The sequence below is a fragment of the Malus domestica genome, chromosome 09, assembly GCF_042453785.1.
Source record: "Malus domestica chromosome 09, GDT2T_hap1".
Classification (NCBI taxonomy): domain Eukaryota; kingdom Viridiplantae; phylum Streptophyta; class Magnoliopsida; order Rosales; family Rosaceae; genus Malus; species Malus domestica.
Window position 1 is genome coordinate 15,754,896 of NC_091669.1, and position 60,948 is coordinate 15,815,843.

Here is a 60,948-nt window from a genome sequence, read left to right on the forward strand (position 1 = left end):
TATTAGCTTTAAGTGGCGGATGATAGTGGCGGTTTTAGAAAAATCTTGTCGGATAAACTGTATCCGACACATCATTTAATTAGTGGCGGATATTAGAACAATCATGTTGGTTATATCCGACAGAAATTCATGTCGGATATTTACTGGTGGATATGAAAAACATACTGTCGGATATAACCGACAATATTTTTTTAATCTTTTTTTATAAATATTTTTTTATATATCCTGGTGGTTTTTTAGTTAATTGTGACGGTTATAACCGAGAGAAATTGACTATTTTATTATTTTACTTTCTGGCGGTTATTATTTTAGTATTCGGGCGGTTATAACCGACAGAAATGAAAATTTTATTATTTTAAAATGTTATATTCATTAAAAATAAATAAATAAACACATATTTTAAATACTTTTTTTTTTCACTCATGACCCTAAAGTCTAATGAACCCAATTCCCACGAGCCATAAATTTTCTGAGAGAATAATAACAACAGACTACAATCTAAAGCTCTATCATTTTTATAATAAGAATTATGCTCCCTCATAGGCAAGCAACAAGATACAAAGAAATTCAAACAATTTTTTTCAATGCGTCACAAAGCACATTGTCTGGCACATAAACACACATGAACATCTGATGTATCTTATCATGTCTGATTTTATTAGTTTAAAATGTTATATTGGTTAAAAATAACTAAATAAACACATGTTTTAATTTTTTAATTTTTTGCGATTTTTTACACATGCTATCTCAGAGTATATACAAACATATTTGACGGTTTGATCGTTGAAACTAGTTTTGTAGAATGCATATCCTATCAAATTGATAGATTTAACAAACACTTAGAGCTAATGTTATACTTCCATTAAGTATAAAATAAGATTTTGTGGTCTCCACTAGTCTAAATATTTTAAATTGAAGATCAAATTTATTCATTACATTCTTATATGGTCGAGGAGTGTAGCTGAAAAAAAATCATTTAAATCAGAGCTAAAATAACAGTTAAATTGTGATTTTTCGTTTATAACCGTCGAAAACTTTTGTTCCTTTACGTAATCTCTTAATGTTTGTTTTATGTGATTTTTTACATATGTGATCTCGGAATGTCTAAAAAAAGTTTGACGGTTTGATCGTTGAAAAACACTTTGTAGAATGCGTATCACATCAAAATAGTAGATTTAATAAACACTTAGAATTGATGTTATACTTCCATTAAGTATAAAATAAGATTTTGTGGTATCCACTTGTGTAAATATTTTAAATTGAAGATCAAATTTATTCATTACATTCTTATATGGTCGAGGAGTGTAGCTGTAAAAAATCATTAAAATCAGAGCTAAAATAACCGTTAAATTGTGATTTTTCGTTTATAACCGTCGAAAACTTTTGTTCCGTTATATAATATTTGAATGTTTGTTTTTTCTGATTTTTTTACGTATGTGATTTTGAAGTGTGTACAAACAATTTTGACGGTTGGATCGTTGAAAAACGCTTCGTAGAATGCGTATCGCATCAAAATAGTATATTTAATAAACACTTAGAATTAATGTTATACTTCCATTAAGTATAAAATAAGATTTTGTGGTATCCACTGTTGTAAATATTTTAAATTGAAGATCAAATTTATTCATTGCATTCTTATAGGGTCAACGAGTGTAGCTGTGAAATATCATTAAAATCGGAGCTAAAATAACCGTTAAATTGTGATTTTTCGTTTATAACCGTCGAAAACTTTTGTTCGGTTATATAGTCTCTGAATGTTTTTTTTTACGATTTTTTACGTATGCAATCTCGGAGTGTGTAAAAATAAGTTTGACGGTTGGATCGTTGAAAAAAATTTCGTAGAATGCATATCGTGTCAAAACGGTAGATTAAACAAACACTTAGAGTTAATATTATACTTCCATTAAGTATAAAATAAGATTTTGTGGTATCCACTAGTGTAAATATTTTAGATTGAAGATCGAATTCGTTCATTGCATTCTTATATGGTCGAGGAGTGTAGCTGTAAAAAAATTATCAAAACCGGAGCTAAAATAACCGTTAAATTGTGATTTTTTGTTTATAACCGACTAAAACTTTTGTTCCGTTACCTAATATCTCAGCGTTAATTCATTCATTGCATTCTTATAGTTTCGTAGAATGTATATCTCCGTTAAATTTGCCTAAATTTTGAAGTGTGAAAAGTAATTTGTGCTAATTTTTATTTATGTTTTTCAAGTATTGATTAAACAATATTTAGTTTGTGTGATGACATTTTCATTGTACAATTATCTTTTTGTTTCTTTATTGCATATTTTACATGGGTTATTATCTATTAAACGAAACAATTATTTATTTTCGACAAAAAAAAAAACAATTATTTATTTAATTTTTAAAAACTTATTCTGCTTAAATACATTTTATTTATTTATTTATTAAGCCAAACAATTATTATTTTATTTTTTTAAATAGTAACAAAATTTGGGGGGGGGGGAATTGAAAAGTTTGGGAGGGAATTTTTCCGCCATTTTATTTTTGTCGGTTATAACCGACAGTAATGAAAATTTTCTATCGGTTTATATTTAAAAAAAAATTTATGTCGGTTTTAAACGACACTAATGAAAATTTTCTTATACCCACATCCGGCCTCCACTCTTCTCCTTATTTTTTCTGAAACCTAACTCTCGACACTCTCCCTCTCTCTAAGCTCCGAGAAGGAACCCCCGCCATTCCTCTCAATTCTGGCCAAATCAACCCTAAAAATTTTGAACTTCGAACCCTTGGGACATGGGGAATCAACCTGCAGCGTTGCATGTATCATCAATGCATAACCGTCAAGCTCACCGTCCAGAATAGGCAGGCTAAGGTCTCGGTGGTGCCGTCGTCGGCCGCACTGGTCATCAAGGCCTTGAAAGAGCCCGAGCGCGATCGCAAGAAAACCAAGAACATCAAGCACAACGGCAACATCTCCATTGATGACGTCATCGAGATTGCCAAGGTTATGAGGAACAGATCCATGGCCATGGAGCTGGCCGGCACGGTGAAGGAGATTCTCGGAACCTGCGTCTCGGTGGGCTGCACGGTCGACGGAAGGAACCCTAAGGACATCGCCGACGGTGACGTCGAGATCCCTCTCGACTGAGCTGCTGCTTCAGTGAGGCTCTCACTTTTCCTTTAGCTGAATTAAAATTTTGTTTTGAAGTGTATACCATTTCGGATAATTTGGGATTAATTTAGATGAGTTGCAGGATTTCGAGTCCTATTTTCGTGCCGTTGTTTGCTTCTTCACCTGTTTTTAAGCTCTACCATTAACATTGAGAGCTTCAGCTCTCTCGAACTCCATCTCAGGTATGAATTATTTTCCCCTCTTGGTTGTGTGGGTTCTTATCCATCTGTGATGAGTATTATGTTGAAAATCTCTGGGGTTTAATCTCTGTTTTGAATCTGTGCATGCATGTCATCATAGCGATGAATTCCGGCGAATGTCGTTAAGTTCGAAGTTTGTGGGTTTAATCTCTACTTCGTTTTTGCTGTTGCTTCTTCTTCTTCTTCCCATTTTTGGTTCCCCCCTTTTGCTTCATTTCTTTTGATATTTTCTCTCTCTCTCGCTCTTTTCAAAATCCCACAACAGGTTTTCGAGATCGAGCTCGGGCGAGGTTTCGCATGGTGAATGTAGGGGATATAGAAAATGTAGAAATATATATATTTTTATTATTAATATATTGTTTCTATCGATTTTAACCGACAAGAATGATTTTATTTATTTTTATAATAAATTATCTATCGGATATATCCAACAGAGTTCTTGACGATTTTAGTATTTTCTATCGGTTTTATTCGACATAAATTCTTTTATTTATTTATTATAAATATATATCCTGTCGGAAATAACCAACATGATTTCTGTCGGTTTTAGAGTATTTTCTGTCAGAAAATTTATTTCCTGATGCAGGCAATTCTGTCGTTTATGATATCCGTCACTGCATCCATTTTCTGTCGGATTTTGCTTAAAATCTGACAGTAATATACATTTTTTGTCGGTTTTTGAACCGTCAGTTATAGATAATTTTGTAGTAGTGGTCCTCCAAGTCTTTAGTCAAGAGAGTCTTTTGGCTGGAGACTTGAAATTCAGTCCATGTGTGGGCCGAAGTAACTAGATGTCGTCTTGAATTGATACTCGATATGAGGCGGTGCCCAATATGAAATGATGCTCAACCAGAAGTAGCACATGTTGCGAGGCTGCTCTGCTTGTGGCTTATGTTGCTTTGGTTGGTTCGGCTTGTGGCGTTGAAGGTGAGGGAGTCCCTTTTATAGAATAAGGGCTCGCTTCTCAATACATAAGTGATGGGCTAGAGTTGATGCTCGTGGCAAGGCGGTTGCTCAGCTGGCGGTGATGCTCTCTAATGATGGTGAAGGAGTCCCTTTTATAAAATAAGGGCTCGCTCCTCAGTACATGAATAATGTGTGCTCTCTAATGAAAGTGAGGGAATCCCTTTTATAGAATAAGGGCTCGCTCCTCAGTACATAAATAATGGGCTAAGTCCCCCAAGTATTTTTCATGAGGCCCATTTGAGGCCCAATATATGGTACATTATGTAGTTCCCCAAGTCTTCAGTCAATAGAGGCTGTTGGCTGGAGACTTCAAATTCAATCCATGTATGGGCCGAAGTGACGGTTATTCGGAGGAGGTATTTGTATACCCTGCACTGAAGCTTTGTAGGTGAAGCTTTGAAGCTGGGGCTTTTGTAAATGAAGCTTTTGAAGTTGGAGCTCTGTAAATGAAGCTTTCGAAGCTGATTGATATGAGTGATGCTCATGAATGTTTATGTTGATTGACATGAGTGATGCTCATGGATGTTGACATGAGTGATGCTCATGAATGTTGACATGAGTGATGCTCATGAATGTTGACATGAATGATGGTCATGAATATTTATATATGATTGACATGAGTGAAGCTCATGAATGTTTATGTATGATTGACATGAGTGATGCTCATGTATAATTTTGGAGTACTGAATTTTGATCACCTGGTTGGTGATAATAGCGGCAGGCTGCCAAATAATTTTGGAGTACTGGGCGTACTTTTGATCACCTAGTGGGTGATAATAACGGCAGGCTGCCGAATAATTTTGGAGTACTGGGCGTACTTTTGATCACCTGATTGGTGATAATAGCGGTAGGGTGCCGAATAAATTTGGAGTACTGGACGTACTTTTGATCACCTGGTTGGTGATAATAGTGCCAGGCTACCGAATAATTTTTTGCAGTACTGGACGTACTTTTGATCACCTGGTTGGTGATAATAGAGGGCCTGGCTCTTTTGGGCATATGGGCCTTCGCCCTCCACATAACATTCCAGCCCATTGTTTTGGGCTTGCCTTTTTTTTTATTTTTTTATTTTTTATTTTTTATTACCCTCTGATGGGGTTATACAGATATCTCCAAAAATATAAGAAAAATAAATTACATCATTCAAAAATAAATTCGACCCTCTGCTCAATGGGTCACGCCCATAATTCCCTTTTCTGCATGTCATCACCACCGCAATTATGTCTGCTTCTTTTTATCTTCTTTTGCTTTCTACTTTTGCTTTCTGTTTTTCTTTCTGCTTTTCTGCTTTCGTTTCCCACTCTTCCTCTTTTTCTTTTTTTGAAACATTCTCTCAACAACATCATGATTTTTTTCATTTTCTATTCTGTTCCTTTATCCAGCAAGCCCACTTGATAGTGGATTGCACGTTACTCTCCAGCTCTTTCCTCTTTCTTTTATTCCACTTTTGCTTTCTCAGAGCTGGTTGATGATTTTCTTGCTTTTGTGCATTGAAGGCAAAGATTAAAGGAGACAGGAACCTTGGTGGGCATATTCTTATCTTATTCATGAGTGCTTCTCGTGGGTTTATTTTTGCAGAAATCTTGTTCTGCTCTTCATCTGACCGCTTTCAAATCCGGGGCTGACGCCGGGTCCGGACCGAAACTTCTGTCCCCGCATACTGAAACTAAGCAATGTCAATCTGACCAAAAAGCTTGGGATCAGAGACCAAGTCCTTCAACTTGGCAGTCCTGGGATGATGCAGCCACATGCTGCCATTCATGAACTGTACATCGTTGGATTCGCACGCTTCCAGTATCTGATCAAGCTTACTCACATCCAGAGCCGTTGGTTTTTCCAAAAGGAAATGCTTCTTCTTTCGAGCAGCTAACACCCCTCAGTGCAGGCGAAGACTTGTGGGCAAACCCAGCTCAGGAATTGACCTAGTAAGCTGATTCACCTCCAAATGCAGACTTACCAAATTCGTCAAATTATTAAACGCCGACGAGATTTCGCCAGAGAATTTATTTTTCTCAAGGTTCAATCTCATAAGGCTTTTCAATTTGAACAAAAACTCAGGAATTGGACCGGAAAACGAGTTACCTTGCAAGTAGAGATTCTTGAGGTTGACTAGGTTGACAAGGTCGTTTGGTAGTGGACCGGAGAGCGCGTTTACGCGCAGAGAGGGTCAAAAGCTGGGTTAAGTTTCTAAGACCCAAAGGAAGCTGCCCAACTAGTGCCTAACCAGGAAGCCGCAACTCGGTGAGGTCTCTCACTCTTCTGGGCTCACTATCCCTTGCTCCTTGTAATATTCATCGACCTTTGAATTCAGAAATCACAAGACAATGAGAATTGGAGATATGGGTTCTGACCTTTGAATCTGAAACAATCATTTGGTGGTCGATTCAAGGATCTGAAAATAGAGAAGAACCAAATCTCCGAGACGTTCTTTGTTCTTCTGTTAAAATGCAGAACTCTCATAGAACCCACCTATATCAACGACCTTTATACATTTACTCAATTGATATTAAGTTTAGATAGGACAGCCAGAGAGTTAAAGAAATGAATAATCCCATGAGAATTGCTTCGATGAAGAAAATCGCTCCGGAGATGATTATGGTGTAGCGGCGGCCGACCCAGTTGGAAGTTCTTCCGGCTATGGCGAACCCAATGAGGGAGCAGATTTCAATAACACCCATCAGGATCTCGATTTGCGTGTCCGTGATCTTGAGGTCCTTTTCGATGTAGATCAAAGCTTTGATCATCACGCCAATATCATAACCCATCAGGATTGAAGTCATGGAGGCCAGAATAGCACATGCGAGCGCATACTTGTTCCTTTTGGGCTTCTTCGGTGGATCAACTTTGATCGGAGGTGCGGGGAGGGCATTATCTTCTGCCCTCCGGTCCGTGACTAGAGGATTGGCTAGCAAATGCTCTCTCTAATCTCTGGCGGATTAGGGGTAATCATAATTTCTATAGAGAGAAGGCCAGGGAAAGGAGAGGAGATAGAGGGATTTTTTTAGAAGGGGGTCGGTATCTCTTGGGTTTTGCAGATCTACGGTGGACAGTGGTGAGGTCTCATGGTAGTGAAATGGAAAAATGAAAGAGAACCGACATAGTTTTTCGTGTCGATTCCCATAGAGGACGCCAAATGTTGATGCACAAAATCGGAAGAGTCTTGGAACAATGTAAATCCGACCGTGAATCTGCAAGAAAGTAGATAACACAAGATGTATTGTGGTTCACCCCAATGTTTGGGCTACGTCCACACTGATATTGTATTTCTCTGAGAGGATTGTGAGGGAGAGAACCTCTGTATGTGAGGATGAGAGCTTGAATATGAGAGTGAGGCTTCAGGTTTGTGAGGGTGATGAGGCCCTTTTATAGAATAAGGGCTCCTCCAATTTTTACATATTTGCCCCTTCATTTATTACATAATTACATTTTGAGTCCCCCGAGTATTTATACGAAATCTAAATACGGAGACCCTAAGTATGGTATAAACAGATTAGTTTGTAACTCAATGTATAAATAGATTTCTGCATGAGCTTAAAGTTAAATAGCCTCGAAAACATGTTTTTTGAAACCTTCAGAGCTCATGCATGTGTTTTTCGGTGAGTTATTGATGTTTTGTTAATTACGTTGAAATTTTGTTGCTTTTTCTTCTATATTTATACAACTAATTTGCATTCAAATTATTAACTTCTATGTTCACCACGTTACTAATTACAGTGTTTATAGGATTTGCAAGTGCACTTGGATTTACAGAAGCATGGTTTAGGTCAACTCTGCTAGAGCTGGACCTTCTACTTCAATTGGTGGAAAGGTGATTTTTCCATCTCATGGTTCTCTTCCGATACCTTTGTTCTTTTTATGTTCGGGTTTTTGATGAATCTGGAAATTTTGAATGGGGCCTTGGGTTTTTACTTCCATGTTATTTTCATAAAGGCAATTGGATTCGTAAGGGCATTTGGATTCATGTAACGGTGAGGCATAAACAACATATTTGGAATTGCATCACTATGCTCAAAACTAGTGGTGGTTCGATATGGAATTCCAAATCGAAAATATGATCCTGAATCTCAAACCGAATATTTTTGGGACGAGAATTTGAAGACTAATTCCAAACCGAAATTACGGTTCTCAAAATGTTTTTGATATTTCGAGATGGACCGGTACTGGATTTTGGATTTTTGGATAAATTTTGAGATTTTTGAGTTGTTGGCTAAAATTCGGACTTTTGGCCTGAAATTTTGTTGCCAAATTTCTTATCAATTGAAATTTAGGCTTTTTACCTCACACCAATTTGAAATTTCATACCAAGTCCAATTGATGTTCCAAAGTTACAAACTACTTAATTTCATATTCTATATATAATATAATATACTGTCAAACTACTTAATTCAACATTCCACATGCATGCAACCAAAATAAATAAATATATTTTTTTGGTTCAGTTCGGGATTCTCAAACCATTGAATATGTAATCCTGATTCCCATACTGAAAGGTTCGGGATCGGTTCGGTAGGGATCTTGAAAATTTTGGAATTATAAGTTTGGAAATTTTACGGTATGGAATCGAGATTTTTTTTTTTGTTTGGTTGGGGATTTTCAGAAAAAATTTCCGGCCTTACTCAAAACACCATAGGTCTTTTCACAATTTTATTAAAACAATTTACGACGGCTCATGTATCTTTTTGGGCACACATGGGTTTTCACAAAAATGCCTCACAATTTTACGAAAACAATTTATGACGGCTCATACATGTGTTGTGATTGCTTCCCTTTACGCTTTTCCGCCAATCTTTGTGCAACATTGATGATGCCAATTTTTAGTTGCATGCTCACATAAAATCTGCCAAAGATACACATATTTCAAGATTTTAAATCCCTTTGTGCAACCATTTTATTCCGCTAATGGGTTTGATCTTTAAGTTTCTTTGGCTGGAAAATTTTGATCTTAAAGTCTGGCACACATGTTTTGCAGGGAAGATGTATGAGATTGGATCTTCTGGAATTAGCAGTCTAAAAGGGCACAACAAGAGGAGGAATAAATAAAAAGAGCCTCAACGATTTCGTCTCCGTCTTCGGAAGAATGTCCCTTGTACCAACTAATGCTAAAGCTGTAGACGCTAGAATTGAATGGTTCTGGTAGTTTCAGGTTAGATTTATACATTTCTAGTATCTGTATATATTGTGCTAGGATAGCACCAAACCCGTTGGAACCAACTCAAGCTAACCCACATGAAATATATCAAATGGAATGCAAGAACAAAATATAAAAGACACCAAGATTTTAACAAGGTTCCTCAACAGTCAGTGTAACTGAAGTGTGTCCTCGGAGCAGTAGGAGCTCACCCAATAATCCACTATCAATCAAATGGGAGTTTACTAAGTGTTGGCAATCTCACAACCCAAAACCCCAATACAACCAATAGCTCTCACACACCAAAGAACCAAATAGAGAAGGACATATTGTGAATAATTTCCTCTCTATACGAAGCTCAAAGCTAATATAACAAATACAACTTTGATGAATGATTACTAACAAAAAAGAAGAGCACCTTTTTCTTCTCTTCAAAGTGGGGCTGCTGCACTTTCTGCTACTCTCTCGGTTTCTTTCATTAAAAAATGCAACAAGTGGGAGCACAAAAACCAATTCTCTACCTTTGAAAAAGCCAAAGCAAAAGGAAATAATCATTCCTCAACAAACATCATCATTTGCTTTTCACCAAAGACACATGATGTTGTACACCCTTTTTGTTTATTTTATTAGCCGAAAGTGGTTTGCAAGGTGGCCACTAATTTGGCCACTATCTAACAATCTCCACCTTGGCCAAATTCTGAAAACGCCATGACGAGCCAACCAACACAATCAACGCAAAAATTACTCCCAAACACTAGCAAGAAAATTACTCATGCCGAGCCAAATGCTCCAAAACTCCTACTGCTCAACGCCTTCTTTATATAGGCAAAATGTGAGCCAAGTTCAAACAATGAACAAACTTGGCTACACCAACAACCTTAGTCAACATATCAGCGGGGTTGTCTTTAGTTGGAATCTTCTGGAGAATAATCTCTCATTCACCAACGACTTCACGCATAAAGTGATAACGCACATCTATGTGCTTGGTCCTTGCATGATGAACCTGATACTTAGCTAAATAAATGGCACTCTGATTATCATAATGTACCTCCACCTGCTTCTGATCAACCCCAAAATCTCTAATCAGCCCATGTATCCAAATGGCCTCCTTTATAGCTTTAGCAACTGCCATATATTCAGCCTCTGTAGTAGACAAGGCAACAGACGACTGCAAAATGGACCTCTAACAAACTGGCCCTTTAGCCATAGTAAACACATAGCCTGTAGTAGACTTCCTTCCATCCAGATCATTTGCATAATCTGAATCAACATAACCAACTGCAAAATGATCAATACCAGAGTCATCTCTCTCAAAGCATAAACCAATATCTCGAGTACCATGGAGATACCTCAATATCCACTTAGCTGCTTGCCAATGCTCTTTACCTGGATTATGCATATATTGACTCACCATGCCAACTGCATGAACAATATTCGGTCTAGAGCATACCATTGCATACATCAAACTACCAACCAAATTTGCATATGGTATATTTTTCATTTGCATCTTCTCTTTATCAGTTTTAGGACATTGTAGAGAACTCAATTTAAAATGAGGAGCCAAAGAGGTACTAACTGGTTTGGTTGAATCATGAACTCCAAACTTCCGGATCAACTTCTCAAGGTATTGTCTTTGATTCAAACTGACCAAACCCTTCTCTCTATCTCTAGTGATCTCCATGCCAATGATCTTCTTCTTTTCACCAAGATCCTTCATCTCAAACTCATTCTTCATTTGCTTCTTCAATTTCTCAATCTCTTCGACATTCTTTGAGGCAATCAACATATATCAACAAATAAATGAAAAACCCATCTTGTAACTTATTGAAGTACACACAATGATCATATTGACTTCTAGAATAATTTTGGCCTCTCCTAAATTTATCAAACCTCAAATACCATTGCTTTGGAGATTGCTTCAAGCCATAAAGTGATTTCTTCAATTTGCAAAACAAATTCTCCTTCCCTTTCACTGTATACCCATCCGGTTGACACATATAGATCTCTTCATTCAAATCACCATGTAGGAAAGCCGTCTTCACATCAAGTTGCACAAGCTCAAGATCATACTGTGCAACAAGAGCTAACATAATGCGAATTGAGGAGTGCTTCACAACCGGAGAAAAGATTTCGTTGTAGTCAATGCCTTCCTTTTGTGCATACCCTTTAGCAACTAATCTTGCTTTGAATCTCATATTGCTTTTCTCATCAGCACTTTCCTTCTTGGCATACACCCATTTGCAACCGATAGCTTTCTTGCCCCTAGACAATTTAGCTAACTCCCAAATCTTGTTCTTCAAGAGAGAATTCATCTCATCACCTATGGCATTGCACCACCTCTCCTTCTCATCACTCTCAATGGCTTCCTCGAAATTTGATGGAATATCATCAATGATAATAGGAAGAGCAAAAGCAACATAGTCACTATACCGAGCTGGCTTGGTAATTTGTCTCTTTCCTCTGTTCTTGGCAATAGACTCTTGAGGTGAAACTTGTTATTCAAGTTGAATAGAATCTTCAAGTTCAACTTCTTCAACATCCTCATGGTCTCCAACTTCTTCACTTGTAGTGGCTTCGACATCAGCGAAAATAGGATTAGAAGTACCAGAGGCAACTTTCTCAAGCTCCATCTGTTGGACATCTTTCACATTCTTCTTAGAGTCTTTGTACATACTTTCTTCATCAAATGTCACATCTTACAAGTTTCTTCATCTTTGGGCTCCACAATCTATAACCTTTGACACTACTACTAAAACCAAGAAAGATAGCCTTTTTGGCTCTATGATCAAGGTTATTTTCAATTACATGAAAATAAGCAAGCGAACCAAAAATATGAATATAATCATAATCAATAGAAGGTTTCCTAGTCCATACCTCCATTGGTGTCTTACCCTGAACAGCAGCTGAGAGTAACCGGTTGATAATGTGACATGCATAAGTAACTGCCTTTGCCCAAAACGACTTACTCAAACCCGACTGAGACAACATGCATCTAACCTTCTCAAGTAAGGTTCGATTCAATCTTTCTACAACTCCATTTTTGTGAAGTTCCCCGGACACTAAAATGTCTCACAATCCCTTCCTCTTTGCAAACTTTAAAGAAAGGGTCGGATGTGTATTCTCCACCATTATCCGATCGCAAAATTTTAATCTTTCTCCCAGTCTGGTTCTCAACCATTTTCTTCCAACCCAAGAAAATGCTCAATACCTCACTCTTGTGCTTCATAGTGTAGACCCAAGACCTTCTTGAATAATCATCAACAAATGTCACGAACCAATGTCTACCACTTAAATAGGGAGTCTTTGTAGGACCCAAAACATCCGAATGCACATAATCAAGAATGCCTTTTGTCTGATGTACTGCAGTACCAAACTTCACTCTAGTTTGCTTTCCCAAGACATAATGCTCGCAGAAATCAAGCTTACAAGTCGTGGCACCTTTTAGAAGACATTTTTTCACAAGCCCTTGTAGAGCTTTCTCACCGGCATGGCCTAATCTCATATGCCACAGTCTAGTAGTATCTGAATCGGATGTGCTCATATTTTTTTAGACTACAACGCTTCACCTGTCACGGTGCTTCCTTGTAATAAATACAAATGACCACATCGAGAAGCTTTCATCATAACAAGTGCACTATAAGTAACTTTCAATGTCTGCCCATCTAAATGAAACCTAAAGCCCTTGGATTCTAAAGTGCCCAAAGAAATAAGATTTTTCTTCAAATTCGGTACATACCGAACACCTGTCAACTCTTTAACCATGCCATCATGCAACTTCAAACGAATTGTACCAATCCCTTTTGTTGTACAAGGATTGTCATCTCCCATGAACACAACACCACCATCAAACTCTTTCAAGCTTGAAAACCAATCCTTGTGAGGAGTCATATGATGAGTACAACCCGTATCCAACACTCATTTAGTAGCACAATCAAATAATGAGGAAGTGGTTAAAGCAAAATAAAAAAAAAAATATGTTTCAACCTCAGCAATATTGGCTTCAGAACTTTCTTTTCCTTTGATCTTTCTTCAAATGGCCCTTATTATGACAAAAGGCACATTCATCCATTTCCAAGGTTTTTCTACCTTTAGAGTTTCCTCTAGGTCGAGAGTGTGATTTTTTTCTACTAGAAGATGACCTCATCTCCGATAATCTACCTCTAACAAATAAAGCTTCAGAGGTACTATCATGATTTTTATCTCTATGCCTCATTTCATAATTCATCAAGGCATTTGACACATCTTCAAATTTCACAGTTTCTTTACCATGCATAATAGTGGTAACAAAATGCTTATAAGAATCCGGCAAGGAATTCAACAATATTAATGTCTTATCTTCATCTTTAATATCCTCATCTAAATTTAACAAGTCAGCAATCAACTTATTAAAAGCATCAAGGTGTCAAATCATTTTTGTACCTTATTTGTATTGGAAGCGGTAGGGCTTTTTCTTCAAGTGTAGCCGGTTCTCTACACTCTTCGTCATATACTTGTCTTCCAATTTTTGCCACAACACACTTGCTACTGTCTCCCGCATCACAAAGTACTTCTGAGTTTTTGCAAGGTACAACCGAATTGAAGAGCAAGCCAACAAATTTAATTTCTCTCATTCTGGCTTCGACATAGCTTCCAGCTTCTCTCCCAAAGCGGCAAGTAGATCTTGTTGAGCCAACACATCTTTGACCTCACATTGCCACATCCCGAAGTTGTTTGAACCATCAAACTTTTCCACTTCGAACTTTGCATTTTGCACCGTAGTTCTTGCAAACCCGGAGCTGCTTCCAAAATGATTCTCATCTTGCCTATCTGACATCTTTGGCAACTAGACAGTACCCAAGAATAACTAGTGCTCTGATACCAATTGTTGTGCTAGGATAACACCAAACCCGTTAGAACCAACTCAAGCTAACCCACAGGAAATATATCAAATGGAATGCAAGAACAAAATATAAAAGACACCAAGATTTTAACAAGGTTCCTCAACAGTCAGTGTAACTGGAGTATGTCCTCGAAGCAGTAGGAGCTCATCCAATAATTCACTATCAACCAAATGAGAGTTTACAACCAATAATCTCACAACTAAAACTCCAATACAACCAATAGCTCTTACACACCAAAGAACCAAATAGAGAAGGAAATATTGTGAATAATTTTCTCTATATACGAAGCTCAAAGCTAATACAACAAATACAACTTTGATGAATGATTACTAACCAAAGAGAAGAGCACCTTCTTCTTCTCTTCAAAGTGGGGCTACTGCACTTCTAATTTTCTGCTACTCTCTCGGTTTCTTTCATTACCAAATGCAACAAGTGGGAGCACAAAAACTAATTCTCCACCTTTGAAAAAACCAAAGCAAAAGGAAATAATCATTCCTCAACAAACATCATCATTTTCTTTTCACCAAAGACACATGATGTTGTCCACCCTTTTTGTTTATTTTATTAGCCGAAAGTGGTTTGCAAGTTGGCCACTAATTTGGCCACTAATTTGGCCACTATACAACAGTATATATACTACTTGGAGAAGGACGTTACCGATGATAGGAATTTAGAAACATGATGATACTCCAGAACCAGAATCCAGATTTGTTTGTTTACTGACCAATTTCCGGAAAGAACACAACAAATTGATAAAGCTATAGTTAACTCAACAGCCAAATTAATACAATCATCGTTAACTGAATAGGTGCCAACCTCGCTATACATGTTGATGTTATATTTCTTAATTACTTTAGTCTAAAGTAGGAGGGGAATTGGCACTATTCATATGAATAGTGTTTTGGACCACATTTCGGTTCATTTGCAACACTGCCACTCGGCTGCTTTAAATGGATTATCTATTTATTTACAAAACTGCCAGTCATGCTTTAACTCCGATTTCCACCCACAGCAAACAAACCAGAACAACAGAGTCTTTCTGTGCACCCGTTCCCGACAAAATCAAAACCAAAACATTGGGGCACCTCTACCCTTGCTTCGGTCATCCTACCCATCCTTCTCTCCCATTGTCTTTCCTCCCATCAACTCTCTGCGCACCCGTTCTGACAAAATCAAAACTAAACATCGGGCCACCCCTACCCTTGCTTCGGTCATCCCACCCCTCATTCTCTCCCATCGTCTTTGCTCCCATCCATTGTTTTGCAAGCCACCAATCTTCCCTCTCTCCTCTTTTCTCACGCACGACTCTTCCACCCCTCCTATTCTCTCTGCCATTCCGCAGCTTGCAGGTCAGGCATTGTTGGTGACTCACCGGACCTACCTCACCCCATACCGAAACCAATCAAAACGAACCCAGCAACGGCCCAAACCTGCAAAGCCCATCCACCCAAACCCAAAAAACCCCAGCCCGAACCCAAAGCTTCCACAAAGCCCATTAATTGGACAGAGAAGACCATGGCTCCGATTTTTCACTCGGAGACAGGTGGGTGTAGCTGTGCCGACAGGAGAGGAAGGGGACAAAGGGAGTGGAGAGGATGGAAACAGAGAGACTGACAGATTGGAGAGAGATGGGAGCTACGGGTTTGGTGCAAGGGTCTATAGGATTTTCTGCGATTTTAGACAGAGGAATAAACAAAGAGAGATATACAGAACGGAAAGCATGCATGTGTGCATTGTTTAGGGTTCAGAGGTTACGCACAGAGTCGGTGAGGACGGGATGGGTGAAGAGAAATGGCAGGGTGTGGGTTTTCAGCTTTCTCCCTTGATTCAAAAGGTAATGCACTGTATTTCCTTAATTGTTTAGTGTCTAATTTGCCATTTGCTTTGTTAAAATTGCCATTGATATTTGGTTCTTTCATTCAAATTGCAATGCATTTTAATAATTTTTTCGGTTGGGTGCTAGGATTAGGTTTCAATTTTTGTAAATTATGGCCTTGCCCTGATTTAATTTATTTGTTTCTTTTTGTATGATTCATCATTTTTCTGTTTAGCAATTGTTACAGATTTTGTATTCCTTCATTAAACTTATCATAGATTTTTGTAGATTGTTGGTCACCTTAGGTTTAACTCTATTTCAGTTTATTGTTTTAAATTGTTGTTCACTGTTTGCTTTGCCATTGCATTTATTAAAATTGTCATAGATATTTTTTCTATCATTAATGCTCTCAAATATATTTTATATTGGTTAGCTAACTATTAGGGTTTCCTCTTAGTCATTTGTAGGTTGTTTAGTTAACCTCTAGGTTAGCTGGATGTCCAAACTTATCCTACAACCTAATCCAATGTCCTAATAACCATAATGTACATTTATTTGTGGTGCTCCATTGCATTGCATATGATAATTTTAGAAAGGCAATACCTCTGGATCATCCAGAAGCTTTAAATTACCAACAGATTATGCATTCAGCAAGTCACTGACATTCTCATTGTATGTCTCAAGTCCTTAAGTTTTTATTGCAAACTTTCTCTGGAGTCTGCAAACAAACAATAGCAACACCTGCTTAGTAAGTCAAACAGCAGAGATAAAGGCAGAAAACCGCAATTGTTCGTGCAGAAAGAAAAATATCACCATAAATAATTATGTGGTTGTTGATTCTGTCGAACATATGTACAGAAGTATCACTTAAAATTTTCTAAGCCATGAACATATACAAGAAAAAAGCAATGAGGATCTAAAAAAGTATGAACCAATAAACCAAAAAAAAGCTTATAAAAGGTCGTACCCAGTGCACAAGGCTCCCGCTTTACGCAGGGTCTGGGAGAGGTAAATGTCGGCTAGCCTTAAGAAAAAAGCAATGAGGATCTAAAAAAGTATGAACCAATAAACCAAAAAAAAGCTTATGAGTAAACAAAATTAAGACTCCTTTTTAAGTTTATTATTTTTAAATTAGGGTGTGTACGCTGTTTAGTTCACTGTTACTCTGATATTTCTGTCTTTATAAACAAAGGGGTTGCACTGTTTTCATTTTTGTGTTTCTTCATACTTTCCTACTGCTTGCTTCTCAACAAATCAACTTCAGGTTCCTTTTCCATTTCACATCATTCGAATATCCATATGTTGCTAGGTTGTTATTTCATTTCTTGGTTTCTTATATATTTCTGAAATGCATTTTTGATTTGATTCTTGATATGCATGTAGTTCCAACACAACCATACAGATCAAACCATCCATTCACACAGCAGCCACAAAACAGACCATTAGTGAGGTATTTGTCTGTCCATTTTAAATTTTCTTTATACAAAATAATTGCTAATACAAATCTCTTTACTATGTTTCAATACAAACTCTTTTTCCTTCTAATTTTTTGCTATATGATGTATCCTTGCAGCTCAAGTATATGCACTTTTTTCAGAAAAAGAGTCTCATCCACTCGAATCTTGATTTCCTAGCGGTAGGTATATGCTAAACCTTTCACAATCATCTGTTTCAGTCATTAGAAATTTTTTTCCTTCTAATTTTTTGTTGATACAACAATGATTGATTATGCGTACTTGACTACATCTTTATGAATGGGTTTGACAACCACACTTAACTTTTTCTACTTAAAGCATTGAATTTTTGTTGTTGCCTTGATTGTGGTTATCAAAATTTGTTGTATGTTTGTGTACAAATGTATGTACAAATTTAGTAGCCCTACTGCATTTATTGGGTTTTTTAGGCATGAGACTACACAAACAAAGAAAAGATAACATAGTTGTAAAGCTTAGGCTCCAATCAGGTAAAGTGTGAGATTTCAAACCCGGAGATTTAGTCCATGTTTAAAAACTGCCAAATACATTGGCAACTGTTAAGAGCACGAACTACAAATCTGTAAAGTAAAAAAGCTTGCACATCAAACGATCAACTGTCAACCTATGATTGTTGCTGTTTTTTAGCTGGACGTCCGCATTCTAACATGGTATCAAAAGAGATTATAAGCGTGTGTGGTCTTAAATCACCTAACACCATGTATAAACCAAATAATTAACATCTAAAGATGGAGACATGCAACAGTTCTGAAATAATTAACATCAAAAGACATTATCAAGTATAAATGACTGGTCGTCAGTTAAACCCTTCTGAGATATACCCTTTGTTTGTTGCACTCTCACAAATTTAATCCGTTCCACCATCATAGTTTTTTAGCTTTTACAGTTTCCCCACGGTTTCCGGAATGCATTTTCGATCTTAATACTATCTGCTCTGTTGCTTGCAGTTATCAATTTTAAAAAATTGAAACAACATTATAATTCTAACCAAAACTTGTGAAGGCCAAGGATGTAACCATCTTCAGTTTCACATTGTTAATTTGAATTATGAAGTTATGAGTGAATAAATTGGGAGTCTGAAATGTGTGTCTGCCACATGGGTTGGGTTGGGTTGTATTAGCGACTCTGTGTGAGTGTAGAGGTGGGTGTGGAGGTGGAGGTGGTGGGGTGGTGGTTTTGTTTTTGCGCCATCCCAAGACCAAGGAGAATGCATGTGAGAAAATGTGATATGTTTTAAACTCATCACTCACTTATTAGTCAAGTCAACCATTTTCCACTCAACTCTGATCTGCCAATTTGCCAATTGCCACATAGTTTTAATTTGAATAGGTTTAAGGATTAGGTTTGGTTGGATTTCAACCATTAGATCTAATTTTTCTCATATAGTGGAAGGTATTAATTTAGACTAATCAATGTTATTTATGATCCAATCTTTTTTTATCTTTTCTATAATTTTTCGCACTCCTATCAAAATTATTTTTCCTTTGAATATCATATCAAGTGAGATAATGTAAAACATAATTCCTCATGCATGTTCTGTATTTTAATTTATTCTGGACAGATGCTGGCCAAAATTTATTTGTTGTTTTAAAATCCATAATTTCCTTATTTGTATTATGTCTGCTCAACTTCGGTTTAGCCAAAATAGTATATGTATCAATATATATCTAAGTATATGTCTAAATATATGTATAGGCATCTGTATAGCTATATGTATATGTATGCATATATACATGTGTATGTATATATGTATGTATTCATCTGTGTGTGTGTGTGTGTACATGCCTATATAGGTATGCATGCATAAATGTGTATATATGGATCTGTTTTTGTACGTCCATGCATAGAATATGATCATTGAATCTGTTGTCAAGACATACTATATTAAGGATCTTGCAATCATGAATTTGGCTGAAATGACTATTAGTACTGATTCAAGTGTTTAATCCTTTTGATTGTGGAACGTTTAATATTTAAAACTATTTAGTCATTATTCTTAAGATATGAAGTGAATAATGAAGGCAAGCGAATTGAGGTGTTTCTAACTTGTATCAGTTCAGGCTCTAAAAAATTAGTGTTTGTTTTCGACAATTTTTGATATTTTCTATTATTTTAGGCCGTACATGAAGTGTAATGTGGTATGCATGCTAGGTCGTGAACCGTTATTTGCTCTATTTGGCCTATTCCTTCTAAAACCAACGTTCTCACACTAACCCCTGTACTAATTCAAAACTGACTACGATACCTCATCCTTACTTTAGGCCTTTAAATTAATATGGTGACAGAAGATGCATTCCCGTTGTTAGCAGCTTTTCTTTCATTAAATGTAAATTTATCGTACATTAAGTCCATTGAATTGTCCCAGTTAGAGTCCATTGCACTGTCGCAAATTGAGTTACTTTTCCTGTATCCATTTGTTTGCGCTTTGAATTCTAACTCTCAATCTCACTTATTTGTTGTAGTTTAGATCAAAGTCTTATTGTAACGTTGTGAACTGCTCTTCTTGCTGCCTTTCATATAGGGATCTGCACCTATTGCATCTAAATCAAGGCTTTGGTATGTCACCTAAACTAAGATACATTGTTTCCCCGTGCTTTCTGGTTGAGTTAATGCAGATTTATCATGTTTCAGTCGATTGTTTGGTTTTATCAGCTTATGTCATTCGTTGGCTACCTGCTTTGTTTTCATTCTTTGTTATCTCTGTGATCTTTTGATACTTCACAAGTTCATTGGTTTCTTTGTTTTTGTTGGTTTTAACTTAGTCTCAACCATTCTATTATTGTTCAAAGGTGCATTGGTGTCATCTGTGATTTTGCTTTAACCAAGTGTTCCTAATTCTTAGTCGAATGTTGTTAGCCATTTTATATGTTTTTTTTCCTACCAATATCCTAATCGATCTGGGATTATGTTTCTTTCCTTATATATTTTTTGCATTTTTGTTGTTCTAAATAACATCCTTAGACTCATGCTTCTTTGCTAGGCATAAACTTTTAAAACAGTTGTTATATTCATGTTTTGGAATTCTTGGTGAACAAGCCGTTCTCATAAACAGATTATTTATTTCGTTATGCGATCTCATGGAGAAATTGAGAGAATTTGTTTTTAAATTCCAACTTTAGTTGCTCACGATAGCGACATGCCCTACGGTTATAAAAAAACATAGTTTATAAAGATGTTTTAAAACATTTACACAAAGGTGTAAGTTTATGTCGTTATTTTATCCTTTACTTTATTTTTGTAAACATGACTGCAGCATTTCTTTGATAAATCACTTTATTCAGTTTTGAATTTAATATGCTTCTTAATTGTTTATATATATAGATTAATGGAGCAGCAGCCAATTCATTTTCTGACGCCATACCAGCCGGCAAACAAACTCCAAATCAAGGTATGCAGAATGTGGACCACAAAGAGCATCGAAGATAATCCTCAACCTATAAGTCTTGATTGTGTCTTTGTTGATAAAAGATGTAAGACTTTTACACCTTTTTACTTACCGTTCAATGCTAGCATTCTTTCGTATCTAGAATGTGCACACCATATTCTTAACACAACAAACATATAATCTAAAATGTTATCTAAGTGGCCACAACTACACTATACTTACTGTTTTCCTTATTTTAAAATTACATACATTAAAATGTTATACCACTCATTTAGTGTTATGTTTGATTTTGAATTTCTTCTTCTGAAAGGGAGATGCGGTTCACGGAACCATGAACGCTCGAGACATCCAATTTTTTTTTTTGGACCATCTAAGTGTCGGCAATGCATACGAAATAAACAAATTTCATGTCGTACACAACAGGAGATCAACCAAGGTTATCCCTCATGCTGCCATAATTGAATTGAATAGGAATACCACAATCGTTCCTATTCACAAAACAAGTCAAGAGCATCCAATGCACTGGTTCAATTTAATAGAACTTGATCAACTTGATCAAAGAATCAATAACGATGCTGAGTTTACAGGTAACGAATTTAGTTTCAAAAGTTGCTCTAACATCTAACATGATAATTTAATTTTTTTTTTTTTTTTTGGCTTCGGTGTGCATTCATTCCGACCGCTTAATATTATATGTAGATGTGTTTGGTTGCCTAACGGCTGTACAGCCGACTGAAGAGGTCACTATCCAAAACACACGAGTTGCAAAAAAAAGAAATCTTAACCTGCAAAATATTAGGTAATTTCTGTATACGTTAAACTCTGAATATTATTTATATGGAACCATATTTATATGGAACCATATTTATAACATATACAAAACCGTCATCATTTGTATTACTTACATAGACGAATCAGTGAGAATCACCTTATGGGGAGAGATTGCAACAAAATTTGAGAACGGTGGAATACAATCGCTTTTGCCACCCGTATTTGTGGCTTTAACAAGCCTCAAGGTCAAACATTACCAAGGTTATGCCCTACCATATTTTATCTAACTATTTAAAGTTTCAATTTGTTAATCTTTATGTTTTATTTATAGAAAAACCTGTTCTCGGAAGGACAGGATCAACCGTTTGTGTTTTCAATCCGGAGATTCCGTAGCTCTCCGAATACAAACACAAGTAAATTGACAACCCTTCTTTAATAACTTTTGCGTATATATTCCTTCGATTAATCTTTCACCCTAAACATGCATAAAACAGGTTTAAACATCTTAGATCACATGTTCAAATCCACCCCACCTCAGCTGAGATGTATACAGGGTGTGCAGTCGATGCTAATGTTGAGTCAAAAACAATTGACCAGTTGCTACTGCTTGATCCTGCATTACACAAGGTTAGTTTGTCATCACCAACCTATTCACCAAAACCACCTTTTTTTAAAAATAGAATTTTAATGCTGCATATCTTGCTTTGTTTCTCTATTTGTTGATACTCCATGTTTGCAAAATGGTGATTAATATCTTTAATGAGTTGAAAACCTGTGTTTCCATAACAGAATGCAAGTTTCATATGCCTAGCAACTAGGCCTGGCAAACGGGTCGTGTCAGTCGTGTTCGTGTCGTTTTCGTGTAACACTTGTTATCTTAACGGGTCGTGTCGTGTCACACCTGTTATCTTAATGGGTCCTTAACAGGTCGGGTCACTTTACCCAACAGGTAAAGTGACTCGACCCGTTATGACCCGTTAAGAAAAATATTTTTTTTTCCTTAAATTTGCACATACCACACATTGTCACATAAATAATACTTCAAAACATTAAAACACATTTGTCGTTTAAGGACTACATCTACACTCGAAAATAAGAGCTTCATAAAAAATACATCCATACATTACTAATCTATTACAAATATTAAATGTGCGAGGATATGACAAATGAAACCGTTTTTGTTTTCAAGATTGTGAAGCCTTTCTCAAAAGTTTAAACATTGCCAATGGAACTCAAAACTTAATGAAAGTGACTCACTAGAGTGTTTATTCGTACTTTCATTAAGTATAACATAAGATTTTGTGGTATCTACTAGTGTAAATATTTTAAATTGAAAATCGAATTCGTTCATTGTATTCATATAGGGTCAAGGAGTGTAGTTGTAAAAAATCATCAAAATCGGAGTTAAAATAACCGTTAAATTGTGATTTTTCGTTTATAACCGTCAAAAAGTTTTGTCCCGTTACTTAATCTTTAAATGTTTGTTTTTTGCAATTTTTTGGCGTACAAACAAGTATGACGGTTAAATCGTTGAAACTAGTTTCGTAGAATGCGTATCTCATCAAAACAATAGATTCACTAACACTTAAGAGTTTATTCTTACTTTCATTAAGTATAATATAAGATTTTGTAATATCCACTAATGTAAATATTTTAAATTGAATATCGAATTCATTCATTGTATTTATATAGGGTCAAGGAGTGTAGCTGTAAAAAATCATCAAAATCAGAGTTAAAATAACCATTAAATCGTGATTTTTCGTTTATAACCGTCGAAAAGTTTTGTCTCGTTACTTGATCTCTGAATGTTTGTTTTTTGCAATGTTTGGCATATGCAATCTCGAAGTATATACAAACATGTTTGACGGTTGGATCATCGAAACTAGTTTCGTAGAATGCGTATCTCATCAAAACAATAGATTCACTAATACTTAAAGATTTTATTTATACTTTCATCAAGTATAACATAAAATTTTGTGGTATCCACTAGTGTAAATATTTTAAATTGAAAATCGAATTCATTCACTGTATTTATATAGGGTCAAGGAGTGCAGCAGTAAAAAATCATCAAAATCGGAGTTAAAATAACCGTTAAATCGTGATTTTTCGTTTATAACCGTCGAAAAGTTTTGTCTTGTTACTTGATCTCTGAATGTTTGTTTTTTGCAATTTTTGGCATATGCGATCCCGAAGCATATACAAACACGTTTGACGGTTGGATCGTTGAAATTAGTTTCACATAATGCGTATCTCATCAAAACAATATATTCACTAACACTTAAGGAGTTTATTAATATTTTCATTAAGTATAACATAAGATTTTGTGGTATCCACTAGTGTAAATATTTTAAATTGAATATCGAATTCATTCATTGTATTCATATAGGGCCAAGGAGTGTAGCTGTAAAAAATTATCAAAATCGGAGTTAAAATAACCGTTAAATCGTGATTTTTCGTTTTTAACCGTCGAAAAGTTTTGTCGCATTACTTGATCTCTGAATGTTTATTTTTTGCAATTTTTGGCATATACAATCTCGAAGTATATACAAACATGTTTGACGGTTGGATCGTCGAAACTAGTTTCGTAGAATGCGTATCCCATCAAAACAATAGATTCACTAACATTTAAAGATTTTATTCATGCTTTCATCAAGTATAACATAAGATTTTGTGGTATCCACTAGTGTAAATATTTTAAATTGAAGATCAAATTCATTCATTGTATTCATATAGGGTCAATGAGTGTAGCTATAAAAAATTATCAAAATCAAAGTTAAAATAACCGTTAAATCATGATTTTTCGTTTATAACCATTGAAACGTTTTGTCTCGTTACTTGATCTCTGAATGTTTTTTTTTTGCAATTTTTGGCATATACAATCTCGAAGTATATACAAACATGTTTGACGGTTGGATCGTCGAAATTAGTTTCGTAGAATATATATCTCATCAAAACAATAGATTCACTAACATTTAAAGATTTTATTCATACTTTCATCAAGTATAACATAAGATTTTGTGGTATTAGTGTAAATATTTTAAATTGAAGATCGAATTCATTCATTGTATTTATATAGGGTCAAGGAGTATAGCTGTAAAAAATCATCAAAATCGGAGTTAAAATAACCGTTAAATCGTGATTTTTCGTTTATAACCGTCGAAAAGTTTTGTCCCGTTACATGATCTCTGAATGTTTGTTTTTTGCAATTTTTGGCATATGCGATCTCAAAGCATATACAAAGAAGTTTGACAGTTGGATCGTCGAAACTAGTTTCGTAGAATGTGTATCCCATCAAAACAATAGATTCACTAACATTTAAAGATTTTATTTATACTTTCATCAAGTATAACATAAGATTTTGTGGTATCCACTAGTGTAAATATTTTAAATTGAAGATCGAATTCATTCATTGTATTTATATAGGGTCAAGGAGTGTAGCTGTAAAAAATCATCAAAATCGGAGTTAAAATAACCGTTAAATCGTGATTTTTCGTTTATAACCGTCGAAAAGTTTTGTCTCGTTACTTGATCTGTGAATATTTGTTTTTTGTAATTTTTTGCTGATGCGATCTCGAAGCATATACAAACAAGTTTGACGGTTGAATCATTAAAATTAGTTTCGTATAATTCGTATCCCATGAAGTTCAATGGTGTGTGTGTGTGTATATATATTTATTTATTTATTAAGTAGATTTAAATCTATTTATTTTGTATGTATAATTATTATAGTTTTTAGGGGTATAAAATTTAATTTAAAATTTAATATATATATATATATATATATATATAACTATTATAGTTAATATTTTGGGGGTGTAATTATTATAGTATATATAATTATTATAATTATTATAGTTAATTTAATATATATATATATATAATTATTATAGTTTTTAGGCGTATAAAATTGTTAAATTAATATATATAGTAATTATAGTTTTTTTTTTAGGGTTATAAAATTATTAAATTAATATTCTGCTTATCGTGTATCGTGTTACCCACGTGTATACCCGAAACAACTCGTTATCTTAACAGGTGCTTATCGGGTTACCCGATAACGACCCGTTTCGTTATCGTGTCGACCCGAACACCTGTTAATTTCGTGTCGTGTCGTGTCGGGTTATCGGGTCGTGTCAGGAATGGCCAGGCCTACTAGCAACTATTGTTGGACTCGATTTGACTAGGGGTTGGTGGTACAAATAATGCCCATCCTGCCATAAAGTTGTCAAAAACAACTCTGGATCGTTTGAGTGCAATGAACATGGTTTCATAAACAAATTACCCGAACCATGGTAATATGCTTTTACGCCTATTTTATATCTAATGGTTATGTTGGTCAGTCATTTTTCATTATCTTGCAATTATGACAAATAAGAGTTATCCCCAATCATTACGTTGTTACTACTATTTCACATTTGGAGGTATATTATTAGCATCATTTTAAATGTCCCCGCTATAATGTGTTACGGTAGTGTGAACCTATACAGTTTTCCCCACCTTTAAACAATAAACTAACGAGTTTATACAACAACCATAATGATAATACATAAATGATACTTCAAACTGTCAAACATATACTTTTCATTTTGCATAATATGTTGACGTGAAGTAAATTATTTCTTAATAATTTGTCTTTCCGTCGATTTATACATGCATACCCTACATTACAATGGTTCGGATTTTATACATGCATACCCTACAATACAATAGTTCTACTTCATTTCCTACATTACAATGGTTCGGATTTTATACATGCATACCCTACATTATTAGCAGTAATGTTTGCCTAACAACCATATATTCTCATCTTATCTAGGTTCAAAATAGATCTTATTGTGGAAGATAATACAAATCAACACAACTTCCTCATGATAGGAAGACATGCTGAAAAAATACTTCGTGTTTCTTGCCACACTCTGGTGATAGATGATGGATATAAGGATCCTTTCACAATTCCGCCAACTTTGAAAATTTTGGTCGGCTAGACAAAACAATTTCAGCTCTCTTTTGGAAACCAAAACACTGAGTTTGGGAAAACAGACTTCGTTGTTCATGGACTGATACAAGATGAACCGCACTCAAACCCAACAATTGCCTTAATCACACCACAAACACCTATTACCACAGCAGGAAAACAAATTTTGACTAAAGCAATCCCCAGCCCATTTACACCTTCCCAACAACTACATCAACAACCCCAACCAGCTACATCCACAAAGACTTCAAGGAGCGTTGTTTCCTGATCAAACAGAGAAATCTGATAGGTAAAGTTCTCTTCTTGCTTATGATCTCATGTGTAAATCGTACAAACCATGGTTCTCTTAGGCATATAAATATGTTTTGCTGCTCATGAAAAAGCTTCACACCACTCTTTCGCAGTCTTTTGTCACTCTCGCATTCATCTTTAACCTTTTAAATTTGTACCTTGACTCACAGAAAAAAACCTCGCAGCGACCAAACAGACAACCAATTCTGCCAGAATTGCTAGAGAATTCCACAATCTGGTTGTCCCCAAAATTAAACCAGCTGACAAAGTGCCATTAGCCACACTCAGAACAAAATCTCAAAGCAAAAAACCCAAAGATAGGGAACTTGCAATTTATTTTTCACGCACACACCTATATAACAAACAATATAATACCGTTTCTTAAACTATAATTTATATTTTTTTGCTATAGTACGGAAGATGACCACTCTCAAAAAAAGTGAACAATGCAATCTCTGTAATCGACTGCTGCAAGCCGTTCAACATTTTTGCTTCAACACCTGCATGTTCCTTGCTTTGCACGTTTATGCTAGAATGAGAACAAAACAGTCTTTATGTTTTTTGTCAACTACTCACACATGTACCTAACCTATAAGATATATATTTTGTCACCTTGGCTACAAGGCCAACATGTCTGTGAACTATATGTTACTTTTGTTTCTTCTATATATTAGGGAACCCAAACGTTTCGTTTTGTCCTGTTAATTGTACAATGCAGTTGAAGATGATGCATTCAAGCCCCGCAGCATCGCCCGGGCATTTTTTCTAGTTTGTAACTATAGTTAATGGATTTCGATGAATCTGAGAAGAAGGATTGAAAGGAAAAGAGATGAGAAGCAAAATGGAAAATGTTGCACCAGCCTCCTTTTCGATTCAATTCCGCCCACTAAATAAAAATGGGATAATGCTAGGAAGATCAAAATATTATACTAAATTTGCAAATTAAATAATTTTTCTAAGGACGTTAATCAACGCTTAAGTAATAATCCAATCATCAACAACCACATAAGACAAATTTAGCCGTTATGACAGCTGGCACAATCCTAGCCTATGAGCTAGTCTAATCTCAGCCATCAATTCAATTCAAACAAATAAGAACAAGACGTAAAGAACTTAACTCTAAAGAAGTCAGCTTCAAGGCTTGATCACTAAAAGTACACACCTGATCGAAAAGGAATAAAAAACAACTTTACAACCCACACGGATAAGTAAATACTGACTACGTACAAACCACAGGTGAAGAAAGAAATACGCCAAAAAGAAAAAAAACTAAATAGAAGAGCTCTAAAAAAATACAGAAACCAACTCAAAACTCAAAAGAGTCACAAACTCCACCACAGAAAATCACCATTTCTTCCTCCTCCCTTGTCCTAAGTCTTACCATTACATCAGTGATGATGCGCCAAATACCTCAATCCCCATTGCCCCTTGACCCACAGATACAACCCCATATCCTCCCACCTCTCCTGGATGCTGCCACCGCCTTCTCCTCCTCTTCCTCATGTCTCGACTGCTTGAGATCACTCAAAATTGCCTTATCAGCCACCGCCTCCTTTTCCTCGTAGCTTGAGGCCACCATATCACTCAAAGTCAAAGGTGCGGTGCTCTGAAACTGATCCACATACCCCAAAGTGCTGAAAATTTGCCGTTTTGGGTGGGAACCCGTTGATCCATGATTGTTGTCTTGATGTGTACCAGTTCCCTCTAGCATACTCTCTACCTCAAGGAACTCCAATTGTCGCTGCCTTGTCTCTTCCTCATAGCTTGACTCCTCATGAGCAGTCAAAATTTCTGAATCATCGCTCCAGGTCAGAAGGGATTCCTCATCAGCCATTGCCTCTTTTTGCTCATTGTTTGGGCCCACAATATCAATCACAGGTGCAGTGCTTCGAAACTGAGCCAAATCCCCCAAAGTGCTAAAAAACCGCTGTTTTGGGCGGTAACGGCCCGTTGGTCCATGGTTGTTGTCTTTACGTATACCAGCTCCCTTTATGTTAAGGCGCTTCAAATACCACAAGTCCTGAGGCAACTTAGAAAGTTTTGAGCACCCACAGAGTGTGAGCCATTCGAGACTTAACAAATTGCAGATGCTGTCCGGAAGATAGACCAGGCTTTTGCAATTTTTCAAATTTAACGACACTAGCCCCTGAAGCCGTTCAATTGATGCGGGAAGCTCTCTGATAGATGTTTCATCCAAATCAAGGCTGGCTAATCGTTCCATATTTTCTAATATGTCTGGAAACACCTTAAACTTTTTACAACCAGAAAGAGAGAGATAATTTAGGGACTTGAGTTGACAAATGCTACTTGTAAGACTGTTAAAGCATTTGCTATACCGTAGCGTCAAAGTAGCAAGTCCCGTAAGACTATAAATTATGGATGGCAATACTTCAATTGGAATCCCTGAAAACTTTTCAATTTTTCGGCCCCAAGAGGTTTGGTGATATTCAAGCTCTGTAAGATTTTTGAATATTGATGAGTCTTCTGTAAACTCCGCCTATGTAATTTTACATTGCCGGTCCCAAGCCCGGATAAAGGAGGAGGGGGAGGGCGTCAGGTAGTCGACAGCCGGCACTCCATGATCACGTCGAATCCTTATGAAAATGAATCCAGAACAAAATCGCGCTAAAGCTAGGGCGTCACCCGTAAGTGGCGCGCTGTGTGGCCCGAGCACAGTGATAAGTGAGCAAGGGTCGCTGTATCTCCATCGGCACCCGGATGCAGTGTTAAATGAGCAAGGGGGCCGTAGAAACTTCTTTTCGAACGACTCCACTCAAAGTTGTTTGGGAGCATATGCTCCTATCAACTTTACACGGGACACACAAAAGAAGTACTTTGATCCTATTAGACGGGGGAGGGTGAAGAAGCTAGGACAGAAGGGTAGAGTTCAAGAGAGCAAAATGCGTTTAGGAACGTGGAATATAGGAACCTTAACGGGAAAATCTATGGAAGTAGTGGAAGTTATGGTGAGGAGAAGGATAAATATTATGTGCCTACAAGAAACTAAGTGGGTTGGTAGTAAGGCAAAGGATCTAGAAAACTCAGGGTTTAAACTTTGGTATTCGGGCACAAATAGAACGAGAAACGGTGTTGGCATCATCGTGGACAAGACCTTGACACAAGATGTTGTAGATGTCAAGAGGGTAGGAGATAGAATCATGGCAATCAAGATTGTAATAGGACAAGAACTTATCAATGTGATTAGTGCGTACGCACCTCAAGTAGGGTTGGATACGAGTTCGAAGGAGAAATTTTGGGAAGACCTTGGAGACTTGGTGCAAGGAATTGCTCAGACGGAGAAGTTATTTATAGGAGGAGATCTAAATGGACACGTGGGCAGGGAGACAGGCAACTATGGAGGTTTCCATGGTGGCCATGGTTTTGGGGAGAGAAACGAGGATGGGGAAGCTATCTTGGATTTTGCAATGGCATATGATCTCTTCTTAGCCAACACCTTCTTTAAGAAGAGAGAAGAACATGTGATCACCTACAAGAGTGGGTCGTCAAAAACACAAATAGATTTTCTTCTAATGAGGAAAGGGGATCGTATAACTTGTAAAGATTGCAAAGTTATACCAGGAGAGAGCGTGGCTAATCAACATCGCTTGTTGGTGATGGATGTACATATCAAAAGAGGGAGACAAAAGATCAAGACTTGGAAGTGCCCAAGGACTAGATGGTGGAATCTAAAAGAAGAAAAACAAGCCATTTTCAAAGAGAATGTAATCACCCAATGTGTGTGGGATAGAGAGGGGGAAGCTAGCCAAATGTGGGATTCCATGGCTAGTTGTATCCGAAAAGTAGCAAAAGAGGTATTAGGAGAGTCCAAGGGCTTTGCCCCACACCAAAAGGAATCTTGGTGGTGGAATGAGGAGGTACAAACAAAGGTGAAGGCTAAGAAGGAATGTTGTAAAGCCTTATACAAGGAGAGGACCGATGAAAATGGTGAAAGGTATAGAAAAGCGAAGCAAGAGGCGAAGAAAGCGGTCAGAGAAGCTAAGTTAGCGGCTTACGACGATATGTATAAACGACTAGATACCAAAGAAGGAGAGTTTGATATCTATAAACTAGCTAGAGCAAGGGAAAAGAAGACAAGGGACCTAAACCAAGTGAGGTGCATCAAGGATGAGGATGGAAAGGTTCTTGCTACAGAGAACGCGGTTAAAGACAGATGGAGAGGTTATTTTCATAATATTTTCAATGAAGGACATGAAAGGAGTGCTTCTTTAGGGGAGTTGAGTAACTCAGAAGAGTGTAGAAACTACTCTTTTTATCGTCGAATCCGGAAGGAAGAAGTGGTTGTAGCTTTGAAGAAGATGAAGCATAGAAAAGCAATAGGCCCAGACGATATACCAATCGAAGTGTGGAAAGTTTTGGGAGAGACAGGTATAACATGGCTCACTGACCTTTTCAATAGGATTTTGAAAACGAAGAAGATGCCAAATGAGTGGCGAACGAGCACTTTGGTGCCTATCTACAAGAATAAGGGCGACGTACAAAATTGCATGAACTATAGGGGTATTAAGTTAATGAGTCATACAATGAAGCTCTGGGAGAGAGTCATTGAGCATAGATTGAGGCAAGAGACACGGGTTTCGGACAACCAATTCGGGTTCATGCCAGGGCGCTCAACCATGGAGGCAATCTATCTCTTACGAAGATTGATGGAAAGATATAGAGATGGGAAAAAGGATTTACACATGGTCTTTATAGATTTGGAAAAAGCGTATGATAGGGTCCCAAGAGACATTCTTTGGAGGATCTTAGAGAAGAAAGGAGTACGAGTAGCATATATCCAAGCTATAAAGGATATGTATGAAGGAGCAAAGACTGCCGTAAGAACTCATGAAGGACAAACCGAAAGCTTTCCCATAACTGTAGGATTACATCAAGGCTCATCCTTAAGTCCTTACCTTTTTGCGTTGGTAATGGATGAGTTAACATGACATATTCAAGATGATATTCCTTGGTGTATGCTTTTCGCAGACGATATAGTGTTGATAGATGAAACTCAGGAAGGGGTAAATGCAAAGCTTAACCTTTGGAGAGAAGTGTTGGAATCTAAAGGTCTTCGCCTAAGCCGATCAAAGACAGAATATATGGAGTGCAAGTTCAGTGCAGATGGAGGCCAAAACGAGTTAGGGGTGAGGATCGGAGATCAAGAAATACCAAAGAGCGACCGTTTTCGTTACCTAGGATCTATCTTGCAAAAGAACGGAGAATTAGATGGAGATCTCAACCATAGAATACAAGCTGGATGGATGAAGTGGAAGAGTGCATCTGGCGTGTTGTGTGACCGCCGTATGCCACTGAAGCTCAAGGGAAAATTTTATAGGACGGCAATAAGGCCGGCGATGCTGTATGGCACATAATGTTGGGCGGTGAAGCATCAACACGTACACAAAATGGGTGTAGCGGAGATGAGGATGCTTCGTTGGATGTGTGGGCACACGAGAAAGGATAAGATTAGGAATGAGGATATCCGGGGTAAAGTAGGAGTAGTCGAAATTGAAGGAAAGATGAGAGAAAATCGGTTACGGTGGTTTGGACATGTGCAAAGAAGGCCTACTGACGCTCCGATTAGAAGATGCGACTATGGGACAGAGGTTCAGAGCTGAAGGGGTAGAGGAAGACCTAGGAAAACTTTGGAAGAGACTCTAAGAAAAGACTTAGAGTACTTGGATCTAACGAAGGACATGACACAGGACCGAGCACAATGGCGTTCTAAGATTCATATAGCCGATCCCACTCAGTGACTTGGATTTTCCAATTCTCCAACCGAGAAGTTTTCCTCACTCGAAAAATTAAGGGAACACTACCCCAACCTACATGCTCCACTCAGAAAGCTTCAACATACAAGCTTCAACAAAAGAAAATTCAAAGAACTTAGCGAAGAAGGCTTTGGTGTATTTAACACAATACGTTGAAATGAAGGAAAACTTATTTATTGATATCCCCGATAAGCTACAAATATGTACATATACATGAGTCAAAATAAACAAACAAGATGGAGCCTTCACAAAGGTTGCTTAGGAGAAGTCTCAGCAGTCGGTAGAGCCCCAGAAAGAGAAGGCATCGGAGGGGGATCATTCGGAGCCTCAGTACTGGACAGAACCCTAGAAGGAGGAGGCATCAGAGGTTGATCATTTGGAGCTTCATTACGCGGTACAGCCCCAGAAGACGAAGGCAATAATTGCCTTTGGAACAAACCCACAAATCTCTGATGATCAAGTAAAACCTGACCATCAGTTTCTTTCATCTGGTCAAGCTTCCTCTTCATGTTTGTAGCATAGTCATGTGCGAGCCGGTGCAACTGTTTATTCTCATGCTTGAGCCCTCTAATCTCCTGTTTGAGACTCATCACTTCGGCCGCCAATGATTCAACTTGGCGGGTTCGAGCAAATAGGCGTTGGGCCATATTAGACACAGAACCTGCACACTGAACACTGAGAGCCAGTGAATCCTTAACAGCTAACTCATCAGACCGTTTGGAAAGTAGTCTGTTATCTTTTGGAGTGAGAAGGTTCCTGGCCACCACCGCAGCGGTCATATCATTCTTCATCACGGAATCCCCAACGGTAAGAGGACCAGTAGGGGAGACGAAGGATGGGCACCATATGTTGTCTGGAGAAGGCGGGGCTGCCTCTTCAACAAGGTTCAAGTCAAAACGACGGTCGGAGGGGCCAGACATTTTCAAAGGTATTGAAGAGAGAAGAGGTCGGACAAATCAAGATCTTAGAAGTGCAAGAATGGAGCTTCTACTGGTGGAGATTCAAGTGTGCTTTGGAACTTAATGCCAGCCCCTATAAAAAGCTGCACTCGACGGAGCTTCAGACATCGAAGAGGCGTTTGCTTTCTCAAAAGCTGGGCTGCTTAGAGACCACGAGGGTTGATCTCATAAATCGAAGAGGTGTTTGCTTTCTCAAAAGTTGGGCTGCTCAAAGACCACGAAAGCCGATCTTAGAAATCGAAGAGGCGCTCGCTTCCTCAAAAGCTGGGCTCCTCAGAGACCACGAGGGCCGATCTCAGAAATCGAAGAGGCACCTACTTTTCCAGCTTTGTCAGCACCTGTCACACGCACACTCAGCTTTGCGGAAATTATGGGTATTCTGTCGAAGACTTCTGGGGAAGTAGAAAACAAATGAATCTTACTGTCCAATCACCCACTTCCCACACGCAGCAATAGCTCATGGGTACCACAGATAACTTTGCCAAAGTTCTCTGCCAAAGTTGAGCACGTGAAGCTTGCAGCTCCCACTACATCGCTCTGACCAAGAAGGGTAAAAGAATAGCAAAGAAACAGCACTAACAAAATTTAGACCCATAAATTTTGAAGGTCTAGCTACCATATTATTACCCACAAGGGTAAAGGAACAGTACCACTGTTGGATAATTGGAAAGTCCCTGTGTGTCAACCTCTGTGTCTCGTGGCAAGGTAGACTAGCAAACATGCTCAACCTTTACTCACATTCGAGAAAACACTCCCAATAAGATTGCTTGCTCCAAAATCGAAGAGGCACCGTCCTCCGAATCTCGAGAGCCAGACTCCCAACATGACTACTTTCTCAAAAATCAAAGAGAGGGTAAAGGAACAGTACCATTGCTGGATAATTGGAAAGTCCCTGTGTGTCAACCTCTGTGCTTCGTGGCAAGGTAGACTAGCAAACATGCCCAACCTTTACTCACATTCGAGAAAACACTCCCAACAAGATTGCTTGCTCCAAAATCGAAGAGGCACCGCCCTCCGAATCTCGAGAGCCAGACTCCCAACATGATTACCTCCCCGAATCTCGAGAGCCAGACCCCCAGCATGATTGCTTTCTCAAAAATCGAAGAGGCATCGTTCTCCAAATCAATCGAAGAGGCGCTCGCTTTCTCAAAAGCTGGGCTGCTCAGAGACCACGAGGGCCGATCTCAGAAATCGAAGAGGCACCTTCTTTTCTAGCCTTGTCAGCACCTGTCACACGCACACTCAGCTTTGCGGAAATTATGGGCATTCTGTCGAAGACTTCTGGTGAAGTAGAAAGCACATGAATCTTACTGTTCAATCACCCACTTCCCACACGCAACAATAGCTCATGGGTACCACAGATAACTTTGTCAAAGTCTCTGCCAAAGTTGAGCACGTGAAGCTTGCAGCTCCCACTACATCGCTCTGACCAAGAAAGGTAAAAGAATAGCAAAGAAACAGCACTAACAAAGTTTAGACACATAAATTTTGAAGGTCTAGCTACCATATTATTACCCACAAGGGTAAAGGAACAGTACCACTGCTGGATAATTGGAAAGTCCCTGTGTGTCAACCTCCGTGCTTCGTGGCAAGGTAGACTAGCAAACATGCCCAACCTTTACTCACATCCGAGAAAACACTCCCAACAAGATTGCTTACTCCAAAATCGAAGAGGCACCGCCTTCCGAATCTCGAGAGCCAGACTCCCAACATGATTACTTTCTCAAAAATCGAAGAGACACTACTCCCCGAATCTCGAGAGCCAGACCCCCACCATGATTGCTTTCTCAAAAATCGAAGAAGCATCGTTCTTCGAATCTCGAGAGCCAGATACCACATACCACTTTTTCAAAGTGCTCTGACAGAGTTAAAACATGTGAAGCTGGCAGCTCCCACTACCGTGCTATGACCAAGCAGGGTAAAGGAATAGCATTACTACTTGTTGTTAGGGAGACTCCTATATATGTCGACCTCCATCCCCAACGGACAGGCAGACCTGCAAAAATGCTCAACCCTTCCTCATATCTGAGAGGGCACTCCCAACGAAACCTTTCGAAATATTCAGCTTTCTTTCCCCCCGATAATACCTCTGCAAACAAGCTATACTAGAGCAAGAATATCTCATATCATCAGGGTTAAAAGCAAGAGTATCCCATATCATGCTTTTTCCCTGTCTTTTCCTTTGGCCTTGTTTTTACCTGCAAGACAAGGAGAAAGAGAGCAATCAGTCAGCACTTGAAATCAAGCTCCCAGCCAGGAACTGACAGCCTGGAACCCCTTACCTGATTACTTACCTGGCATTGCTCTCGAGTACTCATCTTCAACATTTTATGTTGCCAGGGAAGATACCGCATCTGCTTGAGGAACAGATAGGGCAAGTGCGAAGGATACAAGGAAGCATGTGGAGACAAGCGTAACAGCACACATGCCGATCCATCCATTACTCTGTCAAAAGCAAAAGTATCCCATATCAGCAGGGTCGAACGTACTCTAGATTTGATGGACTTGTTTTGACCCTCAAATTCTTCAGTCGGCCTTGTACTCTGGAGGAAACCAGAAAACCCTCCAGCTCAGTTCAAGAATAAGCCTGTGGAAAGTTACTTCTTCAAAAGCAAAAGTATCCCATATCATCTCTTCTCATTTTTCTTCTCTTTATCCTTCATGCTGCTGCAAGATGGGGAGAAGGTGAACAATCAGCCGGAGCTCTGATTGCTTACCTTGTCTGTCACCTCTTTCAGCAAATCCCCTAGCTCGGCGACTTGGGGGACTCCTACTACATGGTTTGTATCGCGCTTGACCAAGCCTGAAACTACAAGTAAGCTTCAAGTGAAATTGATACATTACCTTGTGCATCTCCACCAGTTAAAGATACCACCCCTGGATGGAGGAAGAGTACTTCCAGAGAAGCTGCCACATCTACCTATGAGACAGATAAGGCAAGTCAAGAGGATACCACACTCCAATACTTAGAAGTTTCGTGATTACGAGATCATTCTCCCACAATATTTCCCAATGTCATTTGTACTCTAATGTCATTTGTACTAAATCATTCACTTGTACTCACTAAAGGAGAGCTTGAACCTATGTACTTGTGTAAACCCTTCACAATTAATGAGAACTCTTCTATTCCGTGGACGTAGCCAATCTGGGTGAACCACGTACATCTTGTGTTTGCTTTCCTATCTCTATCCATTTATATACTTATCCACACTAATGACCGGAGCAATTTAGCGAAGATCACAAAAAACGACCGTTTTCGCTACCTAGGATCTATCTTACAAGAGAACGGAGAATTAGATGGAGATCTCAACCATAGAATACGAGCTGGATGGATGAAATGTAAGAGTGCATCCATCATGTTGTGTGACCGTCGTAGGCCACTGAAGCTCAAGGGAAAATTTTATAAGACGGCAATAAGGCCAGCGATGTTGTATGGCACAGAATGTTGGGCGGTGAAACATCAACACGTACACAAAATGGGTGTAGCAGAGATGAGGATGCTTCGTGGGATGTGTGGGCACACGAGAAAGGATAAGATTGAGAATGAGGATATCCGAGGTAAAGTAGGAGTAGCCGAAATTGAAGGAAAGATGAGAGAAAATCGGTTCCGGTGATTTGGACATGTGCAAAGAAGGCCGACTGACGCTCCGGTTCGAAGATGTGACTACGGGACAGAGGTTCAGGGCCGAAGGGGTAGAGGAAGACCTAGGAAAACTTTGGAAGAGACTCTAAGAAAAGGCTTAGAGTACTTGGATCTAACGGAGGACATGACACAAAACCGAGCGCAATGGCGTTCTAGGATTCATATAGCCGACCCCACTTAGTGGGAAAAGGCTTTGTTGTTGTTGTTGTTGTTGTTGATGAGTCTTCTGTAATTATAGTCCAATCTAAATGAAGCTCTGATAGGTTCTCCATAACTTCTAGAATCTCTGGAAAATTCTTCAGATTTGAGCAGCCAGAAACATTCAGGGCTTGAAGAGATCTCATTTGAATGTTGCCTGGAAGAATCTGTAATCTTCTGCAATCCTTCAGGTTCAAAGTAACGAGTCCCGTAAAAATTTTAATAGACGAGGGCAGTTCTGAAATTGCAATCTCATCTAAATTAAGCTCTAATAGGTTCTTCATAACTTCATGAATTTCTGGAAACTTCTCCAGATTTGAGCAACCGGAAAGATTAAGGGTTTGAAGAGAGCTCATCTGAATACCGCTTGGAAGGCTATGAAGTTTCTTGCACTTCTCTAGACTCAAATGCTCAAGGTTTTCAAGAGATGAAATTGATGGGCAAAGGTCTCCAACAGATGTCTCATCCAAGCGAAGCTCTCTTAATCCTTCCATATTTCCAACATTTTCTGGAAAGGCCCTGAGCTTTGAACAACCAGAAAGATAAAGAAATTTAAGGGACTTTAGTTGAACAATACTGCTTGGAAGAATCTCAAGTTCTCTGCAATATTCAAGATTCAAAGTAACAAGCCCCGTAAGATTGTGAATTGACCGAGGCAGTTCTTTTATTGCAGTCCCTTGCAAATAAAGCTTTGAAAGCTTCTCCATAACTTCTGAAATCTCTGGAAACTTTTCAAGTATTGAGCAAAAAGAGAGATTAAGGGTTTCAAGAGATTTCATACAAATGTTGCTTGAAAAGGTCTTGAGTTTGCCGCACCAACTTAAATCCAAGAGGACAAGTTTTTCAAGAGCAGAAATGGAAGGGTGAATCTCAAATAAACTTGTACAACCACCAAGATTTAGTTTCTCAAGATTCTTCGCCTTAGTGAAGTCAGGAGTAAGCTTTAGGTGATAAGAGCCTTTTAAATTGAAAATTTTCAATTTTTCCAGAGGCTGTCAATATACATGTAGGAAAATATGAATTACTTACATAATAAGGCATATAAAAACCAAAACATGTAAAAGCAATATATATGCAAATGATGAACGTACCTTGGTTCCTTTCCAGAGATGTTCAACCATACTATATTGCATGTCAATGTCAACAAGATTCTCTGGGTTAAAATAGGGGGATAAAGACTTTAGGGGACATTTGTGCCAGAACAGATAACTTAACTTTTCAGAGAGAAACGTTAAATTCTCGTATTCCCATTGCTCATCTTTCTGCTCCAAGAATCGTGGTGCTAAATAGTGGGTGTAAATTTTGAGTAGTCTTAGTTTTGTCATTTCGACAAAAGCATTATCTAATTCCACAATATTGGTTGAGTGTGGCCAACGAACAACTATGCTTTCAACAGCTTTCGTAGCCTGCATAACCAAAATTGCAAATCAAATGAGTATGAACTTAAGATTATAACGCTTAATGCACATATTTCTCATGAATTGGATTTTGGTCAAAGTTGAAGCTTTATACTTTTTTTTAATTGTAATTTTAAAAAATTATTTTATTAAATGGACGGATAGCATTCAAAGCAATTACACACGAGAAATGCTTAGGAGACTCTCAAAAGTGTGACTTTTCATGAACTATCTGCTACCTCATGTTTTTTGCGCAATTATAATGTTAGCATGGGAATTGACGTTAAACTGTAAAGTGACAAAGAGTTTATGGAGAGTCCCACTTTTAGAGAGCCTCCTTAGCATTTCTCATTACATTAATTTAAGGGAGGAGGGAGTTTCGAACTCAACACATACGGGTTGAAACCCAACACCCTATCCACTTAAAGATATTGGACCACATGCAAAACTGAAGCTTTTTACTTAAGACTACTACAAAAGGAAAAGAAAAAGAACAAAAAAAAAGAGGTCATGAATATAATGTATCTCTTACCGTTTTTTGAGTTAGCACATGACAAACATCTTCATAGTTCCACAACCTACTGCGCCTCCCAGGCTCTTTAATAGATTCCTGGCGTACGATTTCGCAACCCATTTCCTCTAGTAAATCATGCATCTCGAGTACACCGTCAGATGAGATAGCAACAAGAGCTCTCCTAACTAGAACGTCCAATCCGGTATGGGGATGGAAGCCACAACCCTCCAAAATCCTTGTTGCATCGTCTTTCTTCATTTGTTTAAAGAAACATGCAATATCAAGAAATATTTCCCTTTGTAAACCATCTAGTCCATCAAAGCTTGTTCTAAGGACTTTCTGAATTCCCAGGTGCGGGTTTCTCGCTATTTTCTTTAACTCGTCTTTCCACACAAGTACACTTTTGTTATCAAGAAATGCTCCCAAGATTTTAAGTGCTAAAGGCAGGCCTTGAGCATACTTTATGAAATGGCTTGAAAGATCAATTTGTTCTTCTGTAGGTTGCATTGTACTGAAAGCGTACTACATAAACAGCTCGCGAGCGTCACTGTCATTTAACAACTCGGGCTTATATATTTGATCACCAAGTCTACTTAGTGACTGGTTATCTCTAGTTGTTATAATGATTCGACTTCCTCCACCAAATGAGAGTTGCTTTCCAATTAAGGCTTCAATTTGGGATGAATTCTCCACATTATCAAGAACAACTAAAACTTTTTTCTTACCAACTCTTTCCATCATCTTCTGAAAACCATTTCTCAAAATCTCTGAACTCCCCACCTTCGTATTCGTGATACTAGATAGAAGTTGTGCCTGCATATCTAGTGGTGCTTCACCTGCATCGGTTGACGGAAAACGTCCCTTGACATTTTCAAGAAAGCAACCACCTTCGAAGTGATGATTGATTTTGTCATACATAGCTCTAGCGATGGTGGTTTTGCCGATACCACCCATACCCCATATTCCAACAAAGCGAACGGTATCCACCTCTGGACATAATAATGAATCCATTTTCTGTAAGCGGGAATCCATTCCAACCAAGCCATTCTTTTCACTTGATGAGGTATTGATCAATTTCTTAAAAATATCATCTACAATCAACTCAATAAGCTTGGCATCATCCCTGCCAAATATGAAAAACAGTATTGTGAAGTCCTGCGATTGATAGTTATATACAGTGAACACTCATGCTCATCATCACATACTGTCATTGAAAATTTGGACTAGTCATCTTTTAGGTAAAGAAAGTGGACTCTGATTCTCTCCACATATTTTATAGACCTTTTAATCGTGGCCGTGTATATATTGATCTTGCGGTCAAGAATTGATTTAACTTGTTCTTTTTTTACTTATTCATGCTGGACGACGTCATTTGTACATTATGCCTCTTCGCTTTGTTGCTCTTCACACCTGCTCTTTCCTCATCATGAAGGAGGGAGAAAACAGATTTTGTGCGAACAAAGACTTCGTCCCACGTGAAAAAGTAAATAAAAAACAAGCGAATTCTTCACCGCAAGATCAATATCAATGGCACCTAAGATTTCAAATCAATCTTCATTTGGCGATAATTTTTTTAATTAGTTTCCTCTTCCCTTCTCATGGCAAAGATCTAGGTGTGGTGGTATGGAGTTTTGCAGAGAGTTGGTGAGTCTTCAATTTTGTAGGGTTGGTTGGGAAGCAAGTCTTGGTTCTAGTTGTATTAACACTAACAACAACTTTAACATTAACATTTTAACACTATCTGCATGAATAATATCACAAATTACAAAATAAAAAAAAAAGTAGAATCGTAATCTTAAATGAAATAAGAAAACCCCTTAATATGTTGTAAACTAGTAAATTAAAATGGACCAAAACAGGAAATTAAATAGCTAAACTTCTAAACTAGTAAACTAATTAATAAGATTATAGAGAGGAGTGAGAGTTACTGGTAATTTCGCGAATCCCAGCCAGATAAATTGGGGGCTCTTTGTAGAGCGGATCTCCATTGCCGCACCTCTTCCATGTCGGCATTAGGATCATGTTCATGTTTAGAAAAAGCTTCCCCAAAACTGCCCTCGAGTTTACGAACATGAGATGGATCTACTTCGTAGAAAATAGGAATGACAATCTGCTTCTTCTGATCCATGCATTGCAGGATCTGGACGAGTTCTTTCAAGCACCATGTTGAAGAAGCATAGTTTTGAGAAAAAACTACAATCGAAAGCCTCGAGTCACGAATGGATGTCAGTAGCTGCGAAAGGTCGTTGCCTTTTCTGAGCTCTTCGGCGTCAATGAAGGCGTTGACTGCGTTCTGAACTAGAGCTTTGTACAGATGGCTCACGAAGATCTTGCGAGTGTCTTCGCCTCTGAAATTCAGGAAGACATCATACTTCCAATCAAAAATGGAAGAACAAGAAGCCATGAACAAGAACAAGATCTTGTTGGATTAGATGGATGCTCAACGAGAAAGAGAAGGACAAAGAAGATGGATTTTCAAGGGGTAGCTCGGAATGATTCCAAAGTTCAACGGTCACCTCGGCTTAAAAGTCCAAGAGAGGTGCAACACTTACGCTCTGCCTAAAAAATAATTGAGTTAATTTGTGCCGCAGGATTGTATATGAACGGCCAGGGTAAAACCGTCCTCTGGCTCCACCCAAGAAGGATCCGGAGAGGATCGGAGTCCACCTTACACAATCGTGTCACTATTGTTGACCAAAAAAATAAAACAAACCAATCATTCTACAATAAGGCCCTGTTTGGCACACCGTATAAGGCACCGGATAGTACTAATAATACGGTGTACGGTGTTTGGTGCCGTTTGGATTAAATAGGCACCGGATTAAATAATCTGGGCCCACATTTTTTATCCGGCGTTTACCCGACTGCTTATACCGTCCAAATTCACGGTATAATTTAGTTGGCCTCGCTCTCCTTCCTCTCCGCTCGCTCTCCGCTCGAACTCGACCCCCTCTCTCTCGCCCTCTCTCTCGCCTTCTCGAACTCGACCAACTCTGCCATTTTCAGCTCTGCCGTACCGAAGTGGCAGATTTTGGCGCCGAGCACGAGGTGGTCCTACTCGGAGACGATGATGCTGGAGCTCTTGATGTGGTTGTGGATGAATGTAGAGTCGAGGCCGGAGCAGTGGTGGATGTAATTGAGGCCGTGGGCGAGGTTGGTAGCGATCTGCATTCGGGAGAGCCACAACAACATGACGGTGTAGCTCGGGTTCTTCGGGTTGTGGGACTTGCGCTGGAAGACGACGGCGTCTTCAGAGCGGATGAAGCAGCGCCAGGAGGAGGAGGAGAGGTGATGGTGGGGGAGGAAGTTGGAGGTCGCGGAGCGGATCTCAGAGAGGTCGTAGATTTGGGGGTTTTGAGGGAAGGAGGATTTAAAGGATTTGAGGGAGGCGACGGAGGAGGAGGTGGAGGATTTGGAGAAGTTGTAGCTGGAGTTGTCGATGGTGGTGCTGAAAATGGCGGACCAAACGAAGAAGAAGAATGGAAAGAGGGAGGGATTTGGGGGTTGCGGCGGAGAGATCTGGGAAAAGAGATGATTTCTGTTTTTTTTTTTTAAATTTTATTTGAAGTTTGATTCTCCTATCCGATATAATACCAAACACAGTATAAATAATACGGTCAATAATCTGATACTGCACCAAACGCCCGACTAATTTAGTCAGTACTATCCGGTGACTATTTATCCTATCCAACAGAAATAGTCAGTACAGTCCGACCTGCCAAACGAGGCCTAAAAATCAACTAATTAATGAGCCGTCTCAAAAAAATATCTTATTTACCTCCATATTATTAAATTTAGTATTTGGGACTTTAAAGCCTGATAATTTCATGCCAAGTTATAAATGCATGGTTCTAGTAGACGACTGATAGATTTATATTTTCAGTATATGTGTATGCTAGTGGGACAAGGACGTTATCGCTAATGGGGACATGAAGATGCGCCGGCACTAGAATCCAGATGTGTTTTATACTGATTGGGGTACAATTTGTATGTTGGTTGTGCATCATTTCTTTACAAAATTTAATTTTTATTTTATTTTAATGAACAATATTATCTACATTAAGGGATAGGGGATAAGTTTACCTTCCCAATGACTAACAATAATATGGTTCAAATTCGTTTTTGGTGATATTATATATATTTGTGTTTGTCTGCAGGAACCTATGAACTTGAAGTTCATACTCCTTTCAAAACCCGAAGTATTTCAAAACATGCCTTGTTTGAAAACCCGAAGTTTTTCTTAAAACATCACCCATGAAAACCCGAAGTTTTTTCTTGTAACTTTAAACCAATAAATGTCTATTAGAATCTGAACATTCTACTCCTATGTGAGTGGATTGATTTGTCTCCATTACACTAACCACATTCTCGTCCATTTATTTTGTGACATGGACATGTCAAATTTGAACAAACTCGACTTCATCGTTTTATAGGTCTGTGGAAGAAACTACCTCAAGTGGGTTCAAGATATGAAGTTCCACCTCACCGCAAAGAATTTGTGCCCAGCTATTGAAGTTGAGACGGATAACTCCGTTGGCGAAGCTGAGAAAGCCATTGCTATAATCTTCATCCGAAGATATATTCATGATGCACTGCAAACCGAGTACCTTGCTGAGGAAGATCCACGAGCACTTTGGGTCGTTATAGCTGATCATTTCGATAACCAAATGGACATCTTCTTGCCTGAAGCAAGACACGATTAACAACATATGCGCTTCCAAGACTTTAAGCTTGTGAATGAGTATAATTTTGAAGTTTGTTGAATCTGATCACTTCTCAAGTTCTGTAACAAGGACTTGACCGAAAAAATGATCTTCTGGAGAATAGCTATTTGGCCTTCTCTACGACCAATATTGTCCTGCAAAAATAATATAAGGCTCAGAAGTTCACTAAGTTTTTGGATTTGATCTTTGTTTTACTTCTTGCTCAAAAGCTGAATTAGTTATTGATGAAGAATCATCAAGCCCAACCTACTAGGGCGACCGTTGTGCCTGAAGCACACCATAGCGAGAACCAACGCCCAAAATGCCATTCTAGGCATGGTAGGGGTGGCCAGAAGCCACCTCTTCTAGGTCAACGAGCCAAGGCCTATCTAAAGGAAGAAATCGAGCCCAGAAGTGTTCTAACCTCACTCCCAAGGTCTCGAACTTCAAGAATAAGGGCAAAACACCTGATACCATGGATGCAAATATATGCTACCATTGTGGTTCAAATGACCATTGGTCCTATGTTTGTCTTGCTCCCTCGAAGCTTGTAGTTAAATATCATTCTCGTCGTAAGAAGTTTGAATCAAACTTTATGCAAGTAGATGAACCGGATAATACCCAGATATAGGTTTTTGATTTTTCAAGAGGTTGTTACCCCTGAGGAAGATTTGAATCTTAGGACCATTTTTTAGTTGAATTTTAGACCCCTGGAGCCGAATTCCACTAAGTGGCTGAAACCCTCTTTGTTTTTTTGTTTAAGTTTGAGAAATTTTCCTTTATGTTTAGATTATTTGTTGGTGATTTGTTTTAATTTTCGATATTAAATTTATGAATTACCATCCTCGAGTACTTAATTTATTTTTTTTAGAACATTTATGCACGTGACCAATTCAAATTAATTTTATTTCTAGGTATAACTACTGGAAAAGTTAGTTGTTTGGCAGATAGTGCAACCATACACACTGTGTTGCTTGAACGCATCTATTTCACTAACTTCGTACCGAAGAATACACCTTTGACAACCTTCTTAGGCCTATAACCTGATCAAAAGATACGGTAAGGCCCGTATAATGATGTCCAATGGTACAATCTTGACCATTGATGAGGCACTTTATTCTCCACATTCCGGAAGAACGTTGTTAAGCTTTAAAGACATTCGAGACAATAATTACCACGTTGAAACCTATGTAGAAAATGGAGTTGAATTTATGTGCATCACTTCCTACAAATATGGCCAGAAGTGTATTGTACACTACAACCATATGCCCTATAGAAAGGCACTATGTGGGGACTGCGCACGAAATTACACTTTAGCATGATCGTTTGAGACACTTTGGATAAACAGCAATGCGCAGTATCCTTAAATCTTCACACGGGCATCCACAACCCGAAGTTTAGGTTCGATTCAAGGAATCGCATGTCAAACCTGCTCCATTTAAGCCTTCTTATGACAAGATTCATTTGAATCCTCCTACTTTTCTACAAAGGATTTAGAGGGACATTTGTGGACCGATTCAATCTCCATGCGGACCATTTAGATACTTTATGGTATTGGTTGGCGCTTGCACACATTGGTCACATGTGTGCATGTTGTCCACAAGGAACGCTGCCTTCTTCAAACCGTTGGCTTAGGTTATCAAGCTCAGGGCTAACCACCCTAATTATCTGATCAAATCTATTCGATTAGATAATGCTAGAGAGTTCACATCTAAAACTTTTGATGAATATTGCATGTCAGTTGAGGTTGAAGTTGAACATCATATACCCTATGTTCACACCCATAATGGCCTAGCATAGGCATTTATTAAGCGCTTACAAATGATTGCTCAATCGTTGGTTATACGTACCAAGCTCCTGATCGTTGCTTGGGGCCATACAATATTGCACATAGCCATGTTGGTTTGCCTGAGGCCCGTCGCAACCCAACGATATGTGCGTTTTTGTTTGTGCGGTCTATGTGCCGATTAAGCTGCCTTTATGTACAAAAATGGGTCCTCAGAGAATGATAGGAATATATGTCAGATATGATTCTCCTTTTATTATTCGTTACTTAGAACCTTTGACAGATGATTTTTTTTACCGCTCGTTTCACTAATTGTCACTTCTATGAGACTGTTTTCCTGTCGTTAGGGAGATAAGAACGTCCCCGTTCCTTAAGAACGACGCGAATTATTATGGACGACTCCCACTTTGTCACATTTAGATCCCACACCGCTTAGTCTGAAGCTGAAGTGCAATGCATATATGATCTTCAGAGTGAAGCTCAGAGCATGCCAAATTCTTTCACGGATCTAGCGAGCAAATGTGCATGCAAAGATGGATGTATCAAATGTACAACGGACTTCCCTCCTAGAGGCTCGAGACACTCAAGTGGTCGATCCACATACATTAGTGGCTAGCTAATCCTTTACTCTTACACAAAAGCGTGGTAGACCTCTTAGTTCAAAGGATTCACCACCCCGGAAGAAGAAACCCACGACACAGGCTGTTGAGCCTACCATGAATCTGACTGTCGCCTACTCATTCTATCCAACTCATGAGGAAATTCTAGATTACGGAAGCGTCCTGGAAAAAATGTATCCATCCCTCGAAAATCATGAGATTTTGGTCCATTTTACTAGTTTGGATGATGTTTGGTGTAGAAATAAGATGATAATAGATGATGCATTAACGTATACAGTAGCTACCGCTGAGCGATGACATTGAACCACGTTCTATTGATAAATGTTAATGTAAAATTGATTGGTCAAACTAAAAACAAGCAATCCAAGTCATACTCGATTCGCTTGCAAAACGTAAGGTGTTTAGGCCTGTAGCTCTTACTCCTTCACATGTGAAGCTCGTTGGCTACAAATGGGTTTACCTTCAGAAGCATAATAAGAAGAACGAAATTGTGCGTTACAAAGCTCGTCTTGTTACACAAGGCTTTTCATATCGCCCCGGGATTAACTATGACAAAACTTATTCACCCGTTATGGATGTGATTACTTTTTGCTACCTTATTAGTTTGGTAGTTTCCGAAAAACTGAGTATGCAACTTATGAGCATAATAACTGTGTATCTCTATAGGGATCTTGATACAAAAAATTTATATGAAAGTTCCCGAAATACTTACATTGACATGATCAAATAGTTTCAAACCTCGGAACACGTTCTCAATTCGGCTGAAGCGTTCACTCCACAGTTTGAAGCAATCCGGAAGAATATGGTATAACCGTCTGAGTGAGTATTTGACTAGTCATGGATATGTGAACATCGAACTATACCCTTACGTGTTCATAAAGAATTCACATTCTGGTTTTGCAATTGTTGCAGCCTATGTCGACGACATGAATCTCATCAGAACTCTTGAAGAGCTCGGGAGAACTATCGCGCACTTGAAGTTGAAATTTAAGATGAAATATCTTAGGAAAACTCGATATTGTCTTAGTCTAAAGATAGAGCATCGTGCAGATGGAATCTTAGTACATCAATCGAACTACACCCATAAGGTATTGCGTGGCTTTAACAAGGATAAAGCGGAACCTTCGAGTACTACTATGGTCATTTGATCGCTAGACGCAAAACGAGATCCCTTTCGTTCAAATGAGGATGAAGAAGAGATTTTGAAACCCAAAGTTCCTTATCTAAGTGCAATAGGCGGTTTATTGTACTGAGCTCAATGCACTAAACCCAATATCTCCTTCACTGTTAATCTTTTGGCAAGATACAGTAATACACTGACACGCAAATATGGGTATGTTAAAGACATCTTTCGTTACCTTAATAGAAATGGTCCCTGAGATTGTCCACCATCCATGATTTTGGTCATTCCGTTAAAAACTCTTTGGGCAATTTTCAAAGCTTCGTAACTCAATCGATTCTTAACCAAATTCTATCCATAATATATCAAAATGAAGATAACAAAGTATAGAACAAGATTATACCTATTTGGAAGCCCAATGATTGCCGAAGATGGCCGGAAAATAGCCTGAAAGGTGACTGGTCCGCTCACCGAAAATTGGTTAAATTTGAAACGTTCATAACTTCTTCAATACTCAACAAAATCGAGTGATTAAAAATAAAAATCATACTTCTCGATAAGACAAAGAGAATGGCATCTTTCTTGACTGCTAACTCGTTGTGGTTTGGTCGGAAAACTATTCGAAAATGGCTCACTCGAAAATAGTTAGCCACTTTCGAGCCGTTGTCTGACCAAACCACAGCGAGTTAGCCTTCGAAAAAGGTATGATTCTCTTTGTCTCGTCGAGAAGTATGATTTTCGTTTTTGCATCACTCGATTTTGTTGAGTATTGAAGAAGTTATGAATCGGTTGAGAATCAAATTTGGTTAAGAATCGATTGAGTTACGAAGCTTTGAAAATTACCCAAAGAGTTTTTAATGGAATGACCAAAATCATGGATGGTGGACAATCTCAGGGACTATTTCTATTGATTTTCAATCTCAGAGACCATTTCTATTGATCATGCAAATCTCAGGGACTATTTTGGATGTTTACCCTTTATTTTATTTAGTTATATAATGAAAGCTTTATGGATACAAATATCTACATGAGCAGTGAGCATGTCAATTTTCAAGACGTAAACATTTAAAAAAAAAAAAGAGAAACCTCAGCCTCAATATTAACTAATGCATGCGTATGTAGTGCTCTTTTTAATGCCTAAAATATGCTAATAAGTTGTAAACATGGTTGAGAAGTTATAAACATTTTAGGTTTAAGAACACAATGTCATGTTGATGTACCCGCATGCTCAATGACATAATATCAACTCCAAAGAATAAATCATTACCCTAGATAATTTTAGAGAAATGTTTTATTTTGTCTTAAATTTTTATTTGTGACATTGCATATTTTTGAACTTATTGACAATTATTACTATATAGAGACAATTTTCTTAAGACGAGAACTAGAAAAATTATAGCTTATTACAATGTGATATTTATTCCTGTATATAATTGGCCCAAGTTGGGACTGGAATTTTTTATGACTAGATGAAATATTTTGAAAGCAAACCAAACGAAGGTTATTCCTATATTATAGAGATATTGTACTATAATATCAAAGAAAGTTTGACAATACTTTCACAAAGAAAAACAACAATCAATGAGCAAAGTTTGACATGGCTTATACAACAATCAAGCAAAGAGTCTCAGTATTCTAAAAATCAGCCTAGGCCGAGTCTAGATGCTGAGCGGTGGGGTTCCGTGGTGATTTTAGGCAAAACGATCACTAAATGCAGGAAGGGGTTAAGCAATCTAGGTGACCTAGTGTCACGCCCCGGCCCGCGAATAAAGACTATTCATGAGCTATGTGAGCCATATCTTAGCTATAGAAATAAATTCTACAACCAAGATATGGTGGAAAATAAAATTAAATTACAACGATTACATTGTATAACAAATCTTTCAGAATAAAAGCTTGAGTTTACTACAGATAATTTATTGAATACGCAGCGGAAATAAAATATTAGTGTACAAAATTCATTCATACAAGCACTTCCCTTTAGAATATGAGTTAACTCCCGTTCATCCCTTAACCCCAATTTTTGTAATTAAACTCTTAGTTTCCACTTTATTATACAGACACTTCCCCTGACGCCCAATTGTATATTCAAGCCCTTCCCCCGACACTTGACATATACAAGATTTCATTATTTTTATAATCAACCAATTTGTATACTCAAGCCCTGCACCCTACGCCTGACATATAAAAGGTTCATTATTTTATATTTAAGGCAAACTTCAACCCTTGAATATCCTCACAACTTAAACACTTTACACAGAGCACTTGACACAACACAACTCTTTTTCTTTTTTTGCATGAATGTTTATGTATATGTCATGTTCGTATAGATATCAATACTCACATGTTATCTAACAAACCTGCAAGCTTCCACATAAGTCAAATTGATTAGTAACAAGAGTAATATAATCATAATATTAACAAAATAATAATCTTTAATGTAAATGATAAGCAATATGTTACCATTTCCTCATTTTTTTATTGTTTCAATTTCATTTCCTCCCTCTTGTTCTCTTTCTTCCTTCACCACTTCCCCTTCCTCTTCTTTAATATAGCTGAAATTCTACATATGCAATTAGAGTCGGATTGCTGAAAAACTTCCATGAAAGGGAGAGAAAGAAACTGGAGATGTTGGCCATGCAAAGAGGTTGGCAGAGAAGGCTAGCTCAACCGAATGTCAGCTGTTCGAACTGGGGTACAAGTCAGCACATAGATTGGATTATTGTGGTTTTTGGATATGTTATAGAGGAGATGATAAGGAACAACGTTTGTGACGGAAGTGTTTCAATCGGAGCTACGAAAAATAGGGTTTTGGTGCTGATAATATGACTGTCCAGTTTTCTGCGGGATTAAAGACTGAGTTGGTATTTTAAACATATTGGACGATCTCACCGTTGGATTTTCCTGAAATTTGGATATATCATGGTAGAGAGATAGACAAAAAACTCTCATGAAGAAAGTACTATGATATAATTATGGATGATGGTGTTTTGGTCTGTTAAATAGGCCAGACGAATTTCTAGTTTTTGGTATCTTTCTTTTGATAGATGAAATGACGGTGAGTTTGGTGGAGATTTGTTGGGTAAGGTCTCATGTATTTTTCTGGGATTTGTCTCACTTTTTGTACATCATTCTCAAGGGAGATAAATAGAGATGTTCGATAGTTTGGTGGAAGTGCTTCTCATGGCAATGATCTCCAAATGTAAATGCATAAACAACACAAGATTTAAGTGGTTCACCAAATCGACTACATCCATTGGGGTTTGCTTTCATTGTATTTCACTATATATATGAGGGACTTACAAATACAATGAAAGATGGCTTAATACCCTAAGAACATTTTAAAGAAATATAAGAAGGTAATATGAAAGGGAGAATTGTTTTCTTGTTGGAGTGGTTCTTTCTTCTTTTTTTCTTCTTCTTCTTCCTCTCTCTTTTTCTCCATGTCTTCCATTGGTTCTTGCTCCTTCCTTTATATAGATTGTATGACATCTTCATCTCCAAAATATCTCCCAAGTGAGCCAATCATTAGACATAAAATGTGTTCCAATACCAAGGCAACAAGTGTTGTCCTAATGATTAAGAATGATAAGTGTTCAAGTGGCAAAGCAACAAATGTCTAGTTAATTATGAATATCATGCAAGATGTTTCTTGCATCAAAGGCCACGTCCAAATTCTAAGGAATATGAATCCTTAGAGTTTATTGCTTCATGTCTTCCATTGGTTCTTGCTCATTCCTTTATATAGATTGCATGACATCTTCATCTCCAAAATATCTCCCAAGTGTGCCAATCATTAGACATAAAATGTGTTCCAATACCAAGGCAACAAGTGTTGTCCTAATGATTAAGAATGATAAGTGTTCAAGTGGCAAAGCAACAAGTGTCTAGTTAATTATGAATATCATGCAAGATGTTCCTTACATCAAAGGCCACGTCCAAACTCTAAGGAATATGAATCCCACATGTTCCCACCTCATTGGAAGATTTGGAACAAAATTAAATAGAGAATATTGTAGCCAAATGATTAAGATTCCTCTTAGCCTTGTGAATCATCACTCTAAAACCACAAAATATTGCCAACTCATGCACCTAGACACATGTCTAAGCCAAAGGCTTCCCACCTCCACATTTAGAGTGGTGAATAATCACCAAATCATTAACTCCTAATGATTACAAACTTGCCAACTCATCCTTATGTAGACTTCCACCTCTTCACCCTAATCATTAACTTCTATTAATTTCCAACTTCCCCCTCAACCTATCTAAAGTAGTGACTAACTCCTCCTATTTATTCTTTTATGGTTGCCAAACGCCACTTAGCCTTTGTGAGAAAAATAAAGCCAAACTCATCATAATCCCCTTCTCCAAATTCAAACTAAAAATATCTCTAATTACATATGAACATAAAATACTACTAGCTAGTTTTTGAAATAATTTGTAGCAAAAAAGATTTTACATTGAAACTATTTTACATATCGAAAGCAGGTTCTTGCATAAAAAAAATATAATAAAATCATTACATAAAAATAATTACCCAACATACACCCATATATATATAACCATTTTTTTTAAAATACGGGGTATTACACCCAGATGGTTCCAATTTTTTTTTAATTAACTAAGTAAGTTAAATTGGGTAACGCGTAGCCTACCCTAAGGAATTTGTTAAATTAACTCAGTTGTTAATACTGTTTTTATATTTGTAATTTGTTAATTTTGCTTACTGAGCTTATTGGCTTTTATTGTATTTTATCTTTATTTTATTCTCAATATAAGTATATTTGTAATTCGTAAATAGGCATTTATTTATATGATTTAATAATAAAATATATTTATTTAAATCCCGCTTAGATCCCAGCTCATTGCTCGACCAGCGCCTATCATCTTTAAAATCTTGGTCTCAAACCAACCAATATGTCATATTACTCACACTCTATGCATTTGAGTAGTTACTAGATTCAGGCTGCTTGATCCTATATATAGCTCACTCAAACTACCAGTAGAATTATTTACTTAATATGCAAAATAGATTATGAATATTGTACAAGGATGATGCTATCCACACACATCTATGTTAATTTATATAATTTGATAATTTTTAATTTACATAAAGTTGAAAAAAATGCAAAAAAATAAAAAAAATATGTAATAGCACCCCCTTACATAAAGGCGTTCCAACTATAGATGATGTTTGATTTGTGATATATATAAAACTACTACTTGCCAAAAGCATAAATCTCCAAATGAAATCATAAACCTCAATAGCTAGGAAATCCAGCAGGCACATGGGTCCGCATAACCATTCGAATCCGGATGTCGATTTAAAATTAGGCTACTGGTTAAACCAAGTTGGTCCACGTTGGAAAAGATTCGTCCAAATCCGAATGTTGATATAGACAAGGCTAAAACCAAGTTGGCCGTCTCACTTTGTTTGTGCTCATGTTAAAATCTCTTTCTACTAAGTAATAATACTACGTTTACATTTTACAGTGTAAGGAGTCATTTCTTTTTATATTCACGTGATATTACTTCAGTATATAATTATTATAATTAGAATTGTTTATTTTCTTTAATTTTGTTCAAATATCATCTTTAATTCTTAATTCAAAGAGGTTGTTTAACAATTCATATTATCAAACAAATAGACAGTTATAATAACAGTGTAAGGAGTTATTGAGGTTAATGATTAGTTGTCAAATCGTTTGAATCATATAAAGAACTAAGCAACCTCAAAATTCAAAGAGATTTTCTTAAAAGTGATCTTTAGATGACGATGAAGAGAATGAATGCTTGAATTTTGACGTTTGTTCAGCAAAATGATATCACATCGTTATGTAAAGAGGAATTGCTTGTTAAAAGTAAGAAGTTAAGTAGTGTCCCAAATAAATAAACGTAAAAGTTATGATGAGTTGATGTTGAGTCGATAATTATTGTTTAAATTTCACTCTTAATGTATATGTATTGTTGTGCATAAGTAAAAAGGGATTATAGATACAAGGGTCCACAGATTAGTTAAAACCTTGAATTGTACTCCTCCATGATCCTACATCATTTCAAAAGTTAGGTGTGTATCCCCGTCATTTTATATATTTAGCCTTTATCCACAACTAATCACATCCAAAATTCCAATATAAGTGTCTCAACTTTCCTCCACTAACTAGCATGCGCTTTTAATTATTTACAAATATTGAGAAAAGAAAACAGAGAACGCTAGGTGGATATGGTCGAGACATAACATCAATCTAACAATTATTAACATAAGGGTGCGGATTCTATAGAGAGATCTTCTTCAGATCTCACTATTCAGAGTCTAAAGATTAACAATTCAAACCATCCAAATTAAATTCAATGATTTTCATTAACTCATTTCGCTAGCGCATTTCACACAAACCAAAGAGTTCTGATCTCTCTTGGACAAAACAAAAGCTCGAGTTTCAGGGTCGTTAAGCTTCGGAGGATCCAAATTCGCGGATTGTCTCCTACTTTACCTAATCTTCTAATCTCAACCGGAAATAATAAATTAGTTGATGACTTCTACTCAATTTTTTAATCCAAACAATCCTGAAAACACTCTACATATAATTTTTTTTAATTTTTTTTTTTATACAAACGAAGAGATTCAAACTTAGATACGGAGATGAGAGTACTAATCAGCTTAGCCCTAACCAACTTGACTAAGCATTAAATCACATAGCATAAATTAAGAGAGCATTAAGGCACATTAACATCCATATTTTAGCTAGTGAACGACACACTGTTGATTGAAATAAGGTATTTAATGTATACAGGAAAGCCTGCATTGTATTACATTTGATCAACCAAGTGTGCAGGTTAATAATATAAAGGAAAAACAGAAACAACTTCTTCCTTGCAATGAAGAAGAGAAAACAACTTCTTCCTTGCAATGAAGAAGATAGAATTAGACCTATGATCGATCTAACATCTGTTTCTCTGCTGTTTTTATCATGTCAATACCTCTTGATTCTTCGTGGAGAACCGTTTCAGAAACTCGTAGGTGGTGATCATTGTTGTTGCAGAGACTGACATTGAAGCCCAACGCGGCCCCAATCCTCTGTAACAAGCCGTCCACCCACCTTCCTTAACCAGATTCCGAATAGTCTGTCCAATTGTTGGTCCACGACGGCCGTTCTCCTCCCCATCCAAAACTTGCAGCCTTGTCTTAACTGTATCGAGGGGCATTGTGATCAGGGCTGACATGCCACCCGCCATGGCTGCACTGACTCCCTGAACTGCCATGACTGTTTTCGAACCCGGTGTATACGTGTTGACTCCATTCTCATTGCTCAAATCACCTTTTTTACAAAGGTAATACCCAACTCCATCCCAAACTGTTCTTTGAGCAACAGAGTAAGATGCCCACCAAATTGCACTTGACGGTGCATATGTCACAATCGATATCCCAAACCCTCTATACAATCCTCTTGGCCCATCCGTCTTCATGATTTTCCTAAATGCATCGATCCCGTTAACATATTTACAATCAGATGCACTAGGAACTTTGGGATTTGACTTCACACCACCTTGCACCATCAATCTCTGACTCACAACATCAATTGGAGTCCACACAAGCTGTGAAGCCATTGATGCACTCAACCCTGCAGCGGCATTGGCAATGGTGGCAGCAGTGGACTCCGAGAACCCTAACCTAATTGTGGCAGTTCCGACTTTACTCTTAGTGACCTCAAGCGCCGCCATGTAAAGCGCCCGGGCAGGTATTGTACCCATCAAAGAAGTCCCAAATCCTCTATACAACGCCCTAATTCCATCATGCCTAACAATCGAAAGCGCGGTCTTGATGCACGAGACTTGGGATTGAGCTACTTGTTGCCGGGTTTTCAACACCACAACAGGGTAAAGAGTCGCTGAAACGCCGGAAAACAGCGCGGCGCCAAGGACGAAGAACTTGGATTTATCAAGCATCTGCCAATCAATTTCAGCAGGAATACGAACTTCTTGCGCCGATTCCTCCTCGGCGGTGCTCAAATTCATCTTAGCCACCTTCTCTACGACTCAAATTCCCCAAAACTGATCAAACCCAGACCCCAATCACCCCCAAATTTCACCACTCAAATCCCTAATCTCCTCCAATCTCGCACGAAGTTCCACAGTTTCAACTACAAACCCTATATGTACACAAATTTACAAATCGAAAAAAAAAAAAAAAAAAAAAAAAAAACTAATTTTACGAGCTTTACAAGGATGAAGCCTTCAAATATGATACAGATTCGATAAATTTCATGACGAAAAAGAGGATCGAATTTCAACGGATCAGGGTTTTTTTCCTCCTGTGAAACCAGGTCTTGGATGGGACAAGAACCGCTCCGAATGCGTCCAACATTTTCAGATAAAAAAAGAGCGAAGCTTGTCGGAGAACCTTACCGGAAGAGAGATCATCGGTAGCCGGAGAAGCTCGCCGGAGCAAGCTAGGGTTCCGATGGGCACCAAACAGAGGAGGAGAGGCAGTCAGTGAGAGAAAACAGAGAGAAAGAGGGAAATGGAGAAATAGAGAGTTGGTGACCGGTAATATGGCGGGTTTTATTTTAGGCGGAGAGTTGAGAACCGGTAATTTGTGCGATCCTATCCGTTTCAGTAAAAAAAAAAAAAAAAAAAAAAACCTATTTTATGAGCGTTGGTGGGTCCCCCTCCCACACTCCCCTAATATTCATTGGCTTAAATTAAAGTTTGGCAGTTAGTTTTTTTTTTTTTTTTTCTGAAAATAAAACTTCATTAATGACCGGGAATGTTACAGCCTTACGTAAACAAAGCAGACATAAAACCAAACTCAAGCGCCCAAGGATTCGCAAACTGGTGGAGTGGATTTGGAGCAGAGGAAGCCAACATGAAGGTGGGAGAGAGGAAGTAGATTCGCCGGAAAATAAACAGTGACTGTGGGAAGCGGGAAAGAGAATGGAGCTGTGGAAGGGGTAGGAGGACTAGGAGAGGATGCCGCCAGCCCAAGCCTGACAAAGGGCCAGCGGCACATGCGTTTGTTTGGCAGTTAGCTTAATTATCATGAAATTAATCAACACACTAAAAAGAAGATTTTGCTCATGTGTGAATGAAGTCAGATCCATGACACCACTTCTTCTACCTAACTATTAACACAAATTTTTATAGAGCTCACTTCATAATATATTTTAACGATTCAAATCAAACAACGCATGCGACTCATAAAGATGAAAATTTGCTAATTTATGAATTTATCCAACTAGACAATGACAATCCATGGCCTCATACTGACATAACAAACACGGTCTACGACTCATAAGGATGAAAATGTTGGTCCATCTCATGTCTTATGATGTACAAATAGTAGGCGAGATTACAAAACTCTAGTAAGATATGGTGCATGTGTAATGTTTTCTTTGGTAAAAAAAAAAAAAAAAAAATGCTAGTCGACAATTTATTTACCACATGTAGAAGTGTTTTCTTCGGTAAAAAAATGCTAGTCGGAGAAGTTTAGCCGTGCTACCACTATGATAGTCTCAGAGTAGGCTATTTACATGTTAGGCTATTCACGTGTTCATCCCAAAGGCCAAGTATGAGAAGGGCAGCCAAGCTTACTGTATTCGACGCTTCAGTTGTCGAGGAGTTCACCTTATCAGTCGAGGCCATTTTGACAAAGGGACATCCCACATAATTTTTTATAATACCTTCACACTTCACGCTCTCACCATACATCTTATAATTTCTAATTACACCTCGCATTTTTACATGCTTTCTTATAATACCCTCATACAACACACTCTCACCATACACCTTACATTTTCTAATACACACCACATTTTCTACATACACCTCACACTCTTCACATCTTATGTGCAAATACATAAAGTCATCCAAGGCACCTTCGGTATGGAGCTGAAGCCGGTGTGATCCAGAATTTTTCTAATTTCTCTATTGGATGTTGGATATATGTCAACAATCTATGATAAATTTATGTATGCAAATAAATAAACAGTGTATGAACAATGAACTAATATTAAATAGAAATATTGAAGATGGAGGCTTGATTACCGTAATGTCCTTGAAACAGAAATTTCGCCCCTACAATGCTTGTAGTTCTCCGGACGTCTGTTTCGCCAAGATTCAACGATCGAATTAGAATTTCAGCAACGGAAAACTTAACTTCTGGCGAATTTCCTTATGGTGCTCTCAGTAAGAATGCTATGGATAAGGAAGAAAAATATAATAAAAATAAGAAAAATCATAAATGTTGTGTTCAAAACATTTTAAGAGGCCCATAGTGCCTGTGATAAAAAAGAAAAAAAGAAAATAACGAAATCAAAAAATATTGAAGCAATTAACGAATATAAATGCATTTAAATTGTCTAAGTCGCGCGTAGCACGCTGTGATTTAAAAAATGTCTTTTGCACACGGTTGTTTATTAAATATTATTTCTCAATTTTTAAACACTTAAGAGGTGCATAGTACTAGTTACAAAAAAGTCGCTTGCACACGTATAATAATGTGATTCAATTAATTGTCAAATGATTTTTTTTTTTTTAACAAACGATGTTATTTACACTAAGGGGGAGGGGGTGGGCTTAGCCTCACAATGGGCTAGCAATAATGTGATTCAATGAATTGTTTATTAAATATTATTTTATTTATTCTTAATGTAAATTCTATAAAAAAAACGATTTTATTATGTGAATTCAGTTGTTTTAATTGGTTTATGAGGGGTTTCTTCTAGCATGATCTAAAATTATTTATTTATTTCAAATATTTGACTTTCATTTTGTCAATTTATGCATAGAAATACATTTAAAGCGTGTAAGTCGCACATAGCATACCATGATTCAAAAAATGCCTTCTGCACGCGCGTGAGCTCATGCACGAAGGCTAGTTATATATAAAACCGAAAGGTTGATGGATAATGGAGAGCAGTGTGATGAATAGTGGAATTTGGGGTCGCGCATGAGACAATTTTTGGTGTCACCCACTTTAACAAAAATAATTGGACCAAATTAGCCCTCAGCCACAAAAATTCAAAACCTGCTCAAAATAATATATCAAATTATGCAAGGGTAAGTTGGTAATTTGGTCATCATAAAATATAATATAAATATAAATGGGGAGAGAGAAAAGAATAAAAAAATGAAAGGGAAGAGAGAAAATAATAAACAAATGACAAAGTTGATTGTGTCCACGTGATGAAGAAGAAAAATATAATAAAAAATAAGAAAAATCATGAATGTTGTGTTCAAAACATCTTAAGAGGCACGTAGAGCCGGTGATAAAAATAAAATAAAATAACGAAATCAAAAAATATTGAAACAATTCAAGCATATAAATACATTTAAAATGTCTAAGTTGTTGTAACATTCCACATCGCCAAGAGGAGTGATCCTTAAATGTATATTCTCATCCCTACCTAGCACGAGGCCTTTTGGGAACTCACTGGCTTCGGGTTCTGTAGGAACTCCGAAGTTAAGCGAGAAGGAGGCCAGAGCACTCCCAGGATGGGTGACCCACTGCGAAGTTGCTCGTGAGTTCCCAAAAACAAAACCGTGAGGGAATGGTAAGCCCAAAGCGGACAATATCGTGCTACGGTGGTGGAGCGGGCCTGAGAAGTGGTTCGCCCCGGGCTGAGATGTGACAGAATGATATCAGAGCCAATCCCTGACCGGAAGTGTGCCGACGAGGATGTCGGGCCCCTAAGGGGGGTGGATTGTAACATCCCACATCGCCTAGGGGAGTGATCCTTAAATGTATATTCTCATCCCTACCTAGCACGAGGCCTTTTAGGAACTCACTAGCTTCGGGTTTTGTAGGAACTCCGAAGTTAAGTGAGAAGGAGGCCAGAGCACTCCCAGGATGGGTGACCCACTGGGAAGTTGCTCGTGAGTTCCCAAAAACAAAACCGTGAGGGAATGGTAAGCCCAAAGCGGACAATATCGTGCTACGGTGGTGGAGCGGGCCTGAGAAGTGGTCCGCCCCAGGCCGGGATGTGACAATTGTGCTTAGCACACTGTGATTCAAAAAAATACCTTTTTCACTCGGTTATTTATTTTAATATTTTTTTTTCAATTTTTAAACACTTAAGATGTGCGTGGTGCTAGTTATAAAAAAAAGTCTCTCGCATGCGCATAATAATGTGATTCAATTAATTGTCAATGATCATTTTTTTTAGCAAACGATGTTATCTACACTAAGGAGATGGAGTGGACTTAGCCTCACAATGGGCTAGCAATTAGTTGTTTATTAAATATTATTTTTTTTCAAATCTTAATTTAAATTCAATAAAATGTAGATGAAAATTGAAAGACCACTTTTATTAATATGGATTCAGTTGTTTTGATTAATTAAAAACTGCTTTTATTAAATGCATTTATTATTCATTTCCATCTACCTTAGTAAAAACATTTAAAACATGTAAATCGCGCATAACACGTCATGATTGAAAAAATGTTTGCTGCACGAGCGTGAGTGCGTGCATGGAGGCTAGTTATATATAAAGCCAGAAGGCTGATGAACAGTGGAGAGCAGTGTGACGAACAGTGGAATTTGGGGTCACGCATGAGACAAAAATTTTGGTGTTACCCACTTTGACAAAAATAATTGGACCAAACTGCCCCTTAGCCAAAAAAATTCAAAACCTACCCAAAATAATATATCAAATTATGCAAGGGTAAGTTGATAATTTGGTTATTATAAAATATAATATAAATATAAATGGGGAGAGAGAAAAGAATAAAAAAAATATAAGGGAAAAGAGAAAATAATAAACAAATGACAAAGTTGATGGTGCCCAGGTGATGGGAAGAAAAATATAATAAAAAATAAGAAAAATCATGAATGTTGTATTCAAAACATCTTAAGAGGCACGTAGCGCCGGTGATTAAAAAAATCAAAAAAAGAAATCAAAAAATATTGAAGCAATTCACGCATATAAATACATTTAAAATGTCTAAGTCGCGCTTAACGCACTGTGATTCAAAAAATACATTTTGCACGCGATTGTTTATTAAATATTATTTTTCAATTTTGAAACACTTAAGAGGTACGTAGTGCCAGTTATAAAAAAAAATCTCTCGCACGCGCCTAATAATGTTATTCAATTAGTTGTCAAATAATCTTTTTTTTTTTATCAAAGGATGTTATCTACACTAAGGGTAGGGAGTGGGCTTAGCCTCACAATGCGCTAGCAATCAGTTGT

General features: G+C 37.7%; 4 protein-coding genes across 5 annotated transcripts; 1 reads left to right on the forward strand and 3 right to left on the reverse strand.

The window, feature by feature from the left end:
* Window positions 1-2,791: 2,791 nt before the first annotated feature.
* On the forward strand, window positions 2,792-3,121 carry LOC103453691 (large ribosomal subunit protein uL11-like). Its single transcript, XM_008393254.3, has one exon. The coding sequence runs from the start codon at window positions 2,792-2,794 to the stop codon at window positions 3,119-3,121; it is 330 nt and encodes a 109-aa protein (XP_008391476.1).
* A 24,863-nt stretch (window positions 3,122-27,984) lies between these two features.
* On the reverse strand, window positions 27,985-42,035 carry LOC103454611 (disease resistance protein RPV1-like). 2 transcript variants are annotated; one of them, XM_070805445.1, is made up of 4 exons: window positions 41,461-42,034; window positions 39,551-40,655; window positions 38,713-39,027; window positions 27,985-29,301 (listed from the first exon to the last, which is right to left on the reverse strand). In XM_070805445.1, the coding sequence occupies exons 2-4, from the start codon at window positions 40,037-40,039 to the stop codon at window positions 28,462-28,464; spliced, it is 1,644 nt and encodes a 547-aa protein (XP_070661546.1). In that variant the 5' UTR covers window positions 40,040-40,655; window positions 41,461-42,034; the 3' UTR covers window positions 27,985-28,461. The 2 variants fall into 2 exon arrangements, with proteins under 2 accessions (XP_070661546.1, XP_070661545.1); XM_070805444.1 differs by having other exon boundaries at window positions 28,164-38,613; window positions 41,461-42,035.
* LOC139187793 (TMV resistance protein N-like) lies at window positions 40,055-41,936 on the reverse strand. The gene is made up of 2 exons (XM_070804388.1): window positions 41,461-41,936; window positions 40,055-40,655 (listed from the first exon to the last, which is right to left on the reverse strand). The coding sequence occupies exons 1-2, from the start codon at window positions 41,934-41,936 to the stop codon at window positions 40,055-40,057; spliced, it is 1,077 nt and encodes a 358-aa protein (XP_070660489.1).
* Window positions 42,036-54,497: 12,462 nt separating the features above from the next.
* Window positions 54,498-56,327, reverse strand: LOC103454564 (uncharacterized). The gene has a single exon (XM_070805159.1). It carries the CDS (start codon window positions 55,772-55,774, stop codon window positions 54,728-54,730), a length of 1,047 nt encoding a protein of 348 aa, XP_070661260.1. The 5' UTR covers window positions 55,775-56,327; the 3' UTR covers window positions 54,498-54,727.
* Between the last annotated feature and the right edge of the window lie 4,621 nt (window positions 56,328-60,948).

Bases quoted from the DNA above. Each gene is read 5' to 3' on its own strand.
- LOC139187793 (XM_070804388.1), bottom strand. From the start codon at position 41,936: ATGGCTTCTTGTTCTTCCATTTTTGATTGGAAGTATGATGTCTTCCTG. The intron at 40,656-41,460 runs GTAACTCTCACT...CATATTTGGCAG, and splicing joins TGGGATTCGCGAAATTACCA to GGATGATGCCAAGCTTATTG.
- LOC103454564 (XM_070805159.1), bottom strand. From the start codon at position 55,774: ATGAATTTGAGCACCGCCGAGGAGGAATCGGCGCAAGAAGTTCGTATT.
- LOC103453691 (XM_008393254.3), top strand. From the start codon at position 2,792: ATGTATCATCAATGCATAACCGTCAAGCTCACCGTCCAGAATAGGCAG.
- LOC103454611 (XM_070805444.1), bottom strand. From the start codon at position 40,039: ATGCAACCTACAGAAGAACAAATTGATCTTTCAAGCCATTTCATAAAG. The intron at 39,028-39,550 runs GTAAGAGATACA...TTGGTTATGCAG, and splicing joins ATGTGCTAACTCAAAAAACG to GCTACGAAAGCTGTTGAAAG. The intron at 38,614-38,712 runs GTACGTTCATCA...GTATATTGACAG, and splicing joins ATCTCTGGAAAGGAACCAAG to CCTCTGGAAAAATTGAAAAT.